We start from the raw sequence: 72,089 nt of genomic DNA, 5'->3' as shown, positions 1-72,089 counted from the left end.
GTATGAGTCACCTAGTCTTGAATTGTTTGCTTTAAAGCTCTTGTCCAAAAGCCGGCAGAGACAACTAATATCAGGAGGAACCATCTAGGGACATCATGCCAATCATTTAGTTCTAGCTGCATGATAGAATTTCATTCTATATATGAATTTATATATATATTATGTAAATATATTATATATGTTTATAAATATATATAAATATATATTATATATAAATATATAATAAATATAATAAATATATATTATATATAATTTTGGGCCCCTTCCCCAGACTAGCTAAATTAAAACATCTTGAAATTTTTCAGAAGCACTTGCCGGATTCTAATGGGAAATCCGGTATTTTTAAATACTTTTAGATGACCAGGAAACTACATATCTAAATTGTATTATTTTAGCTCCTAGGAGAAATATCTTTACATAACCATGATTTAATGTCCTGTTGCCACCTATTCTTGAGGGTGAATGTAGATGTGACCAATAGTTTTTCATCATCTGTGAAACTATCTAGGGCAATATTGTCCATCACGTGGTTCAATATGGCTTATACGAAGCAGTTTGAAATCACCAGGATTCATTCACGTGGCTTCCACTACCACCTGCATGGCAATGATTCCCAAATGTGCACCTTTGGCCCAGGTCTCTCTCCTGAGCCTACGGCACAGCTTTACCTGGTGTGCCACTGGCAGCTTAAGCCCAACATGCACAAATTGAATTCACTGGTAATACTCACATTCTCCTAGATCCCAGACTCCTTTTGATTCAGTGAATGGCATCTCCAGTCACCAGATGAGAACCTGGGAATCATCTTCTGCTATGTTTCACATCTATTTCTTTCTCTACCCACTTCTGTGTCCTGGGCTCAGGTTTCTCACCTGGATTCCTGCAAAGGACTTCTAGCTAAATATCTATGGCTCTATTGTCTTTAATCCATTTCTGCATCTTTAAGAAAGATTTACTTATTTATTTTAGAAAGAGAGAGAGAGAGCACACACATGTGATGAGGGGAGGGGCGAAGAGAGAGGGAGAGAGAGAATCTTAAGCAAATTACCCAATGAGCATGGAGCCCAACATGGGGCTCCATCTCATGACCCTGAGATCATGACCTGAGTCAAAACCAAGAGTTGGACTCTTAACTGACTGAGCCACTCAGGTGCCCTCATTTCCATGATTTTTAAGATCAGCTTTCCAAAGCAAAACTTGATTATTCACTCCTTTGTGAACTGCCAATGGCTCCTCCAGTGTTTTTAGAGTAATATCTATACTTTTGGATTACATAAAAAGCTCTCTATAATCCTTCCACCTTCCCCCTCATCTTCATCTCATACCTTGTTTCTGGCATATTCTAGAACAATCCAGTCTCATGTTCAGGCCTTCTCATTTGGGCTTTTCTGCTCAGAATGTTTCCTCCATTCTTTGGAAAATTCAACTGGTTGTTCATAATTCAACTCAGAAATAACCTCTTCCTAAAAACTTCCTGGCTCCTCCAAGATGGCCTATGATTTTCTATTCCAGGTCCCCCAAACACCACTGCTTTCTTCATTATACTACATTGATACATAGCTATCTTTTCCTTAATCCATATATTCCTTCAAGACAAGAAACTTGATTTTACTATACTTATACCAACTGCCCCACTGAATAATGGGCATGGCACAGAGTCACCAAAAAATGTTTGAATGAGTGAAATTTTTCAATGTGCTTTTTGGGCTTTTGTCAATTAAAGAAAACTCCCTCAAAAGAATTATTATAATCCCTTTTGTACTTCATTACTGCAAAGTTTAGAATTCAGGTTTATCTCAGTTTTTTAATACTTGGTCTTAGACCAAGTTTTCCAATCATACATCCCATTCCCACTTTCCATCATTTTCATCATGGACCCCCTGTTCTTTGACCCCAGTATAACCACCTAGAGTCTGCTGTTTTATGTATTACCCTATGGCATTCAAAGCCCAGTATATAATGAACTATGTAATCAAACAGACCTTGGGTTCAGGTTCTGACATACAATTTATTAGCTGTAAATATCAGATAATTTATTAAATAGGTCTAAGCCTCAGCATCCTCATTTGTAGAGTGGGGATAATAAAGTATCCACTTTACTGGTGATTGAGGTTGTGGTGCTATGATTAAATAAGATAATGCAGGGCAGCCCTGGTGGCTCAGCAGTTTAGCACTGCCTTCAGCCCAGGGCCTGATCCTGGAGACCTGGGATCCAGTCCCATGTCAGGCTCCCTGCATGGAACCTGCTTCTCCCTCTGCCTGTGTCTCTGCCTCTCTCTCTCTCTCTCTCTCTCTGTCTCTCATGAATAAATAAATAAAAAAAATTTAAAAAATAAGATAATGCATAGTACATACTTCAATACCACAATAAAATGTAAACATCAACAGATGTCATTATTGTTATCAACATTAGCAGGAAAGAAGTAACTCTAGGCAGACATACTTAACCTTCACTGCTCTATCCTAAAGATAGCAAAATGTCTACCATATTGGCAATTGCTCACTAAATTGTTATCACTAGTAATCCTTAAGGACTGCAGATTAGTGAGTTTTCGTTGTATTCTTATACTGCTATAGTTCTTTTTCTTATTTTATGTTTTCAGTTATCCTGCCTTATTATTAAAGGGTTCCCAGGATTTACATGTTCCGGTTTTCCAGTATCATGATCATAATCATCACTATCATACCACCATTCTCACCACTGTTACCACAGCATTACATACAGGACCCTGGGCTTCTCTGTTTCTAGGGCTGTTCTTTTTCTTATATCCCCAACCTAACAGATTTGGTAGCCTTTTCTGCTTAAGTCCTACATGGAGACTTGGGGGCTAGAGGACATGAAACTAGGTGTTCCAGGCAGGACAGTGCAATAGATAGAAAGTGATCTCAAATGGAAGATGATTAGCTTATATTGAGAAGCTGACCAGAAGTGGCACAAGGGAAGTCAGGAGGGCCAAGTGCCTGAGCTTGGGACTATGGTACTGAGCATAGGGTAAAAGCAATAGGAAAGTCTTTCCTCCTTTGTCGAATATTAGTTGACCATAAAGTTGAGGGTCCACTTCTGGATTCTCTATTCTGTTCCATTGATCTATGTGTCTGTTTTTGTGCCAGTACCACACTGTCTTGATGACCACAGCTTTGTAGTACAACCCGAAATCTGGCATTGTGATGCCCCCTGGCTATGGTTTTAAAAAGCTATGGTTTTCTTTTTTAAAATTCCCCTGGCTATTCGGGGCCTTTTCTGATTTCACACAAATCTTAAAATAATTTGTTCCAACTCTCTGAAGAAAGTCCATGATTAAAAAAAAAAAAATCCATGGTATTTTGATAGGGATTGCATTAAACGTGTAAATTGCCCTGGGTAAAATTGACATTTTTATAATATTAATTCTTCCAATCCATGAGCAGTCTCTTCAATAAATGGTGCTGGGGAAATTGGACATCCACATGCAGAAGAATGAAACTAGACCACTCTCTTGCACCATACACAAAGATAAACTCAAAATGGATGAAAGATCTTAATGTGAGACAAGATTCCATCAAAATCCTACAGGAGAACACAGGCAACACCCTTTTTTGAACTTGGCCACAGTAACTTCTTGCAAGATACATCCATGAAGGCAAGAGAAACAAAAGCAAAAATGAACCATTGGGACTTCATCAAGATAAAAAGCTTTTGCACAGGAAAAGATACCGTCAGCAAAACTCAAAGAAAACCTACAGAATGGGAGAAGATATTTGCAAATGACGTATCAGATAAAGGGTTAGTATCCAAGATCTATAAAGAACTTATTAAACTCAACACCCAAGAAACAAACAATCCAATCATGAAATGGGCAAAAGACATGAACAGAAATCTCACAGAGGAAGACATAGACATGGCCAACAAGCACATGAGAAAATGCTCTGCATCACTTGCCATCAGGGAAATACAAATCAAAACCACAATGAGATACCACCTCACACTAATGAGAATGGGGAAAATAAACAAAGCAGGAAACCACAAATGTTGGAGAGGATGTGGAGAAAGAGGAACCCTCCTGCACTGTTGGTGGGAATGTGAACTAGTGCAGCCACTCTGGAAAACTGTGTGGAGGTTCCTCAAAGAGTTAAAAATAAATCTGCCCTACGACCCAGCAATTGCACTGCTGGGGATTTACCCCAAAGATACAAATGCAGTGAAACACCGGGACACCAGCACCCTGATGTTTATAGCAGCAATGTCCACAATAGCCAAACTGTGGAAGGAGCCTCGGTGTCCATCAAAAGATGAATGGATAAAGATGTGGTCTATGTATACAATGGAAAATTACTCAGCCATTAGAAACGACAAATACCCACCATATGCTTCGATGTGGATGGAACTGGAGGGTATTTTGCTGAGTGAAATAAGTCAATCAGAGAAGGACAAACATTATATGGTCTCATTCATTTAGGGTATATAAAAAATAGTGACAGGGAATAAAGGAGAAAGGAGAACTAATGAGTGGGAAATATCAAAAAGGGAGACAGAACATGAGAGACTCCTAACTCTAGGAAACGAACAAGGGGTAGTGGAAAGGGAGATGGGTGGGGGGTGGGGTGACTGGGTGATGGGCACTGAGGTAGGCACTTGACGGGAAGAGCACTGGGTGTTATTCTATATATTGGCAAATTGATCACCAATAAAAAATAAATTTATAAAAAAATAAATAAATAAAATTTAAAAAATAAAATAAAAGCAATAGGAAGAATGAATCAAGGAAAGAAAGAAACCAGGAGTCTACTAGGCTTCCTTGGTTTTTGCAAATGCTTTGACTTTGAAAGTCCATGGTAGAATTGACTGATTTGAAAAGACATATGAGCACTTTTCTAGGTAGAATTCTTTAACCAATGCCCCAAATTTCTATGCCATAGATAAAAGAGTTAATCTGCAGAACTATGTGACCCTTGGTGTGAATGAGATGGTCAAGATGTAAGTAACTGGATACCTGTCCCTGTTTGAATAGAGTCTGGGGCAGCCCAGGTGGCTCAGCAGTTTAGCGCTGCCTTCAGCCTGGGATGTGATCCTGGAGACAGGGGATTGAGTCCCACGTCACGCTCCCTGCATGGAGCCTGCTCCTCCCTCTGCCTGTGTCTCTGCCTTTCTCTCTATCTCTCAAGAATGAATAAATAAAATCTTAAAAAAAAAAGTCTCTACAGTAGGAAGACTCTGAATACCTAATTTCTTAGAGGATGCAATATGATTAGGAAAGATACCTGTGAGAAAGGAAATAGAATAAAAGAAGCAGAAACTGAATGTTAAACTTTATTTAATGAATTTAACTGTGCCTGAAGTCACAACATAGATTCTTAAGTTAGCTACAAGCCATGTCCCTGGCAGGTCACAAAAACACACGAGGGTCAGGATAATACTGGCTTAGAGCAGCCATGGCAGGATTTATGCAATTGGAGCAGGGAAAGCCCCAGGAGATGGTGATCAGGAAGCAGGAGGTGAAGGATAGTAGAAATTAAGTAGAGACACAGAGAGAAATTGAGTCAAAATTCATTGTGGTTTCAGAAAATGTGAAGAGTAACCTAATTTTTTAACTTTGTAGCTCTCAGGTACAATCTCTTGCTTGGGTTAGTTCCCAAACTACAACCCAGTAATTCTCAAGACAGTGCTCATAAAAAAAATATTTTAATGTAGAAAGGAAAAGAGCTTAAACTTCTTTAATTTTTATATTTCTATGAACTTGACTGTTATTTATATCTAATAGGCTTAAATCTGTAAACCAGATTTTATTTTACCTGATTTCAAACACAGTGACTTTATCTTCCCACAGCACCTTCTAGCACATCACCAATTATTGATGTGAGGGTGATTTTTAAAAAATAATAAATAATAACCAGGAATATGAGCTAAGCTTGTTTTTGTTATAATATTAACATTACTGCAGTACATTTTAACATATTAATCATGAGGCAGTATCTGATTATTTAGTATTTGCCAGAAGCAACCCAAAACATTTATGATTCTATTTTTCAAATATTCTTCATTCTATTGAGGTTTTTAAAAAAGATTTTGAATGAACTCAGAATTTTATACATAAATGTTTTTTAAAGGATGCATAATTTTGATTAGGATATAATTTCCATGTATTCTTAACCATATATTTTATTTTGCTGGAGGAAAATATACTGGATTTCCATTTACTTGTCTGTATTATACAGAGATTAGACTAGATGTTTACTAATGTAGCCTAGTCCTTTAAAAGTATATGACTTTATATGATATTTTAAAAAATTCTTAGGTAATTATAAGTTCCTTTCTCAAGGAAATATAATTTTCAATCAACATATTATGATGACTTCCTTATACATAGCCATTTACAATGTTCACAATTCTAGAGGGAAAATAATAATGAGTATTATGAAAAAATATTCAAATGGATAATAAATGTCTGATGCCCTTTGAAAAAGATTACTACAAGCAATGAATAGGTCATAAACAAAAATCATTGACATTATAAAGAGATATATAAAGGAAATACATAAACCAACCTAATGACAGTATTTCCAACTCCATATTAAATGTTTGAACATAATTCAGTTTTATGACATGCCTTTCAGGGTTCTCAATAGTATGAGTAGTACAGAAAGTATATGATATGTTCCCCTTCCTCATAGTATTTACTATATTAAAGAAATGAGGCTAACATATAAGAAATAAAGGAATATATAACACTGAATTTTTGTGCTATTGGGTTTAGTGCTCTACACAAGATTTAATGATTTCCAGAGAAATGTTAAAAGAAAATAAGATATAAAAATTGTAATTATGAAAATAAGAGAATTATTAAATGCTCAGAACTCTTATAGCAGACCTTAAGTCCTGTGTTTCAGAGACATACCTATGGGGTGGCTTAGTCAATTGTGCATGCCACCTCCATCTCCTCTTCAATGTTTAAATAATAAACATAAATGAAAGAACAACAATAGCATTCAAAACTAAGAAATTTACTTAGAAACTGCTACTCTGGATCTAATGTTGATTAACAAATGAGTTCTATTTCTTGGGTTAAATTCAGCTCTATGTAACAGAGACTCAAAATAACAGTGGTTTTAGCAAGATAGAAGTTTGTTTCACTCTAGATTAAAAGTCCAAGGGTTTGAGGGCATATGAATCTGCTCCACAAAATTTTCAGGTAACCAAGGTCTCAATTTTGTTTTTAATCATTGCCATGGGGATCCTATGACAATGACTCAACCAGCCTCAAGTTTAGCTCGGTTTCCAGCACTGTGAGAAATAAATCCCTCATCTTGGTGAGATTGGCAAAGAACTTACTTACCTTTAATATACCACAAATGTAAAGAAGGCAAAATACTGGAATGCCTTGAGTCTTGTGGATATTGTTCATATCAACCAAAAAGACTGAGATGCCTGGGTGGCTCGATGTTTGGGCATCTGCCTTTGGCTCAGGGCATGATCCTGGCATCCTGAGATTGAGTTCCACATCAATCTCCCCACAGGGATCCTGCTTCTCCCTCTGCCTACGTCTCTGCCTCTCTCTGTGTCTCTCATAAAAAAAAAAATAAAATCTTTAAAACAAAACAAAACAAACAAACAACCAAAAAGACTGTTTAAAGTTGTACTTGGAGCAAGAAGACAAAGTAAAACACTGTTTCACTGATCCAGATGAATGACATGAAATAGCACGAATGACAGAATGAAAGTGGAATGTCTCAACTTCTATTCTGCTTGTCTTCTCTGTCAAGAAGAAATGTCAATCAGATGGGAAAGGGCAAAATTAACATTGATATGAGGGAATTGCAGGCAAACATAAGCAAACAGACACAAAGGGAAGAATTTAGCTGCTCTGAATGATCTTTTCCTCTGTCTTGAATGACTCAACTTTCAGGATTTGTAAACAAAGGACATTTATTGAACACATAATATATATCTGGCAGATTCATAGCCACTGGGGGTTTATTAAAAGAGAGAGAGAGCAGTTCTTGATTTTAGTGATCTTAGAGATTAATAAATATTGAAATAACATGCCAATTTGCTGTGCTATCAATAGTATCTGATGTTTGAGGGATCACAAATAACAGGAACTAACCTCAGCTGGAGTGTTGGAGATAAAATTGGTCTCAACAGAAATAGAAATGATGGAGTCTATTGAAGATGAAATTTAAAAGGAATGAACAAATTTCAAAAGCACAAGTATAGGGTACAAGAGAAGCCACCAAAAAACTACACGTGTGAAAAAGGGTTAAAGGTTTTAGTTAATTTCAAGTGCAATGTGATTCACAATATAACAAGTTTTTTTTGGGGAGGGGGGAGTAATGAAATACTAAATTACATTTACATGGAATATGTCTGGAATATGGAAGAAGTCAATTCTATTCTTCTTGGATATAATTGAAAAAGACCTGGAGCATTATGTTCAATGTTGAGCCTTCACTTTAAGTTGGTTGCCAATAACCTAGAGAAATACCTAGAGGAGTATTCAGAAAAAGAGGATAAAAAGTCTGGGAAAGGAAAGGAGGCAAGAGAGCTTTTGATCAGCTATTATAATTGTCTCTAAACCTGTAAAGGGTTTTCATGTGAGTCTGACTAATAATAGGAGGAACTTTCTAATATTTAGACCTATCTGGTGAGCAAGTGTATTCATTTATTTAGAGATTCCACAGGTTTTATGAAGTATCATGATTTAAAGTGTTCTGTAGCCTTTTCAACAAAGAATGAATTTCATGAAGAGAGAAATGAAAGATTAAGAAAAACCTAATGGGGTATGTAGAAATGAAAAATACAGTATCTGAATCTTTTAAAAATATGCTTAATAGGATAAACACTGTAGATTACACAGTGCCCAAGACAAGATCAATGAAGCTAAAAATCTAATAGGAACTATCCAACACAAAGTACACAGTGAAAAAAATGAAAAAGATGACCTATAATGCTTTATCAAGTAGTAAATATACATGTAATTGAAGTCACAAAAAAGGGTAGAGAGGAATATGGGGGTAGAAAACATATTTGAAGCAATAATAACTTAGAAATTTCAAAATGTCTTTTTGTTAAAAGATTTTATTTATTTATTCATAAGAGACACACACAGAGAGGCAGAGACATAGGCAGAGGGAGAAGCAGGATCCTCGAGGGGAACCTGATGCAGGACTCGATCCCAGGACCCTGGGATCACAACCTGAACCAAAGACAGATGCTCAACCACTGAGGCACCTAGACATCCCTTGAAATGTCTTGGAAATAGTAAACCCAATGATTAAAAAGTCAATAAGCCTCAAGCAGAAAAAATATAAAGAAAGCCACACTAAGTCACATCATAATCAAATTGCTAAACATCAGTGCTAAGGAGAAAGTCTTAATTTAGGACAGAGAAAAAAGACACATGTACAGAGGAACAAATTTAAGAAAGACAGCAGATGTCTTGTCAGGAGCTAAGCAAACTAGGAGATAATGGAGCAACATCTTTGAAGTTTTGAAGAAAAAAACCTATCAACTGAGAATTTGATATCACAAAAAATATCTTTCAAAAGTGAAGGCAAAATACTTTCTCTCAGAAAAAACCTGAGAGAATTCCTTGGAACCAAATATATATTACAAAAAATAATAGAGGAAGTTCTTTGAGCAGAAGAAAAATGATACAAGATGGGTTTACATCGAGGACTGATAAATATATGGATAAATAAGAGATTTTTTTCATGTATGTATCTCTTTGATAATTAATTGTTTATATTATTTTTAAAGATTTTATTATTTATTTGAGAGAGAAAGAGATTGAGCAGGGAGAGGGCCAGAGGGAGAAGCAGACTCCCTGCTGAGCAGGAAGCCTGACTTGGAGCTCAGTCTCAGGACTCTGGGATCATGACCTGAGCTGAAGGCAGATGCTTAACCGGCTGAGTCATTCAAGCACCCCGATCATTGATTGTTTAAAGAAAAACATAACAATATATTATGGAGTTTGTAAAAATCCTTACAACAATACACTTTCACTTCTCCATCCCATCCTTTATACTTTTGTTGTCATATATTTTTAAAAATTTCAGAGTTTGTAACATATATGAAACAAAAATTTCAGACACTTTGTAACATATATAGAAGTAAAATATATGACAACAGAAGCATAAAAGATGGGATGAAGTGAAAGTGTATTGTTGTAAGGTTTTTACACAAATGTAAAGTAATACGACATTATTTGAATATAGATTATGATAAGTTAAACATGTGCATTGTAAACCTTAAAGCAATAGTTTAAAAAGCTAAATACAACAGAGAGGTAATGATATAGGTAATAAATGAGATAAAATCAAGTCATTAAAAATATTCACTTACTCCCCGATAGGAAGTTAAAACTGTATGGGGCAAATAAAAAATAAATATCTAAGAACAAATACTATTTGATTCCTCTGATATGAAGTATCTAAAGTAGTCAAAAGTATAGAAACAGAAAGTAGAAAGCTGGTTGTCGAAGCCTGGAGAGAACAAAAAAGAAGGGAGAGAAAATTAGGGTTTAGTTGGTACAGTTTCATGGTTGTAAGATTTAAAAAGTTCCAGAGATCCATTGCACAACAATGAGAATATACTAAACACACTGACTTGTACATCTATGATAGTTAAGATGGTAAATGTTATGTGGATTTTTTTTTTACCATAATGAAACAAAATATGTTTCATTATGTTTTTTTTTTAAATAGCAAGATAGTAAAATTAAATTTCAACCATAAAAGAATGACACTAAATGTTAATGGTTTAAATATTCCCATTTAAAAAGCAGAGGCAATGTTAGATAGAAAATAAGACCCAACTATAAACTGTCTACCAAAAAAAAATTAGCTTTAACTATAAAGACATAGATTGAATCAATATGAAAGGATAGAAAAGACATACCATGGAAACACTAATCAAAGGAAAATAGGAGTGGTTATACTGACATCACAAAAATTAGATTTCAATAAAAGGAAAATAACAGAGATATAGACATTTAATAATAATAAAAATGTCACCTCATTGAAATAACATGACCCTAACTATGTATGTATCTAATAACAGGGTTTCAAAATACAGGAGTCAAAAACTTATAGAACAGAAAGAAAAAGTAGAAAAATCCACAAATAAGATTAGACATTTCAACATTCCTCTCAGTAGTTGATAGGACAGAAAGGTAGAAAATCACTAAAAATATAGAAGTCTTTACCAACCACTTTATCCAATGTGACCTCTCAATTGAATTTTGAATGTTAAACCAACTTTGCGTTCCTGAGATCAATCCCACTTTATTTTGATATATTACCCATTGTATATAATTGTGTGTTATATAACTATGTATAGTGACTTGTGAATATTTTCTTAAGGGTTTCTATTCTACTTGAAAATAGAAGAATATTCAGTTGACCCTTGAACAACATGGATTTGAACTGTGTGAGTCCACTTACATATGGAATTTCTTTCCCGTAAATATAGTACTGTAAATGTATTTTCTCTTATAGTTTTCTTAATAATACTTTCTTTTCTCTAGCTTACTTTATTGTAAGAATACAATATATAATATATATAACATACAAAATATCTGTTAATCAACTGTTGATGTGTTACTTGTCTGGCTTCCGGTCAACAGTAGTATAGTACTAATTAAGTTTTGGGGGAGTCAGAAGTTATATGTGGATTTATGGCTGTATGGTGGTCAGGACTCCTAACCCCTGCATTTTTTGAGGGTTAACAGTACATTCTTTTCAAATATATTGAACAGTCACCAACATAGAACATATTATAGGGGATGAAACAAGTTTCAATAAATATAAAAGCATTGAAATCATAGTAGATCAGCAGGTATGTTTTCTGACCATAATGGAATTAAACTAGAAATCAGTAACAGAAAAGATCTTTAAAACACCCTAAATGTTTGGAAATTAAACAACACACTTCTAAATAACTCTTAGGTCAAAGAAGAAATCACAAAGGAAATTAAGAAATACTTTTTAACTAAATGAAAATTAAAAACACAACATCAAAATGTATGATATTTAGCTAGTTCAGTGCTTAGAAAGAAATGTATGGCTTTAAATGATTATATTGGAAAAGAAGAAAGACCAAAATGAATGAAATAAATTTCCACCTAAACTAGAATAAAAAGAACAAATTAAACCCAGAGTAAACAGAAGAAAGGAAATAGTAAAGATAAGAGAAAAAGATATCAATGAAATAAAAACCACAAAAGTACTATAGAAAATCAATAAAACCAAAAGATGGATCTTTGAAGAGAGAAGTAAGATTGCTAACCTCTGTGGAGGATAATCATTGAAAAGACATGACTGCCAGTTGACCCATGAGCTGGATCTGGAGGATTAAAGGCGCCCTCACATTCTCCCCTCTCCTTGGAATGTGGGTTATGCTTGCTTTGCCTGTTCCCCAGGGCTGTTTTCTGAGATACAGAAGTGGTGTTGAGAGCCCCTGCATGGTATACATGACTGAATCCAGTTAAGGTCTCTTTATGAACTTTTAAGATTTGGTGAAAAGATGTGGAGATCCACTCACCGTGCTACCACCCAAAACAAGCCTTCTATATAAATTCCCTTTGCTTATTAAAATTGCCACATACCAACCTGGAGTGACCTGACTCTGTCTTCCTTTTGTCTCTCCCTACCCTCTGAGTAAAGGGGCAGATTTCAGATTTCACCTGGGAAGCTCCTGCAAGAGTTGGAAACCAATAACCTTTTGTTATTAGGATTAGCAGAGTGACAGAGAAAAATGATTGCCTATTTCAGGAATAAAAGGAGATCATTACTAAAGGTTATGGGACACTAAAAGAATAAGGAAATGCCATAAAAATATTATGTTTATAAATTCCAAATCTTAGATGAAATGAACAAATTCTTTGAACAACACAAACTGCCAAAGGTCATTTAAGAAAAAATATAGAACTTGAATAGCTCTGTATCTTTTAAATAACTTGAATTCATAGTTAAGAACACTTCCTATAAAAAAAACTTCTGGCTCAGGTGATTTCACTGGTCAATTCTGTGGAAGTAGACCAGTAGTCTAGGAGCCAGGGAAGACTGGAAGGAACTAACTGCAAAGGAGCACAAACTTTTGGGGATTATAAAGTTCTCCTGTACCTTGATTTCAGTGATGAGTACATAACACCATTCATTTGTTAAAAGTCATCAAATAGTATACTTAAAATCAACAACTTTTGTAATATGTAAACTATATATCAATAAAGCTAACTAAAAAATACACCAATACTACTACAACAACAAAAGAATGAAAGCTCATTTGTGATGTATGTTATAGAAGGAATTCATGCACAGGGAAGAATGTTGAGCTAGACCAGTTATTCGCCATCCTGGCTGTACTTTAGAAGCATCTAAGCAGCTCTTTACTAATACCAAAGGTCAGACCCTACCTCCAGAGGTTTTGACAGTTTATCTGATGCTATTGGACTAAACTAGAATTCAAAAGTGTCTTCTAATACTAAACACTGAAATTTCACTGCCTTTATTTTTTTAAGTGTAAATGAAATTAATTTAGCAACATTATTGTTCCCAACCTCACCCAGCAACCTTGTTGCCTTGCCAAATATATTTTCAAAACCATTAGGCAATTTGCTGAACTATTCAGCAACTATAACTTTAAAATGTAGGTTATAGAGAAACAGAAATACTTTAGACTATAGCTGAGATACAGTATCCCAAGAACATATGTGAGTTTCCCAGATGGCCTAATCCCAGGAGAACATATGTAGATATGTTGACGTATGCTTATTACGAATCATCAGAAAGCCCTGAAAATCAGTTTTTACAAAGATAAAGAGAGACATGACAGAAAAATGAGCTTTTATTTTTCAGTATATTCCCTTTCCATCTTATTTTCTATGCCTAATGATTGTCTGGAGACAGATTTATTTTATAGGCTGTCTTAACCATGTGACTTTGAGAAACTAAGTCTTTCTCTTGATATAAATAGGAGATTAAACGGAATTTGTTTCCCTAAAGTTACATCAAAAAGGCTCTAAATTTCAAAGTCAAGTGATATGTAAGCAGATAAAGATACTTCAGTGGTTGGTTTTTCTCGATTTACCTTTCAAATATAAATGTCTTCTCTTGGGATGCCTGGGTGGCTCAGCAGTTGAGCATCTGCCTTTGGCTTAGGGTGTGATCCTGGGGTTCCAAGATCAAGTCCCACATTGGGTTTCCCTCATGGAGCCTGCTTCTCTCTCTGCTTGTATCTCTGCCTCTCTCTCTCTCTCTCTCTCTTTCTCCCTCTCTGTGTCTCTCATGAATAAATAAATAAAATCTTTATAAATAAATAATAAATAAATAAATAAATAAATAAATAAATAAATAAATATCTTCTCTTATCTCTTATTTCTCCAGTCAGTCTCAAATTCTTTTAATTTTCTTCATTAATCACAGAATTTTGATGATATAATCTATATAACCATTTTTTTGGCATAATAGCCAGATGAGGCTTTGTTTTCCAAATTGATATATTATTTATGTCAGATGTGTTCAAATAGATTTAATGTTTCTTATATTCCCACATTATTTAGCAGATATTGAATTGATAATATAATTTTTGGATTCTAAAATACCACTTATTTTACATCTTAACATCTCTGAAATATTTATCTTGTAATCCATGTATTCATTTAATATAATATTCTTAACATTTTCTAAGAAAACTAATTGACAAATATCTTAGAATTGAAGAAAGATGGTCTTTTTTTTTTTACTGCTTATTTGTATTCTCTGCAGAATATGTAGATTCCATCCTTTTATCAAGTCAATGCCTTTATATGTTCTGCATGTTCTTCACTAACAAGACATTAGTAGGAGTAATGTATAGAACTAGTAATAGTGAACATGGACATCTCCACTCTAGTAAGCAAGTTTTCTTCTCCCTTCCTACCATCTAATTCTATTCTCATTCCATACCCAATGTCAAGTGTGTAAATGACCAGATGTCTGATTTTTCCATGGAATTGAACAACCCCAGATGATTGCCAGTCTGATGACCAACTCCAAATGATTATAAAAAAGAAAACAAGAAGTTATTTCTTTAACAAATTAAAGTACTTCAAACCTACCTTAAATAATAAGTGAAAACAGATCTACAGTCCATATTACCCAAATTCCTGATATTCATTCTATCTGCTACAGTATGGCATGAATGCATCCTGCCAATGACACAGGTGTTACTATTGATTCAGAACCATAAGGATCTCATGGGATGTCTGGGTGGCTTGGTGGTTGAGTGTCTGACTTTGGCTCAGGGCATGATCCCGGGGTCCCAGGATCTCGTCCCATGGGGAACCTCCCTCTGCCTGTGCCTCTGCTTCTCTCTCTGTGTGTCTCTCATAAATAAATAAATAAAATCCTTTAAAAAAAAATAACTAGAAGGATCTTAACCAAAACAGAATATGCAGTAAATGACTTTCATGCTTGTGAAACCAGAGGGTTTGCAAAAATGACTTACCATGCTCAGTGCAACAACTTGAGGACAGCAGATTTTGAGTCCATCCCAATGTTGTTCTATGTATTTAATTAGAGTTTTATATGATATAACTGTGTAAAACTTTATCCAAGAATGAAAAAAGTATACTAGTGGTTGGGGAATAATGTTTTTCGATGTTAGAAAAGAAATTAAGCTTGTCCAATCATCCATCATATTGTTAAGGGACACACTGCAAATATATACTTAAGAATTAGATGTTTCTTTCTTTCTTTCCTTTGAGGTCTTTCTACACTGAAGTTTTATTTAATGTCTGAAGGGAACCTCATTGATGTCTATGTCAAACCAGAGTAGCTTCTCATCACTGAAATCTATTATAATACTTCCTAGATATCCTCAGGGAAAAACAAATAGACTAATGGAAGAAGACCCTGAAACTCATCCTAAAGCATCCACTGAAATGCACAATGATTTAAAGAATAAATATGCATTTTGATTTTTTCCTCTCTGGTATCTGTATTTTGCTTTTCAGACCTGGCCACAGTGACATTTTTTTTAGCATTACTGTGTGGATGCCTCGTTGCTACTATTTGCATTCATATTGAGCAAAAACGTTGAGAGGCAATCCAGAAAAAAACACCAGAGGAGAGAACAAAGAGTTGGCAATAAACATCCAATCTGAAGGTGACTTCCAATCTGTCTTTTCTATAATTAGAACTTGTTACTTCTCTTATCAAGCTTCTCACCTTAGGTTCCTTACTTGGGCTGAGTTTTAACAGGGAAGAGAAGAGAGGGCTGTCTTCTGGGTATCTAATTAGGTAGATGTTACATTTTCAAGATACTACAGTTTTCTTTTATCCAAAGTAAATATGAAAGCTAACTTAAGGAAATAAACATGTAAATCGTTAATTCAGAAACATTTCTAATTTTATATGTCACTAGAAACTTTTTCTAAAAATAACAAGTTATGCTGAGGTTAATGATAAAATTTGACCCATCACTGTTGAGATAATAAAAGCTTCATAGGGTTTTTCATATTTGGGCTGATTTTGGAAATAATTCACTTAAATATTAATGATTATTGAGGAGAGGAAAGGGTGGGGAAAGAACAAAAGAGATTTCCAGGTGCCCTCTGTGGTAGTTGAAGATGTTTTACTGGTCCTTTGATGAGAAACCCAGCAGCTGTCAGGGAAAGAATTGATTCCAGAGACATGGAGAAGATACAGCTGGTGATATAGACTGGCACACAGGCAGAGCAAAGGTAGACAAGTCAAAAATGGAATCTTTTAGGGAACCATCATCACCAACTCCATCAAAAACTGGGGTTGAAACAATCACCTTTTTGTCTGGATGTCTAGTGGGAGCTCCCCTCTAGAATTAGAAATGGGCAGAAATGGATGGTAAGTGTTAGAGTCTCCTTTGGAGATAAGACGTTGAAACAGAAATTGAGGAGTGAGAAAGCTGGCAGCTCCTGTCATTGGTGGTGTTGGTGGTAGCAGGGGAATGGAAGTTCCACATAGAAAAAGTGACATTCCTGGCTGGGGAGTCACCTGCTTTAATGCTGCTTCTTAAAAAAAAAAAAAAAAAAAAAAAAAAAAAGGCTGCTTTTTTTTTTTTTTATATTGTCTCGGTCAGAAAAGTTATTAAGAAGAGCAAATTAGTTTTGCCTACTTTTCTGAGTATTTGGCATTCTCAGAAGATTACTCTCATTTGAAAAGTTCATGGCTAATCTTAAAGCAGCACTAGGAATGAGACATGTGTGTCCTTTCCTTGCCTCCTATTTTCCCATCTACCTTTGACCCAATGCAACTCTGAGAAAAGTCTGCTACGTATCTATTCTCCCCTCCCCATGTTCTCCTGACAGGAAATTTGGAGATGGCTGGTGGGGATGAGGTGGTAATGGCCACGATGGGGTGGTATGAGAGCTGTGGTCAATTCACCTGGAAGTTTATGAAGACAATGGGAAATACTTGGTCCCTGGTGTCCACCTGGTTCTAGTTTCCTTTGGACTCAGAGGTAGCTCCTGCTAAAATATGGTGATGCAGGGACAGACTGAGTGTGACTAGATGGACGGTAAGTCGGTATCAGTCATTAGGAAATTTGGCAAGGAAAACACCAGCATGGAGTCTACATGTCCAACTCCAGTCTTGCTTCTCTTGCCTCTATTCATCTCCACTCTCCAGAGTGGAAGCCACTGAACTCTTCCTCTCCTTTCTACCTCTGCAACTTCCCCTTGAGTCTGCCTACCACTGAATTTAAAGCAAGAAGGATTTTGCAGGATAAGCCTCTCTTCCACTGAATCAAGGTTCATCCAGGGATTCTTTAGTGTGGAAGCACTCTCAAATCACTTGGTTGAGGTATAGTTTCCCAGATTGGGTCTCTTCTCCCCAAAGAAGAGATCACAGATCCACATTCTCTTCCACTCAACTTGCTTAAGGTCCCAATACCTTAGTTTAAATCATCTGATACTTCGTTTTTATCCAAAAACAGATTAAGAGATTCACGTTGTAAGGAAAATGATTTGAGAGAGAGTCTCTTTCTTCTCTAGGCACTCAAAACTCTCTCAGAGGGCTAAGTTCAGTCCTAGGGAGGCTGTCCAGTTGCACTAACTTCTGTCCCTGTTCACATAAATACCTTCTCCACGAATCACTGTAATGTAACGCTTCAATCTTGTCTTTATGTTCTATTTATAAAAATAATATTTGTTCACAAGAATGATAGATACAAAAAAACTAACCAAATAGCAATAAAAATAGAGAATGAATAACAAAACATATTAAAGCCCCTACCTTTACTAAGAAGGATTAGAAAACCTATTTTTTATGTTAATTTCAGTATAGTTAACATGCAGTGTTATATTAGTTTCAGGTGTAAAACATAGTGATTCAAAATTCTATATATTACTCTGTTCATCATGATAAGTATCCTCTTAATCCTCATCACCTATTTCACCCTTTCCCCGACCATGCTCCCCTTAGGTTTTTCCCATAAGTTTGTTTTCTATAGTTAAGAGTCTGTTCCTTGGTTTCTCTCTCTCTCTCTCCAAAAAGCTAGTTTTACTAGTTTTAAGCTTCCTGGGAGTGGAGGCAAAAAGGAAAATATAATACTTGGAAGGAGAAAGGTTGTCACTTTTTTTAAAAGATTTTTTTTATTTATTCATGATAGAGAGAGAGAGACAGAGAGACAGAGAAAGTGAGAGACAGAGAGAGGCAGAGACACAGGCGGAGGGAGAAGCAGGCTCCATGCAGAGAGCCCGACGCCGGACTCGAGCCCGGGTCTCCAGGATCCCGCCCTGCGCCAAAGGCAGGCACTAAACCGCTGAGCCACCCAGGGATCCCCCTGGGGTTGTCACTTTTTTATGAGATAAAATTTATCCTTCTTTCTAACTCAGAGAAATTATTTGCACAAGCATTGTCTAAGAGGAAGGAATGGTTCAATGGATAAGGTTCTCAGCCAAAGTTTTATAGATAATAAGAAGGAATTTTCATAAAAATCATTTGTATAGTGACCTTTGGCAAAAGTACTACAGGGGACCCAGGTGAAAGAACAATGGAGTTTGCCACAGCATGGAGCAAAGGAGCCTTGCAATGAAAATGCAGTGTTAGTGCTGAGTGTAATTTTAGCAGACAGAAACAAGAGAACAGGGCCTTTTTAGAAGGAATGACACAGAGTTTATAAAGTTCTACAAGTTAGTTGCATGTTCAGTGAAGCATCAAAAGCCAAGTCAATTTGGATCGAAACATAAGGAACAGAAGAAGATAGGCAGTATAGGACCAACATGTACATCTTGGGCCCTTGCCTTTGTTGGATATCCGACAAGTTTGCATAAACCACGAATCAGTGGTATTTGTGGCTCTCCTAGCTAAATAAGGAATTCCTTTACTATTCTTGAGCCTTTGCTCAAACTAAAAGTCAGACCTATAATGCTTTCAGTGTAAAGCAGAAGATTGGCTGTCTTTCTGAACTCAGGCTCAGTCTAGCTATTGGGATGGAAGGGCTCTGCTGTTTGTAATCTATAGTTTTTCAGACAAACTTCAGGTTTTCTTTGGTCTAAATACCAAAAGAGGGCAGCCCTGGTGGCTCAGCGGTTTAGTGTCGCCTTCACCCCGGGCGTGATCCTAGAGACCCGGGATCGAGTCCCATGTCAGGCTCCCTGCATGGAGCCTGTTTCTCCCTCTGCTTGTGTCTCTGCCTCTCTCTCCCTCTCTGTGTCTCTCATGAGTAAATAAATAAATAAATCTTTAAAAATAAATAAATAAATAAATAAATAAATAAATAAATAAATAAATATCAAAAGACTGACGAGGAATGGGGAAGACAGTATCAGTTAATCAGCTACCTGTGGCCACAGATGGTTAAAGCGAGTCACTCCTCAGCAGAACACAGAAATCCCCAGAGACAGCCTGAGGTGAGGTATTAAAGGGGAAATAAACTGTCTCAATGTAATGTGACTCTTAAGAGTTTTTGGGCTAGGGTTATGAATTGAGGAACACTTGGTTTGAAAGTCAGATAAATATCTTCCATGTGGAGCCTAGACAGGAGACCACCTTCATCAATGACTTATTGACTTACTAAAAAGAAGAAAGCCCCATGTCAAATCATCTTAGGTGGAAAAGAGCCAATATTTAACAGATATTTTGTGTAGTTTTGTGATTGGAGTCGACTCTGTATATGCCCAGAAATGAAGCATTTGAAAAATCACAGCAGAAGAGAGTGGAAAATATGGCAGCAGACAGGGGCATTAAACCACCAAACTAGCGCCTCCTCTCCTCTTGTACTTAATTTCATGGGGAACGATGCAAACCCATGAGCTTAGCCACAAAGAAGACAAATTCAGCACTCCATGAAAACATTCTTGGGCTATCCTGATCTTTAATTCTACACTCCTTTTGTGAGTTTTCATTTTCAATAGAAAAATCTGGGGCTAGTTTTGAAAGTTCTATAGCAGCATAGTATCATCAAAATAAAAAATCTTGGTATTGTAACTTGTGAGTGACGGCTCTAACTACTTCTCCAGGGTAAAATTCCCACAAATTGCTTATTGATGAATCAATTGCCCTGAATGCCAGTTACCATTACAAGATGTTACCAAGAGATATGCTAATTCCTCTCCAGAACACTATTGCTTTATGTCCATTGCTAATCGTGGGAGGAAAAGCTGTGCTAGTTTCTAAGATAAAAATAATCCAAAAGCTAGACATATAATAATCTTTGCCCTGTAAATTCCATTCTAACAGTCACTTGTGTTCATGATAGTAGAGTTTGAAGATATGTTCTAACCTGTCAAAGAGAGTTCCTAATAACATGCAGAAATATGAACTAGATATTCTGAGTTATTTCTTGAATATAAGAGGTACCTTATAAAGCAGAATTAACACTTTGTATCCCTGGTTTTTGAATACAACATTACAGCCTTAATTTAATGGCCAGCACTTGCATAACCTGAAGACATAAATGTAACCTCCAGATTTATCTAAGGGTTCTGAAAAGTTTTGCAATAGTAAAATTCAGTTTAGTTCAAAATGTCTGTCATTATGAATAGTAACTCACAGTTACTGTTATTTCTATTTGCCAAAAAATAAATGCAAATGTTTTTGTGTAGTCTTTAGTATACCTGAACAGAGGAAGTTGCTCTCTACATCATATTAGTTGAGGATTGTTTTCTTCAAAATTCTTCTTCACTTCCACCATTGCTAGGAACTAGAACATGTATCCAAGAAATTCTTTATACAAAAAAAGATTCCTTAGGAGAATAGACATGGTAAAGCATTAACACATTAGCATAAATTAGGTGGCAGTAGATTAATTACCATTTTCATCTCTAGGTTCTTAATTATGTTATTACTCTTACTACCTTATAAAGGGTTCTTTCTTTGTGTCTGTGTCTTCAGAGATGGTGAACTCAAAAATTGAAAATCTCCTTAGTCATCTCTAAATCCTCTTGTCCCTACTTCCTCTTGACCTCGTGGTGTCTGGCAACATGACAGACAAATAGTTTTCAATAGATAGCTATTGAACAAAAGAATTAATAACTAAAAATTAAAATATAGCTAGTTGATTCAAAAATTCAGGAATGGAAGTACAGTAGCATATTTCTTTTTATCATAAAAAAGTCAACTTTATTTTAAATTATTTTATTTTAAACAAAATTATCCCCAATATCTGGTTACTGTAATGGAAAGGAGTAGATTAGGATAAAGACTCTGTTCTATCCACACATTGTCCATTCTACCCCCCTTGAATCATTCTATAGTTTCCAAATATCTCTATTGTGCATCATTTCCATTGAACATTTCCAGAAGGAGGGAAAGAGGTATGTTCAGTAGCTTGCATTGTGCTTCAGTATGATGGCCTTGACTTGGAAAGTACTACTTTTCTTAGGCAATAAATCACAGCTATTACTAAAAATCACAGATAAAGAGCAAAAGAGTCTTTGATCTATGATTCAAAACTTGCTTGTAACTTTTATAATGAAAAGAAATAGAAAAATTTCACAGAGACATTTCAGCACATATACCATGTTGAGGACATCCAATATAAGCTTGCATTTGTTTCCAGTATAGTTACCTGAACAGCTTTGGTATATTTCTAGATGAATTTGCTACTGAGGTGAAATGCTAGTCACACAATCTATGCTCAGGTGAAGTAGAACAAGAACCGTATTGCTGTATTTTATCATCAGAATGGTTTTAATATAGAAGTAACAGAAAACTCAACACGTTTAAACAATAATATGTTGACATTAGCTAGAGTACAAAGTTCAAAGGTAGGATTGCTTGAGGGTTAGCTAATTTAGTGGATCCCATTTTTTTCCCTTTGGTGTTATGTCTCTGAATATACTATATGTTAGCCTCATCCTTAAGATGAAATCAGGGTGGCTGCATCACTTCTGGGCCTTACAACCATGCAGGATAATAACAGGGGAACAAAAAAAGCTGCCCTTTGCTGTGTTTTCACTTAAGATGGAAAAAATATTTCCAAAAGTTTGGCAAACTTCATGTGATATATTATTGCCACATGCCCAACAGGAATACGTCACACCCTGAAACTGAGGTCATCTTTCCAATCACAGGACTTCTATACAATGTGAGGGCATGGAATGGGCATAAAAAAGAAAACTATCATTTCTAACAAGAACATCATTGTGCCATGACTATAGAACAACTATTAAGAACAGTTCTGATGCTTTCAGCTAAAAATGAAATTTCTCCCCTTTGAAATTTACCCAAAATAGCAAAAAGGATACAACAAGGTGGGGGCACAAGCCTCAAATCACACACTGTAAAATGCCTGCCAAATATTATACAATTGGGGTCAAATAAATAAGAGAATTGAGAGACAATATGTACTTCCTCAGACCTCTGGCAAAATGTTGATAAGCTAAAATAAGTGTCACTGTCCAAAAAAACCTCTTTCAAGTATATTGTAATTAGAAGAGCAAGATTTGTCTGTATATCAGGGAGCTGGGAGTGACTATAATAAAACCAGGTAATATGATTTGACAGAAGTGATAAACATGAAAGCTAAACTGCCAAACAGAAAAGATGGGACATACACATGGATGAAATTTCTGAAGAATAAAATGGAACATATAAACAAAGAAAAATTATCCAACAATACAGTAGAAGAAAACTCTTCTGGATAACTGATAGAATTGAATCTACAGGTTGAAAGAAAAACCTTGACCCAGAAAAAAAAATGATACAGAATAATCAATACAAAGCTATATCCTGATAAGTTTACTGACCTTCAAGAACAAAAAGTTAGAGTTTACCCACAAGTAGAAAAATAAGTTTCTGAAGGAGGCCAGAAATAGCCATGTGGATCCAGAGACTTTGGTAACAATTAATACCGTAAATCACAGATCAGTGTCTACAAACTTCTAAGAGAAATTAAGTACATACAAGAATTGGAGAAGGTTTTAAGGAAGTGGGGCTTTTCTTAGATTAAATGCTTTCAGGAAATAGCAGTATTTGTGTGATTGAATACTCTAATAATTCTTATCTAAAAGGTAAGAAGAAATTAGCAAGGCTAAAGTTGTGATTGGTAAAGAATCAGCAATCACTCAGATTAGACAGAACAGAGAGATATCTGACGGATTATTTTTGTGGTTTGGACAATGTTCTTGTTTTTGTTTGAAGATGGTTTTCTATGAAATTGTTTGTGTTCAGCAGAACATCATGGCCTAGTTATGAGTTTCAGGCCAGCTCCCAGTGGTCAGGGACTGCTGTCCTCTTCCTCAGTTGTCTGTAGTAGAAAGTTATACTGTGATTATGAATTTCTGTGTGCTGTGTTTTGGACTTCTGGTATTCCTTGGGAACTTGAATCATGCAGATACAAGTGATAGAGCATTGTAAGTTGATATAATGAGCAAATGTGGTTGCAAGATTTCATTGTTACACATCTGCTGTTATAATTTTTTGAATGTGGGGTTCATGCTGCAGTAGTTACAAAAACTATAGTAGTAATAGTAATAACAGCTGCTATTTATTGTGTCTATGATGTACCACATGATGTATAGATGCTCTATCTTTACATCTCTTTTACCTCTCTCAAAACCCAGGGAGGTAGATATAATTACAGATAATGAAAGATAAACTCAGAGAGTATACATAACTTCCCCAAGGTTGCACACAAAATATGTGGCAGAGACACAATACATTTTCATCTCTCTAACCTCAAATTCCATGTCATTTAGGTTGATAAATGTTAATAAGTTTTCAGAAACCTATTATCAAAACAGAACAGGAAATACTAGAAACAGCAGTAGCAGTGGCAGCAATAGCATAGAAAGTACATTTAAAAAAAAAAAAAACACACACACACACAACCCTTGAGACTACCTCCTTCCCCCATATGGGGTTTTTTTCATCTGAAATTTATCAGATTACCTGATATTTGCGTAATGACTTTCCTGTAATCATTGTTTTCTTTCAGCTGTTCTCAACTTCTTGGTTTAGAATGACTTTCTTTTTCTCCAGATTTATAATTCCACTGGTGGGTAAAATTTAGGTAGTAAGTTTCTTCAAAGCACAGTGAGGAACCCATCTGTGGTTGTATAAACCACATATGATCACAGGAACAAAGTTCCTGACCTCGGTAGCATCCGAGAGCCCTCCTCTGTTAGTCTCTTTTGGTATGTGCTGATGAGCTGAGAGGCCAAGACAAAATATAGTGCCATCTTTGGCTCATAATTCTTTGAGTGATTTCCCTTTCTTGAGCTGCCCTTGAACTAAAATAGTGCATAGTAGATGCCATCTGGCCAATAAAACTTTCCAGGAATTAGCTCACCAAGAATGCTTTATCTCTTATAAAAGTTTACCTCAAGCTCCCCAAAAGGCTACTAAATGAGGGTTGAGTCCTTGAAGTTCCAACACTTTCCCATAATGCCTTGTCTGGGTTACAAGTCTCTGATTGTCCTCTATAATGTTCAAGAAATAGCAGAGGAGAGATGAGGGTTATATTGGTTTAGGGGTCCTGGTGAAGGGGTAACCTGCCTTTAAAGATCTCAGCCCTTCAGTTATCTAGTTTGACCTAAGGGAAACACACCAGAAGATGCTCCAGCCTGTCCAGAGAGATATGATGGTCTGACTCCAATCAATAGCTGGATGAGCCCTTTTGTTTGGACAGAACAGAATAAGAAAAATCAATGGGAGAAGAACTGTATCAAGGTATGGTATGAAATGGGGTGCCTAGGTGGCTCAATTGGTTGAGCATTTGCCTTTGGCTCTCAGGTCATGGTCCAGGGACCTGGAATCAAGCCCTGAGTTGTGCTCCCTTGTGAGCAGGGAACCTGCTTCTCCCTCTCCCTCTGCCCTTCCCCCTTGCTTGTGCTCTCTCCCTCTTATGCTCTGTCTCTCTCTTAAATAAATAGAATCATTTTTTAAAAGATATTGTATGAACCAATCAACAGGAACAAAGAATTTTTAATATTTATTTAGTTGGCAATCGGAACTGGTATTTATGTGTGAAATTCTTACAGAGAGGAAAACTTTTTGGTATTTTTGTGTCAAAATTTGAATCCAGCTGTCTCTTATCCTTCTGCATTTCAAAGATGGTGCTTTTTTTCTAAGGCATGGACAGCAACAACTCAAGTTCCCAATCCACTTGACCACAAGAGTCAAGCCCTTTACAAGGCTTCCCTCAGCGATTCCACCAGGAATGTTGCAAATTGCAGAAACCTGTCTGTACCCTATCCCCTCCTGACCCTTTACCAACTACTATGTCCCTTCACACTGCTGCCTCCTTTCTTTTACTACTTCTCCCAAGAGTGGACACTGATCTATCCCTCACTTCTCCAAAGCTCAGCTAAGACCATCACATTTAGCTACATCTTACTGCTGGCTTAGGAATCACAAAGGCAAATAAAGAAATTACAAAAAGTTGGAAAATTGACATAAAACTAGAATATGCCCAAGACCCCAGATGTGTACCTTCAGGGTCTGCTCATTGGTACCTCCCTCCTGGTGTCTCATGATCTTCTTCCCAGACACCAGTGCCAACCTGAGCATTCTTTGTCACTCAGTCTAATCCCTCCACCCCTCAAAGGCTTCTTCTTACTCCCAGACTCAGAGAAGTTTCTGCTGAGATCTATTTCCTTTCATAAGGGGGACAAACTTTTGGCTGCACGATAGAAATTGTGCCTCCTACTTTTATCACTTAAAACAAAGAAAAAAATTTTTGCTTCATCTTTACTTAACCATGAAGCTAAAATAGATGTTTTACCAATACAAAAAAAGGCACTTTTAAAGTTGAACTCATATCCCCACCTGTAATAGAAGTTTCAGACTTTTCCCCGACCCTGTCAAAGAAATGGAGGGTCCAGTCTCAGGTTCAGCACTCTGTAAAATGAGACATAGGCAATATACTGTTGATGTTACCATAAATGTTATCAATTCCACTGTTAAAACAAAAAGCAGTTGATCCTATCAGATTTTATAGAAAAAGAAAAATATATTGATGGATATGTTTTTCCCAATATCCTTTGTTCTAGAAAACATATCTCTGCAGAAGATCCTTTGGACCAGAATAATGTCAGATCTCTGACATATTATGGAATTGCATCAATTTGCTAATAAACAATTTAATAACATAAAGGCACTTTTTTTTCCTAGTGACAGCGTATTTTGTGTTTGGGTTTTTAGAAAAATGCACATGAGAATGAGCAAAGGGGAGGACCACATGTGGGGCTGGATCTATGACCCTGAGATCATGATTTGGCCTGAAATCAAGAGTCGGAGATTTAAACGATTGAACCACCCAGGTGCCCATGAAAGCATATTTTAGAACCATTCTTAATCATGTTAACGAAAGTTTCAATGGGCTCCCAACCAACACAGCAGAGAATCTGGGATCTAATTGGGTCTCCATAGTGAAATTAACACCACTTAAAGCCATGGTCCTTGTTTAAAATTGTCAACCTCAAAAATTTCTTCTGTCACCCAGCCTCATCTGAGACTACCATTTTGCTAGAAGCCTTTAAATTATTAAATGATGATTTTAGCACCTCACATTTCTTTTAGCTCTTTATGAAAAGGTCTTAGCCCTAGGTTTTGCCAATTTCATTCAACATGGCCACCTTTGTTAATTATGTAAATGGTTTTGGGCCATCTGTAGTGAGTTACTTTCTCATGCTCCCAGATTCCATTTCTCTTGTTGAGATAGTTGTTTCCTTGTATTTATATGACTCCTTTTACACCCTTGTCTTTCTCTGGAGGATTTTGCATCCTGACCTCATCCTTAACCATCAAGATGACAATCCCCTGACTATTCATATGTAATCCCTTCTTTTCTTTTTTCTGAAATCCTTCAGCTCTCACTCTGCTCTCATGACCATCTTCCATTGCTCATTTTAGCTTTCCAGACAGCTGGCAGAGTCAATGTATTGGTCTCAAATTTGCCTTAGCAATTTAGTATCTAGAACCATGACCTTTAGCTTCCTGCAGTAATGGGGTGTTTTTACTCCACTTGGGTTAAAATACTACAACATGGCTTCTGCTAGGTCTTACCCAATTTCTAACCAAAGAGTACAGTTGACTGCACGATTTCATTAGGTTCCATGGCTTTGCTTATTAAATTCTGCTTTCGTTTTTAAAAACATCAATCCTATTTATGTTCAGAATTTCAGTTTATCTTATCACTATCTTAAATGTAGCATACTCATAAATTAGTGGTGTGTGGGAAGGAAGTTAGACTTGAGGTCAGAAAACTAGAGTTAAAATCTGCCATTTAACCTCATATATATTGGTAAGTTCTTTAACCTCCTCTAAGCTTTAAGTTTCCTCATCTTTAAAAGCAGGCTAATACTGACCTCACACCTATGTGACAAAGATTCAGTGAGATCATGAGCCTGGACACAAACCACTCAGGTCTGTTGATTATCATTCTCTCGAGGATATCTTACATAACATGAAGAAAATTAGCCAAATGATGTTGAAGCACTTTTAGGTAAAAACTGTAATATGCATACATATTAAGCATATGCCACATAATTAGATCATTTTCTTCTGTTATCTTATCATCCATTGCATCTGGGAAGGATCTAATACCTTGCTTATCAGGGCCTTCTGTAAAAGCAGGAGTTAGGTGTAGCATTCTAGTATAGTATAGGAAAAAGGAGAGCTAAGGCTGTATAGTTCTGGGGAATCTTCTTTTTTTTTTTTTGTATCAAAGAATTGATGAAGCTGATGAAATTATGAGGGTCTAAAAGCTCCAGTGCTCCTCACTCAACCTCCAGTCTTCCCTTTGGTACTGCCACTGGTTGGGTACAAAGGGGAGAAGGAACTATCTCTATATTGTAAGTCAGTCATTATACAGATCACCCGGGCAGCCTGGGTGGCTCAGTGGTTTAGTGCTGCCTTCAGCTCAGATCGTGATCCTGGAGTCCAGGGATCCAGTTCCGCGTGGGGCTCCCTGCATGGAGCCTGCTTCTCCCTCTGCCTGTGTCTCTGCTTCTCTCTCTCTCTGTCTCTCATGAATAAATAAAATAAAATCTTAAACAGATCACCCACGGCAACCCTTGTATTGGACATAGCAGCCAGAAGTATGCATTATGTTTGCACTTTCTAAGTGTGTAGGAAAACCTTCTTAATAAACATAGAGAAATCAAGAAACATATAGAGAATACTGGGTCCCACCATTTCTCATTTTAAGCTTCATTATATGAGAGTATTCACCCTTAAAGAGCAGCCACACACTCCCTCTTCAGCCTTCTCAGAGCTTGCAACACTCTACCCACCAAAAAGTTTTAATGTACTGTTCAGAATAGATTATTCTTGCTCAGCTGGTGCCATAAATTCCAATCATTTTCAAATCTGAAAGGCATAATCATCACCATAGTTTGTGAGAACAACCATATTTACACACCCACTACGTACCAAGTACAATGCTAGACATGTAAGACACAAAGACTATATAATGCTGTTAGAGTCCTCAAGGAGCTTATAATTTAGATGGAAAGGTAAGAAAAATGTAAACAAATGAGCATGATTCAATGTAAGCAGATCAGTACAGAAGATTAGAGACAATAGAGATCTTTGTGGGATTGGTTTATGGTTATAGCACAGGATGCTAATTCCCTCTCCACTCCATTCAACACTCTCTGTACTTCCCACCTAGCATTTCCCCTTCTTCCTTTTAGTAGTAGGGCACTGAATTTTCCAGGGATCAGACTCCCAGGTGGAGATCACGTCTCCCAGCCTCCCTTGCGTGTAAGTGTGGTCATGTGACTAAGAAGCATGCCTAATGAGATGTGAATGGTAAATGTTGTGAGCAACTTCCAAGTCATGCTCTTCAATAAAATCTGTTTTATCCATTATTTTTTCTTGCCTCTATTTTAGGCTGGAACTTGAACTTGTACCTTTTGACCTCACTAAAGTTCTCACCATATAAATAGAACGATAAGATAGAAAAATCTTATTTATCCTATTGACAGGAGTGGCCTAACCTATCCAGACTGCCTGCCTACCTCTAGGCTATTGCATAGGAAAGTAAATCTCTATCTTATCTGAGTTATTAAATACTATGGTCTCTTGATTATAGTAGCTTAACCTGTACAGGGGTAAAAAGGAAGTATCATGATGAAATGTCTTGAAGTGTGGCTAGGATTTAGATGAAAAGGGAAGTGAAAATGAGGGATGGAGGGAGAAAGAAAAGTTTTGAATTTTAAAATGAGAGCAAAGATGTGGATGTAGCATATGAGATGCTTGAGGGGAGAGTGGATGGATCAATTTTGTTGAAGGTAAAGATATATACACAGCAGGGGTAAAAGACAAAGTTGGGTCTGGGCCAAACTATAGAAGCTCAAGTAATAAAGTAAAATTCTTCATATAGGAAATGGGACCAATGCTTTAATATAAGGGCACTGAATGGCCAGGGGCTGCTGGCAGAGATGCCCTAGGAGGGCTAAGAAAACGAGAATCTGAACTAGGATGGGAAGAAAGAATAGATTCTGGGGAGACATTTGCTGGCCTTGGTGAATATTTGGGTAGAGGTGAGATTTTTAGTATGGTGACTGGAGGATAGTATTGCCACAGAGGAGGTACTTTAAAAATATACATATAAAGGAAACTTTGGTTTTATAGACTCTGAGATGATAGCAGTGTATCCATGAGGAAATATCCAACAGCATAAATGCAAAATTAAAGCTCTGGGGATCTGTTCAAATTGGAGATACATAATTAGAGGCATCCAAAAGAGAGATTAAAGCCATATAAAAAAAAGAATGACAGAGAGATAGATGAAAAACAACAACAAAAAGAACAGTGTTATTGAAGGTTGGGGAAGATTTTTGATAAAATAGGGGCAAACTGACATGAGAGTAGGTGAGAGGGAAGTAACTACAGAAATAGATTGAACTTGGCTCCTGGGTTCATGTTCTCTTTATCTGTATATCCTCACATCCAGCTTTACTTAAAAATTTTTTTCTCTAAAATCTGTTCTTTTTTATTTCTCTCTGCTGCCAAGATACTCATCACATCCTGCCTTGATTTACACAAACTCCTTCTCATTGGCCTCTTTCTCATCAGTTCCCTGTTCCAATCTCTGCCAAATGTTACTGCCAAGTCCATTTTCCTTTCCTGCTGTTCAGACTATGTTTCTCCCACTCTGCTTTGGCTTTTCTTCACCTTCCAGCCTTTCCATGATTCCACCTGCTTACGATTCTTCCTCATCCTTCTTACAAGCCCTCAGTCCACACCCCACCCCACTCCTTCCTTTGGCCCTGTCATCAACTCTGGCAACTTCAACCATCAGACTCAGGTGCTCATAACTTTAGGCTGATACCCTACATCATCCTCCCCCACAGACCTCCCAACTCGTGGGCATCAACACAGTTCCTAGTCCTGCTGCAAAGAAACCCGGCATATCCACTTCCTTTATGAAGCTTGTTGGCTCTAATAACTATATGCTGTGTGCCGCTTTCCCCAGAGTATACAAAAGAGTATTGCTTGTACTGTACTCTTTCCTGTCCCTGTTACCTCTAGGGCCTTATATTGTTTGTTCTGGAAGAACATGATTTCATTACTGTCAGATGATTTCTGTTCCTTGTAAAGCACTTATTGGTGTTACCTTGGGGTACTGCGTAAATAATACAAATCTCACAATTCCTCTTTGATGAGAGGACTTAAACCCAACCAGTGTCCAAAAGTTCTATCTCAGTAATTGCTGGAAGAAAACCATATCTGTCAAGAAAAAGGAGAAGATTAATGTACAGAAAGGAAGCTGTGACGTTGCTATTGTCCCCAAAAAATAATGTATACAAAAAAAAAATGTATCTGAGTGAAAAAGAAATCCAGTGGGTCTTATAGGCAGCTCAGCATAAAAACTTCCACAGCTATAGAAACATTTCTCAAGGATATATTGCACTGTCATCATATAAAAGCAACAATTTAATTGTCACCTTTGAACCTTTGCTCATGCAAGTTTCACTTAGCAGAATTACTAATGTACTTCATTTTTGATGAAAATACTCACTACAGAGTCTAGAGAATTAATTTCAAATAAGATCTATATTTATAAATATGTAAGTACAAAAAATAATAAACTGATATATATGTTTCTAAGAGCATAATTTAAATGATTGTTGCTTAACCCTCAAATTATTTTTAAGAAAAAAACTTGAATACCTATCATTAATTTGAATGCACTTGATACTTTCACAAAATGTAGAAATTGAATATCAAAGAAAGATGTGTCCCTTTTTTGCATGTTACTTCCTTTAAGTGGTGAAAAAGGTTCTGATATTCAACATCCACATTTTATTTTCAACAAGAATCAGAAAACTGTCAAAGGCAAACTGTTTTCTATCATACAAATGACACAGATAATAAAGTTGCAGTAACCTCAAAGCCTAAATAACCATGTAAATGGGTTCTCTGTTCCATGAGACAGATGGTGGATCACAACAGAGATGGGTTATGAATTCCAAAAAGATTGTCCTTTAGTATATAACAAAAAATAACAGGAGAAGTAGATTTAAAATATAAAGTAGAAGCAAAATAGAAAAGTCACATCAATTTTTAAGAGATCAAGAAGACTGAAATGGAGAACATACAGCTTATATTAGAGCTACTCTGGGAAGAAAATCATTTTGAAGTATCATGCATATGTTAACAGAAGGAAGTTGGAGTGTATTTCAACAAGATGAATAACGTTATCTGCTTCATTATATGTCACGTCCAAAATTGTATGAAACTGTAGCCTACTATGTCTACCAATCATCTATCACTTGCTGCTGGCCCAGAGGTATGCTTACCAACCCTAGTCATTGTTGGGGATTCTTAATCTCCTGTTTCTAGATCTTAGCTGAATAATATGTGAATTAGGGACTATTATGGAAAAGAATTAGGTCTAATTAAGGAGATCTTGCATTTCAGTAGGACTCAAAAGAGCCCAGATTAAGATATAGACTACCTTATCTAGGTAAGGATCAATAGACATCATCTATCAAAAGGCCATTAGTAAATGTCCAGGAAGGCATGGGCAAATCCAGCTTAGCAAAAAAAAAAAAAAAAAAAAAAAAATCAGTAGTAGTAATTTCAATATTGAATCCTTTGATATGTATTCTCAGGTCATTTGGCTATATTATTTGTATATGTACACACACACACATTATCTACTCCTACATGCATTTCCAACCTCATCTCCTACCAATCTCCCCCTGCTTTTCTTCTGCATTCCAACTTAGCTAGGCTTCTCTCAGAATGTGTCATGCTCTTTCCTGACTCAGAGCCTTCACACCTGTTCTTCCCTCTGCTTAGGTCCTCTTCCCCGTTAACCAGTGTAATGCCTATTCAGGCTTCAAGTCTCCTTTAAATGTTATTTCCCCTAGTACAGCTTCATAGAAGCTTGCAGCTTTTCTTCAATATGTTAATCCTGGTGTGCTTAATTGTAACTTCCGTGTCTTGGGTAAATGACAAACTTCAAAAGAAGAGGGAATCTATTTTTCTCAAACTGTATTCCTAATGACTAGTACCTGGCTCATAGGAATGGCTCAATGAAGGTTAGTTGAATGAAAGGACAAATGAAGGATTTTTTTTTTTTTTTTGTGAAGGATTTTTTTGGTGAGTAGTGTTATCTGCACACTTCAAAAAATCCTGCTGCTACATATGCAAAGACCAATGCCGAGGGGCAGAAAAGCAAGGCTCTTTTGGATACATTATTGCCTTGCTTCATTTACTCCTGGATCCAAATGCAAACCTCAAGGCTTTCCCTGTGGATATTTTGGTGACTAAGAAAAGTAATAAATGCAAGGTTTAGAATTTTGGAGTAGTTAAGAACTAGAAGATGTCTCTGGCTTAGTCTACCTGGAGAGGGAAATTAATTTGTTCCATAAGTCTTTAGTGGTGTGCAATGGAGACCACAGGCACCATGGGAGAAGTAGATCCCCCCTACCTCCACACACAGACTATGACCAAGTGGCAGATAACAGAGGGTCTTTGTGAGACCTGGAGTGATTTCATGGGAGACTTCAAGCATATTTTAATCTATTTCTATATAGGTTTGATGATTATTAAAACTAGTCCAGTGTGGTCATAGTACTTAAGAGAGGAGCCCCTGCTCTTAGGAATAAGGTAACTTCAAGAAAGACCATCAAAGTAAATCATGATCAGTGGAAGGTCTGAGTAACACCAGATAGATCTAAAAGGGCAAGTGTTACTATAGTCAAAGGTATATCAATAGGCAGTGTGAAAAAAAAAAATAGGCAGTGTGTTATACATTGTGAAAGACTACTTCATTGAGCCCTGATGCCTTATAAACAGATCTATCAGACAGTTCTGGTCAAAACTGGATTTCTGAGTTGGCATAGTATTAACATTCATGCATGCTTCCACTTTTGTTCCATATACTACCAATAAATTTGAAAAATACACCTATATCCCCTCTTTGGAGAGTCCGAATGTGCATAGCATATTGATGGGCAGTTCTATACTAAAGAAGTCTTCAACTCATATGACCATGAAAACTTTTCAGAAAACATTTATGTGCCAATAAAGATAGCCTTGGTAAAGCTGCTGTATCAATCTCTAACTTTCAATGGCTTAAAATAACAAGGTTTATTTCTATCACTTGCTACATATCTATTGTTGGTTGACTGGAGATCATGTGCCATGTGAGCCTCACTCTGGGATCCAAGGTGTCAGAGCAGTCACTACCTAAGTATTTCTAGTTGGTCTAGCAGAGAGGAGATAAGCTTTGGATATTTTCACAGTGAAATGTTCTAGTCTGAAAGTGACATTTGGAATTTTGTCTCATAACTTATTGATCAGAACTAGTCACATGGCCCCACCTGACCACATGCCTAGAGAGTAGACAGAGAGGAATATTCAGTAAACAGCACTGACAACTAAACCTGTTAATCTGACTGAACTAATGGTCACTGAAATACAGTTAGAAATCACTGCTATTCATGGTTCTAAAAATAAGAATAATAATTACCATTCAAGAATGATCAGCACCTATGCCATATTAATCAGGAATAAGAAATGGAAAGCTGACTTTTTTTTTAAATGCTTATCTAGGAGGAAGAAGGGTGTCACCAAAAAACCCACAATTATTTTGGAAGATTTTATTAAAACAATTTCTTTTTACTTTGAAGTCTCCAGTGGAATTCCCACAACGGATAATGATCATTTTCCAGCCAATTCTTCATTGCTTCTCTCAAGCACAAATATAAAATAGAAAGCATGGATAATTCCACAACACAGCCTATTTCTAGGCTACCAGAGGGGTGTATACACCATAAATGCCCATTTATAGCATCTTCTTCACAGATGGGCAGTTAATGCTGTCATCAGATAAATCTTGTAATAAGATCAATAAAGTTGGCATAGAATTCACCTATAAAAAATTAAGTGTATTTTGTGCTACTATCATAACCTCTGAAAATTAATTTCTGATAAGTTTACCAAATTAAACTTTCTAGTGCCTTGGTATCTTGCATGATATTTGGCCATATCACACAATAATAGCACAAAATGACAGAGATGATGCTCAGAAATAAGAAATAATAATGGTTTTGAGATGTTATTACCTGTATACCAAGCACAATGAAGGTTCTTATCAGTGGATATTCAAAAAATCCTTAATTTATTTTTTTTTTGTGAGAAATACAGGGCAGTTAAATTTATATCATTTACTCAGCCATGTCCAAGTTCCACCCCACCTCCTCTTTACAGATTTCTTACCTACAATCATAATTACATTACCTAAAATAATGTAAAATGCTTTGAGTGATGTTTGGCACATAGTAGTTACTGAGTGTTGGTGGTGGTTGTTGCTGTTATTATTATTTCATGTCTTATAAGTGATGCTTTGTATGTCACACACTCTGCAGAAATTCTAAAGTATGATTAATCTTAATAAATTCAACCCAGCACTCTCAGAAGATAGAATTCAACCCAGCACTCTCAGAAGATAGAAAGTCTAAAATGTAAAACGTCTTCTCTATTACATTTTTCTTATTTGGGACAAAACAGGCAAATCACCTTAGAAATGATCAAACTGGAAAAAAAAAAGAAATGATCAAACTGATCAAAAATGTGTTTAGCATATTATGTGTGTATGTACCTCTAGGTAAATGTGACAAAGTAATTACCTGAAATGGCAAATGTGGAGAACAAATTAAAATTATTTTTGATAACTCCATCACAAAGATAAACTGACTAAAACAGCCCCTTCTCATACCACACACTGACTAAGCACATTCTCATATTACATTACATTTAGACTGTGGAAATCACTTGCAATATTATTAAAGTATTTCACCATATATTTTATTTTTATAGTAATGAATCTGATATTCTCTACTCTCTTTTGGCTTCTTATATATCATCCATACATCATTCATTCCATTCACTTAAAGCATCATCTTCATTTCCAGGTATTTCTGTTGGTGACTGGTCAAGAGAAGTTGAATCTTTGTATCTCATTGAACTCAGTTCAGACTGTATCTCAGTTGTTGAGGCTTTCTCCCCCCAGAAAGACTTGACTGCCCCCCTGGAGAAAAAGCAAAAACAAAACAAATATCCTTTATGAATTGAAAACCAAAACTAAGTAGGTATATATAATTTTCTGCATATAGAAATGTGTCTTTAGTTATGATATTTTTAGTTTGTGGTGTATCAGCTACATTTGTGATAGTAGATGAATCCTCAGGCTGTACCAGGGTGTAAACTCATATAAATATTAGAAATATTCTTTCAAAAAATTAATTAGTAGTTTATACCAATCAAGTTTTAGAATTGTTGAGAACTACAACTGAACATACACATTCATTAAAAACATTTTTTGGGGGGATCCCTGGGTGGCTCAGCAGTTTAGCACCTGCCTTCAGCTCAGGGCATGATCCTGGAATCCCGGGATTGAGTCCTGCTTTGGGCTCTGTGCATGGAGCCTGCTTCTCTGCTTCTCCTTCTGCCTGTGTCTCTCTGTCTCTCATGAATAAATAAATGAATAAATAAAACCTTTAAAAAATATTTTTTTTTGCAATTACCATGTAAAATTATAAAAATTGCACTTAAAGCCCTCTCATGGTGAGAAGCAAGTCATGATCTTAGGTAGCCTGAAGCAGAATAGTTGCAGGAGGTATACAGGGTGTTGGACTATTTCAAGACATATATGGGGGGTGTTACAGACAGTCCTTTGGGTTCATCAAACAAGAGGGGTGTGCCAGACAAGGAGGACATCAAGCAAGGGTGATGACTCAGTTCAGTCCTTCACCTACCAGTTTATAATTATGAAGATCAGTATAAAGATCACGAATATACAGATTACAACTCCTATGGTCAGCACAAAAACTAGGACTGCATCAGTGTCTGGTCGAGCTGATCTTTTCATTTGCAATTCTAGAGAAAAAAACACACATCTGATGATTATTACTACTGGAAAAAAAGATATCTAAATAGAAACTTTATATACAAAAATTAACTCTAGAAAAACACAGAAAGAATTAATGAAAAGAAAGTTACTAATAAACTTGCTCATAAACTCTGAAATGTCCTTTACAAACATGCAGAAAATTTGAAATAATTGAACACCAAACATTCTGTATTCCCACCACCTAGATACTACCATCAACACTTTACTACCCATCTATCCATCCTCCTATAAATCCATTCATCCATCTTATTTTTTCAATGCATTTCAACATTATTTGCTAATGTCTGCATACTTCCCCCGAAAAAACTTCAAAAGGTGTATCATTAACCAGAGTTCAATACTTGTTTATATTTTTTCTTTTGAGGTAAAATTTTCGATGAATTGCACAAAGATTTTAAGTGTACATTTATTTAGTTTTGGCAAATACAAACACACATACGTAATTCAAACCCTGTGAAGTCACAGAATATTGCTATACCCCATCAATTCCCTTGAGTCCCTCCAGGTAATTTCTGCCCCATCTTCCAGAAGCAACTACTATACTAATGCTCTTTTCCACCACAGATTAGTTCTGCTTGTTTTAGAACTTTATAGGAATGGAAAGATATACTATATATTCCTTCATGTGAGGCTTTTTTACTCAGCCTGTTTTAGAGATTCACCAAAACTGCTGCATACATTAATATTTTTTTCTTTTTTTTATTGAAGAGTAGTATTCTAATTTGTTTATTCATTCTTCTACTGATGAACAGGTAGGCTGTTGCTGCTTTAAGCTATTATAAACTACGATGAACATTTTTATGCAAGTCATCTGCAAACACGTATTTTCCTTTTCTTGGATAAATATCTAAGAGTGGAACTCCTGGGTCATAGGGAAGAGGTATTCTTTAGTTTACTAAAAAACTGTAAGATCTTTGCCCAAACTGATTATAATGGTTATGTAAGTTTTGTGAATTTTTTTCTCCCAGGTTTTGGCTTGCCTATTCATTTTTCTAATGATTTTTTTAATGAGTTAAAGTTTTTAATTTTAATGAAGCCTAATTTATCAATGTTCCCTTTTATGGTGATTGTTTTCTGAGTCATAGCTAAGAAACCCTAGCCTACTCCAGTATCATGCAGATTTTCCCCTATGTTTCTTTTTTAAAACTTTATGTTTAAAGTTTTAATTTTTACATTTGGAACTATGACATCTCAGGGCACCTGCGTGGCTCAGTTGGTTAAGTGGTCTGCCTGTGTGCCTTCCGACAACTTCACCATCACCTGACATGCTCAGATCATGATCTCAGGGTCCCAGGGTCCTGGGATTGAGCGCCGAGTAAGGCTCCCTGCTCAGTGAGGAGTCTGCCTCTCCCTCTCCCTCTGCCCCTACACTCCCCTACCTCTCGACCCCACCCCCCCCAGTCGAGCTCTCACTACTCTCTCAAATAAAAAAATAAAATAAAGGACTATCATCTATCATATATCTTTAATTTTTATATATGTTGTAAAATAGAGCTTCAAGTTTATTTTTATACAAATATCCACACACTTTTAAATTAGACATTCTCTCCATATCTTTCTGCTCTTCCTGAAAATAAGGCTATTAAAGAGACAAAGCCAGTCTACCATATGCATTATAACATTGCTATACTATAAATTGGTGAAAAGCCAATTACATCAAATACTATTTATTTTACCAATTATATAGCTTTGTTATGGTTCTTCCTAGTCCTCAAAATCATTGGATCATAAGAATTCATGTGGAGAAGGACCAGAGAGATCACTGGATACAATTACTGAATTACACTGATAAGTAAACCAATGTTCAGGGAGGTTTAATGATTTGTGCAAGCTATGCTTTATACATTGCAATATTTTAATTTTGGTAAGTACCCCTCTTTCAGAAGTAGTTTCTTTTGTATGGGCAATCTCATCTGCTTATTTGTCTGAATTTTTTTCCTATTTTTTAAACACCATGGAGTATAATTTTTCATTCTCCTTAGTAATTCTAGAGCTATAAATTCAATTGGTGAGCTCACCAAATAGTCCCAAGTATTATAGAGAAATCACATCATATATTCCAACATTGTTGGATTTTTAAAATCTTTTTGTTTTTGATAATTTTGGATTTACAGAAGCAGTGAGGTTTTTAAAGCTCAAATGAAAGATCCCTTTTAGGATTAAAACCTTAGAAGAAGAAATGCAAAATTCCTTTCCATTTATTCATTACTCTGCAATACTAGCCAAGAGGATGAAGAGTGAGAGGTATAAAGATTTTACTTTATTTCAAGAGCAGTCTTCTTGCAAGGATCACTTTTATATCTAGATTACTTTTATACCTAAAAAAAATAGGCTGCATTTCCTATTGAAATTTCTTATTGAAAAACAGGATGGATTTCAATGTTCTGACTTCTTAGAAAAATGAAGCTTATGTTTGCATTTGTTTTCTAGGGCCATGATAGCAGAGTACCACAAACTGGGTGACTTAAAAGCAACAGACAATTTATGGTCTCATAGTTGTAAAGGCTAAAAGTCTGAATGCAACGTGTTGGTAACACCCTGCTCACTCCAAAGGCTCTGGGGGTGGATCCTTCCTTTCTTCTTCCTGCTCTTCGTAGCCCCAGATGTTCCCTGGCTTGTGGCAACATAACTCCAATCTCTGTCTCTGTTTTCACATGACTGTCTTTTCCCTGTGTGTCTTTGTGTCTTCATATGACATTCTCTCTCTCTCATTCTGTGTTTGTGTCCAAATTTCCCTCTTCTTATAAGGACACCAGTCATAGTGAATTAAAGGCCCACTCTATTCTAGTATGTATGACCTTATCTTACCCAAACAAATTATATCTGCAACGATCCTGTTCCCATCCCAGTCACATTCTGAGGTTCTGGAAGTTAAGACTTGAGAAGGGAGACACAATTCAATCCATAACAATGCCTAATTATAAAGACAACTATTGTGGAAGTGAAAAATCTGATGTATAGGGGTGAATGGGAAATTTTCATTAACTAAATCATATTTACCCTAAAGATATTTTAATTGTGGGTACTTGTTTCAGGCCAGTACCATACTGTGTTGACATTTATAGACAAAATAGTTGTTTTATGTCCAAATAGCCAAAAGGGTCTGTCACAGGGGTATTCCCAATTGTCACTTTTTAAAAGAAGCTAATAGATACCAAAGTGCTCTAAAAGCATTTTGTCATTTAACCAGACCATGTACTGAGATGGCAAAGCTAACCCATCAGTGTTGGACTGCTACAAAAGAGAAGTGAGCTTTGTCTCATTTAAGGGCTAACACTTCAGTGTATGTCTCTAGCCCTTAGCTTACACACTATCAAATGCATACTGACTTCTATAAAACAAACTGAGGGTGGCTGAAGGGGTGGTGGGTGAGGCGATGGGGTAACTGGGTGGCGGGCATTAAGGAGGGCATGTAATATAATGAGCGCTGGGTGTTACATACAACTGATGAATGACTGAACTCTACCTCTGAAAGTAATAATACATGATATGTTAATTAACTGAATTTAAATAAAATAAAATAATTTTTTAAAAAGACTTCTTTTTTTTATAAAGATTTATTTTTTATTTATTATAGACACAGAGAGAGAGAGAGAGAGAGAGAGAGAGGCAGAGACACAGGCAGAGGGAGAAGCAGGCTCCACGCTGAGAGCCCAACATGGGACTCGATCCCGGGACTCGATCCCGGGACTCGATTCCGGGACTCCAGGACCGCGCCCCAGGCCAAAGGCAGGCGCCAAACCGCTGAGCCACCCAGGGATCCCCAAAAGACTTCTAATCAAAAGAAGAGCTATGGTCCTAACAAGGACTAGGCTGTGGGGACAAAAACTGAGAATGGCCCCCAAAACTTTTATTACTCTAAACTAGTACTCACTGAGATATTTAGTTTGATGAGGTTTGATCCTTTCTTGCTTTTTTTTAAGCATTTTTTTGAAATTATCCTTTTACTAATACTTGATATCTCAACATGAAATTATTAACTTTCACCATAATTATTTTTAAAGACAGTAAACACATTAAAGAAAGTTATAGTTTATTCTTAAAAGTCATGCCTTAAACACTTTAGCTTAATTCCATTTTAATAAACAGTGTTATGCTGTATGGTATCTCTAAACTTTAGCATAAATTCTTTCCTTGGGATTCAGAAAAAGCTTCAAGAAATCCATGGATTCTATTAAAATAACAGGTAGTTTCTGGCAGGTTTGTTTATGTGGGCATTTCTTCTGGGAAAAGCCTCCTGAGTTTTGATTTGATTCTCAAAAGAACTTGTGACCAAACCCCCTCATTACCTCAACAACAATGACAACTATAATAAAAATGGCTAAGAGCAACTGAACAAAAGGAAATAACTGGATATGTTATACATCATAGTCTAAACTGAAAGGACATGCACATGGAACCAATTGCAAGGGAAGCATAGTTTCTAACATGTAAAATTATGTTCAGGGCAAGATTTGTCTTTTGTAACATATATTGAGGACTGTATTCTTGTTTCATCAAAAAATATTTTCTTCAAATGAATAATTTTAAAGAGCTATATTTTGAAATAATGTTTCTTAATTTTATTATTTTACTGTATCAAAAATTTTGTAAGCATCTATGAGAATTCCATGTATCCATTTCACTTTTGTGACAGAAGTGAGAGAATATAATTCAAATTAGAGAACTGCCTTTGGAGATGCTTCAGGAATGCACCAGTTTCCCAAAGGGAAACACATCTGACCCTATATTGTGAAAAAGAAATTAAGTACCACCTTGTAGAAAGTCTAAATGATAAACACCAGTGGTTTTCCAAAGGTTGTCCCTGAGCCAGCAACACGTGGGAACTTGTTAGAAAGGCAAACTGCTATGCCAGCCCCACCCAAGATCTATTGAATCAGAAACTCTTGGAGTGAGGCTATCAATCTATTTCAAGAAGCCCTCCAAATGATTTTGATGCTTTTTAAGTTTGATATAAGCAAACCAAAATATAACTGGGCACTTACCACTTGTTGTATAGACTGTGAATTTAACTGTTGCTATTATTTCATTATTATCCAAGGTGGCACACTCAAAAATCAAGGGGTGAACTTCCCTGCGTACTTCCAGGATTGCTGAATCATTTGCAAGGATAATGGGTTGCTATTTAAAAAGGAAAAAAAAGTGCCAACATTCTTCATGTATACTTAAGATCAGGAAACAATTTATTTCCCATAACAAAAGAATAGTCATCGTCTCTCAGTCTAGGACAGTAACTGATTATGCACATGGATTTTAGAGTCAGACAATCCCGACATTAAGTACTAACTCTAAGATTTCTGCCTGTGTGACTCTCTGCTTCTCAGTTACTTATCTGTAAAATGGGTGTAATGGTAAGAATTATCTCATAGATTAGTATCTGGGTTAAAAGAAACTATAGTGCTTGGTGTGTGTCTGATATTTAATAAGCCCTCTATTAATGTTAGTTACTATTATCATCATGTAATTCCTGTACATAAAAATGAACACTTTGCTTCCAAAATAGAATACTTTATATAAAAGGGATGTTTTTAAGTTCTGATAATAGCTGACCCCAAGACATATGTAAAGTTTTAGCCCCACTTAATAATGCGATTATTGCATTATTAAAATTAAATTAAAATATTAATAACAAGGTTGTAAGATTTTTAACTTCATTTTTGCAAACTGCTTCTAAAAAGAAAGTTTTCTGATAGCCATCAAGTACTGGGAAACAAATTTTATCGCTCACTAGAAAGCACCACATTACATACATTCATTACTTACTTGGTCTGGCCTTAGAAGTTTCCAAACATATTTGAAACGATTTACAGGAGATATATGAACACATGCCAGTCTAACACTGTCAAGACTTTCTGTAACTGGTCTACCCCCTAAAAACAAGAAAAAATAAATACATATATACCATTAGGCATTGTAAGTTGCTTTATACAAAGACTACTTTTAAAGGCCACTTTTTTTTTTAAGATTTTATTTATTTATTCATGAGAAACACACACACACACAGAGAGGCAGAGACACAGGCAGAGGGAGAAGCAGGCTCCATGCAGGGAGCCTGATGTGGGACTTGATCCCGGGTCTCCAGGATCAGGCCCTGGGCTGAAGGCAGTGCTAAACCGCTGAGCCACCCGGGCTGCTCTAAAGGCCACTTTTGTGGGATGCCTGGGTGGCTCAGCGGTTGAGCACCTGCCTTCGGCTCAGGGTGTGATCCTCCGGTCCCAGGATAGAGTCCCACATCTGGCTCCCTGCATGGAGCCTGCTTCTCCCTCTGTCTGTGTCTCTGCCTCTCTCTGTGTGTCTCCCATGAATGAATAAATAAATAAAATCTTTTTTTTAAAGCCACTTTCAGTTTAACATCAATTATATGCTGGAAGTTATCAAAATTATTATTGAGAGTTTGAGTGTAGAAGAATAGAGAGGAGTGAGTGGATGCAAAGTAAAATCATCAAAAGAAGCAGGTGGAAAATACCATAGCTGTGTGGTCCTTTGGCAGAATAAATAGCAAAGGCATCCAACTTAGTGATCTATTAGATTAAACTTTGAGATCTGCCAGTGACTTTCAATTTACTGGTTAGAAACCCCTACTAGAGATGATGAAATCTCAAAGTAATGTAATATTATATAGAAAAGCTTACAAACTTACCAATTTAAAGTCTGCCAATCTACTAATAAAATGTCATTACCAAAGTGTAAAAGGTGTTTCACTATAGATTAGCTTTGACCACAGACCTTGAGTATAATAAAGTTCCAGTGTATTACAGAGACTATATGTTAAATTTTAAACAACACTGAAGAATGTAAAGCAAAAGCAGAAAAGTACCCAGAGCTATAATTGTCTAGGTAAGTGGAATTTTAAGTTTTATCATAATTTTCTTTCAGTATATCAATTGATCAATTCCTTCCACCCATGGCAACCTGAGGTTAAAGCTATTTCCCCAGAGTAAGCCCTTCCCCTCCAACTCCTTCCAATGCAGAGTCCAACTCACAGCCACAATCTACGGGTCCACGGCATTCTTCCACTCGTACAATACACTTGGATTCACCTCCAGGGCATCCATTTGTTAGTATAACTTCTCTAATACCAACACCTTTGGTAAAAGAAATCAGCAAATGTTAAGAAAAATTAATTCTACCTTCTTTACTTTTCCACCTGGGTCTTTTTTGAGACTTTTCTTCTAATTTTAGAAATGCCTAAATTCAGAGTAATGACACTTAGAATTTTTATGCCCCTCATTTTATTTCATAAAACAGCATTTCCCAAAGTGAGTTACATGAAACACTAGAGTTTCCTCTAGTTATCATATGAAAAATGATTCCAAAACTATATCCATTTGAAAATGATAAATTAAAATTAAAGGGTCTTCTTTATTACAGACTTTTGGGGGAACTTTTTTAATATGCTAGTAAATTAATGCGCTATTATGTATAAACTTTCATAGACCTAAGATGTAAAATTTTTACATTTTAACATCTTTGAAATGAGAAATCAGAACTTATCTTAGATTGACAGCATGTGACAAATTGGTAGCATTTTTCCTTTTTAGAGGTGCATAAAATATGCTTCTCACAGCTAACAAAAGTCTTAGATTTGATGAAATATAGTAGTAAACAGGATCTCCCAAATTTGTCTGGCCATGGAAGTTTTAGAAGTGGTTTTGGAGCACTGAAGGACTTCCCAAAAATCACATTTTAAAACATAAATGATGCTTTTTAATATTTAGATTAGTAAATTCTGTATTAAATATAAGAGGACAAAGTATTAATGACCAAATCTCAATTTCTAACAAACAGTGTCTTGAGAATTACCACACTTTTTTTACCACAAGAAATCAAGTCTCTACTAACAGATCTCAGATCTCCACTGGGTTTGCCTTTCATCACCAGAATTGAGGAACATGATAAAATGCTCTATCAGTGACATGCTAAACATGTCCTAGGATAAGTGACGTATGATATGACTGTGTAGCCACAGGCTAAGGAACAGTCCATCTTGATTTCCTTTTCTACCAGATTCCCTCTTTCAGCCCCTAAAGATGTTAATCACAAAACCCATTCTCAAGGGCAAGGGAGAGTTGAAGTCGAGAGATGACTTACAACAGTGCTTCTCAAACTTTAGAGTGCATGCAATCACCTGGAAATCTTATTAACAGGCAAATTCTGATTCAGTAGGTCTGGAGTAGGTTCTGAGATTCTGCATTTCTAACAAGCTCCCAGACGTTGCTGATGCAGCTGGTCTGTGGACCAAACTTTGAGTAGCAAGGGAGAGGACTCTACATGAGATAAGGAGATGAAAGGTTGGAAGAGGAAAGATCTCTTTTTAATTTTTTTCAATTTTAAGTCTAGTATAGTTAACATACAGTATTAGCTTCAGGTGTACAATATATTGATTCAACAATTCTACACATTACTCGGTGCTCATCATAAATGTACTCTTCGAGGAAAGATCTCTTGATTAATAAGAGATGCCTAAGAATGGCTGCAGTATAGCTCCGCTTGAATTTGTGAAAGGTACCTCTCTAGATGCACAGGCTTATTCTAAAATGCACAAATATTTTCCAAGCAAGCTTATTTGTGAATTTATTTAGCCAAATACAGTTCATTGTGATGACATGTGTAGGTGTGAGATTTTCTGTAAGTCTAAGTAACACCTAAAAATCTGCCTGGGTATTCCAGAAAAAGTAAACTTTTTGACTGCTGAAATATTATTTTGAGAGTTCAGTAGAATTTTCACCAAAGTGCTTTTTTCCCTCTAAATAGTTTTTATAAATTGAAAATATTTTAAAATATTTTAGATGTAAAATGTTGCCTTTTAAGGTTTATCTTTCTCCTTAGAATTTATCACCATCTGATGTATTACATGTTTTAATATTATTTTTGTCTTTGCCCCTATACACTTCCTGTAGGGAAGGAGTTGTTCTACCACTTATAGCAATGCCTGGTACATAGTAGGCAAAATTCAAAAAATCATTTGATGAACAAATATGTAATTTCTGAAACACACCTTTATAAAATAGAGTAATACAATATAAATTACTAGAACTGTCATAAAAGTAATTCTCTACCTGTGAAATTTCTCAAGCAAGCTGCAAAAGAAAGATGTAAATTGCAAATGAATATTCACAGGTTTATTACATGTATTCCTTTCATTTTGGACTCTGATCCACTAAGAAGTTAAGGAAAAAATTAGGTTTAAAATTATCTTGAGACAGAAAATATATTCAAATATAAACAATTCAGGTGTAACTTAAAAAAAAATCATTCTGCTCTAGGTCTGCATGGATTATGCTTCTTATCATTTGGTTTTTATCTTTGCCTCCCTTCACTATCCTTTTTCCAAGGCAGTTTTATTTAGGATAAACTTAATTTCATTGCAAATTATCTATTGTCTTCTCAGCATTCTAGTCTATCGTGATTGTCAAAAGATGGTCTTCTAACCAGCAGCATCAGATTTATTTGTGAACTTGTTTAGAAATACAAACTCTTAAGCTCCTCCAAAGGCCTAGGGAGTTAGTAACTCTGGGGTAGGTCCAGCAGTCGTGTTTTAACAAGCCCTGCAGGCACTTAGGTTTGAGAAACACTGGTCTATTAATGGTATGTGCAGCCTTAATTCCACCCCTATCTATGTAAGAGATTTTATGTCCAATGTCTATTCATGGAATGATAGAGGTCATAGTTTTTTTTAATATTATCTTTCCCCTCAAGCTAATACCTCTTTTCTCCAAGACATAACATATGAATTGGAGAAATGTAGAATTTAGAATAGACTATTACAAATAGGCAAATTTCTTGATTTGCCACACAGTCTGTGGGAAGATGTCTCTGAGATGCACAGGAAGATCTTTCATCTTCTGAACACCTGTGAGATAAAGTTTCACTTGATAAAATCAATTTAAGTGCCAAAAAAATATAGGGAGCTGGCTTAAAATAAGGCTTAGAGGCTATAAACTGAAAATATCTTACCTTTTGAGTTTTGTATGTGAATTATAATTTGAGAGATAAATGAAAGTACACAAATTACATATAAAAATTGCCAGTTTTTACCTTCCCTTCTCCCCAAATTACATATTGTTGATTTGTCTGCTCTATGCTACTTACCACATGTAACGGTGCACATCCCAAATTCTACTTCTTTGACTACTGTCTGATTTGAAGCTAAACATAAAATGCAAATATACATTATTCAATCATATGAAAACTTTTCAAATGGAAAAATTGTTACTTGAGGATGAAGGATACAAGCACTTATATGGGAAACAAAGAGTTTTTAAGTTTTATTAAATCAGAAAATCAGTGTCATTCCTAGTACATCTTCTAATATTGTTAAGTCAAAAGAAGCCTAAACCTTCAAAGTACTTAAATAAGTTAGGAAATGTCTTGCAAAGGTCTATATTCAAACTTTTATATAAATTAAAAAAAAAATTTCATCAGCTCAACACATGGTGAGTTAAAGTTCTATAGGTCAGAAAAACAAAACAAAACAAAAGCCTGCTAATTGTAAGGCCCCAATTTTTTCTATTCTCTATTTTTCAAAAAAAATTGAGTATATCATTTCCATCCAAAAAGAAGTCTTTATGCCAAGTGTTCATTAAAAATATGTCATAGAATGGTTCTATCCTTCTTAGGTTAAGATGATAAATTATTCCCAAGAATTTATTTCAACACTTTATTTAGCAGGATAATTTAGGAATATACATGTATTTGAGTAGTTAAATATTGTTGATTTTAAATCACGTTACTCTGTTTCTAATTGTTTTGAAGTTTGGCATTATTTCTACCAGCTATAGTATATAACCAATTCTTCAGAGCAGATAAGAACTGATGTTTCAATATAAAAAATATTACATGAGGCGTTAGAATTTTTTAAAGCATTGTATCCTAAATTAACAATATTACATGGGAAAGTGCATAAGAATTGGGAGTCCAAATTGCTCCTTCTACCACTAACTAGGTGAATTTGAGCAAATTACTTTAACTCTATCAGGCCTAGTTAACTCTTCTGCAAAAATTTGTAAAGGAGAACCTATTTTATTTTATTATGAATTAAATGAGAGTATCTCTAAGAATTAAATGAGATAATATATGTGAAAACAATCTGTAACTTTAGTGCTACAAAAGTGATACTTTTAGTGATACTTAAGATATAACTTCATTCACACTCAGTGCACATCAGATTTTTTTCCTATTTTGGTTACTGTAAGACAATATCTTCACAAAGACTGCTATTCTATACTTACAAGCACCAAATACAGTTCCCTGAATACAAAGTATGCTCTTGATGTATATATGTTAAGTAAATCAATATTGACTTTGTTAAATTATTTGGAATATCATGATCAATTCTGAATTGATGCTTTTGCTTCAAATACTTGGATACCTTCTGCTGGCACATTGTGGGATATATATTAAAAGCCAAATCTAGAACATAGAAAACACAGGTAGGAGGATGAGTTAATACTTTCAGACTCTAAATATAGCTTCTTTTCAAAAACCATTCAAAAACTATTAATCAATCAGCCCTACTATTCACTACCTATGCTACTTTGGGAAAGTTATTTACGCTCTTCTAACTTCAGAAAAAAAAAAATGGATTTAATCAGATGATCTCTAAGGTCCCTTTTGACTGTGAGTGCCCATTAGGTCATTCAGACTTCCATTTTTTATAGGGGTCCCCTAATGGTGGGTCAGAGAAACTACATGTATTCGGACTTCAGTGTGGTATTTGCCAAAATTTCCTGTCATATTCTTATGAGTAAAAAGGAAATATATGGTCTGAATGCTAGTAAACTTTTATATGTAACTTGTTAAACAGTAATATCCAGTGTTGCTATTGGTTGGTGTCAATGTATAAGGAAAGAGTATCATAGGACTCTGTCCTGTTTAATATTTTTATTAATGACCTGGAAATATTGGTATTATCATGCTAAGTCCAGAGGTTCTGAAAAACTAGGAAGGATAGCAAATAAGTCTGAAGATAAATCTGGCTCTAAAAAAATGCCAGGATGGAATACTAGGCAAATCTACCAAAATGAAGCCTTAGAGAAATGTCTTACACATGGAGCTGAAAAGTAATTCTCCTCAAAATATGGATAGTCTTAATTTGACAGAACAAGTGAAAATGAGTGGAGATTTCAATAGTAAGTTCAATAGGAGTCAAGACTGTTGAGGCCTCCCTAAAAATCTATTCAGTTTTAGATTTTACTGATAAAAGCACGGCATCCATAATGATGCAGATAATGATCACACTCCTTTTTTGTTCTGGTCAGATCCTGGAGTGTTCTCTTGAATTCTGGACAGCACAATTTAACTGTTGGTATATACCATCAGAGCCCAATTTTAATTTTTGAATTTCTTGAGAATTGATATAGAAGGTCGATATTTCATAATTTTTATTTTTTCTTAGAGGTGTTCCAAAGAAAAAGAGAAAATAGTTATATTTATAAAGGATAAAACTTATTTTAGAGAATGAAATGCATTCTATTTTGCAATTATTATGTAGATCTATTGTTGGTCCCTTTTATAAATGTACGGGTAGAACTATAAATCTAAGGGTCTAAGTATACCTTCAGATTTATCAAAAGTTTAACAGTGTATAAAAGGTATGGGGGGTTAAGAGTTATTAATATAAATCTAACATATTTTAGTAATTTTTCCTAAGTGTTTAAGCATTTTGTTATTTCATCATTCATAATGCTGGATTTTATTATTTCTTATTGATTATTCCCAATTATGTCTTTTTTAAAAAAAAGACTAAGATAATAAAATGGAAGCATGTTTGGAATTGCTTAGAAGGATGATGTAATTGCAAAATAAATCATAGCTATTATATCATCCTTTGTTTCCTTATTTTTTGCCTGAAGTATATTGCATCATCTTTCAGGAAGCTATAAAAGAACTCTAGAAGCACCTTTCTGGTAGTCTATTTTTAGCTTTCATTGAACACTGCTGAGGTTTTTAAATTTTTCTTTCTTTTCTTTTTTCTTTTCTTTTCTTTTCTTTTTCTTTCTTTCTCTTCCTTCCTTCCTTTCTTTCTTTTTCCTTTCTTTCCTTTCTTTTCCTTTTCTTCTCTGCTTTTCTTTTCTTCCTTCCTTCCTTTGCCCATAAAGGTAAAGAGAAAACTGACAGAGAAAAACATTTCACAAATGTTGGATGAATCAGAAGATGAACATAGACAGCAGCACCTTAGATGCTAATGCTGATGGTGAAATTGACTGCATAAGCAAAATGAGTGAGAAATGATAACTTAGATGAATACCCTAGATGAATTATCTCTAACTCAAAAATCAATGAATTCATATTACATTTCTAAGTATGAAAAGGATATATGGTATTCTCATCCAGTTAGTCTTCAACAGGAAGGACTTAATCCTGAAATGTTTTATGAACAGAAGCTGGACCACACTGTTTTGCTAAAAGGATATGGACAATATTCTTTCCTTTTTAAAGCTGTTTATCCACCAAAATTTACTTGATAACATTTGTAAATGGACAGATTGTGATGGCAGGTATATATACAAAAGTGACTAAAAAGAAAATAGATGATTTAGAAATGAATAAAATTCATTGGACTAATCATTCTTATTGGTGTTTATAAACCTAAAATGAAAATATTTTGCAATTATGGAGCAAAGAACATGGTGGTCTTCTCATCAACAAAATATGTGGCTTCGTAGTTTTCAAAAGTATTGTGTTTTGACAATGCACAAATTAATAAACCAGAATCTATTAGAGATTTGTCTGAAATCTGGAATCAGCATTTGTAAGATGAATATATTCCAGACTCATGCATAACAGTAAATGAGCATCTAGTTGCATTCGAAGTATCCTGCCCGTTTATGATATTAACATCTTCAAAACCAAGAAATATGGAAAAAAAGTTTGGAGTTTTCCATATTTATATTCTTATTAAAATTTCAAATTAGTTGTTTTCATTAACCCTTTATTTTTACTTTTGTAAATTACTTGTAAAATTCCTTAAAAGTAAAATTTTTTTAAAGTCCATTGGATAGCAAATAATGATGACTATTTTTATTGGTCATTGAGGGTTTAAAAGGAGCTTTGTCAAATTTTAATAACGGCTCTGGAAATTTTCTAATCTTCAACACCTCCAATTATTTACACTTCTGGATTCTCACTCTCTCCAGGAAAAGCAACTATGCACGAAATCATACATATAAAATTTCAAAAGGTACACAGACTCCCTAAAGTTTACAGATGAGAGAATGAGAGAAAAATAACTTGCCTGCATTTTAATTTGTACCTAAGGCATTGTAACTTCATTGCTTGGGTTTAGCTTAAACTCTACTTAGCATTTCACAGGTAGAACTATCCCTTGAACAGTTTAATACTAAAACTGTTAATTCAATTACTTTTAAAACTGGAGTGAAGCAACCGCTGTCATGCTTTAGATAATGTTTTCTTGTCTAGTCTCTCTCACATTTCCAAGGTCAAGGACCTCTCCAAGCTCCCTGTAATGTAATATTATGAAGGCGATGCAAACTCCCATCCCATCATTAACCTCCAATAGTCCATTTCTTTCCATCACTGCGGGTCACAATCTGTTATCAGAAAATAAACAGAAAGGCTGATAAATACAGCACCTATTCTATATGTATAGGAGACAGGAGATTGCCAAGGATATTAAAGAATAGTAAAAGAATCTCCGCTGGGTCATTTATAGAGAAAGGGGATCATTTCTCCTTTAAATGGCTGCAAACCAGCAATTTACCTGGCCTTCTACCTACCAGCAGCATGTGAGTTACTAACCAATGCAACATGTATAACAGCTTGTCAAGTTTTATTGCTTAATAAGCCGGCAGAACAAGGTAAATTTATGAACCAAGCACAGGTTCATTTTCCCTTGTATTATCAAACAAAAACACTAGTTGGATCCCTTGATAGGTGTTTTCTACTGCCATCATTCCTTTGTGTATGGAAGTTGAAGGTGCAAATATTACACCACCATGCTACAGAGGCGCTCAAGGATAGAGCTGTATGAAGCTGACATGGGACTTCTGGGCAGTTTTGCCAGCATTTTGATCTAAGATGTGTCACAGTGAGGGGAATTCTTTATTCCACCGAGTTCCAACCTAAACAGCAAACGTGGAAAGGAGTAAGATCTCAAGCAATTTGGGATTTAAAAAAAAAAAAAAAAAAAAAAACTACAATGGGAAGGAAAAACATGTAACTACCAAGAATCAAAATAATTCCCATTGGATGTACCAAAAAAACCACTCTTCTCACTAGCTTTTAAAAAATATTTAAGTATTTTTCATTTTAAGTATGTGTTATAAGACACATGTGGAATTGAAGAAACGAAATTTCGAATGTATGGGAAGGAGGAAAGAAAACAATGAAAGAGGGAAACAAGCCCTAACAGGCTCTTTAATGACAGAGGGAGACGGTTGGCGCAGGGCTGGATGGATTAAGCTACTACTTGTGATGACCACTGGGGTTGTTATGTATGTGAGGAATCACTGAATTCTACTCAAGAAATCAATATTAAACTGTATGTCCACTAACTAAAATGTAAATTAAAAAAATAAATGTGGGTTAACATAATAATAATAATAATAATAATAATAATAATAATAATAATTCCCATTGGTGAGAGGCTACTCCCCAACTCCTACCCCTTAAAAAAAAAAAAAAAGTGGGAGGGAGGGCATCTTTTTCCTTGTCCAGAGCAATACTTAGTAGTAATCCTGTAACGACTTCCATGTACGTGCTCATTTATTTTTCTTGGGGCGCCCTGGAGAACTAGCACATTCTCTTCAAGGCCACTGGGCACATGAAGAAAGTGTAAGCTCAAGGCTGTTTGCAAGAGAGCTCTACGGACGTGAACAGGGGCAACAGTCCTCAGGGTGCTAGGGCAGAGGGCAGGGCTTGGCCCTCAAGCGTCCCCGTCAAGGGGCCTCCCGTCCTCACCATCCTCCTCAGTCGCCGACTGGGCTTCGTTCTCCGCCTCGCTCTCGCCCTCGCTCTCGCTCTCCTCGGCCTCCTCCTCGCCCTCGCCCTCGCCCTCGCCCTCGTGGACCAAGCCAGGATCCTGGGCGGCGGTGACGTTCGCCCCACACGCGGAGTGGAGGCCCGCCAGGAGCAGCCAGCCGACCGTCAGCAGCAGCCTGGGGGAGCAGCCCGCGCCCCCGGGGCTCATGGTTCTCGGCCCCGACGGCCGACCGAGGCGCAGCAGCAGCCGCCCGCTCCTGACGAGAGGTGCGTCGAAGAGCGGAGCCCCCGGCCTCCGAACCCCCGAGCCGCGCCCAGGGTAACCATTGAGGCGTCACGGCTCGTCACCGGCGAGCGGAAGGCCTCCCGGGCTCCCCGCGCTGTCGGAACGCGCGTGGGGCCGCCTGTCGCGCCTCGTCCGGCACTTCCGACGGCGCGGCTCGCTTTCCGGCCTTGCAGGTGTGCAAGCGGCGCCGCGGGCTACGCGCGGTCCCGCCGTTGCTAAGCAACCCAGAGCCGCCGCCGCCGCCGCCGCCGGCCTTGCGCGCTCAGCCTTCTCCCTTCCGACAGACCTTCGTCCTTCCTACGTTCACTCCTCTCCAAACCGTATCCCTAGACCCCGACGCCCTCATCATGTGACTTGGTTTCAAATTCCTCACACGGATTATCCAACTCAGCATGCATCGAAAAGGATCTGTCATAGCCTTATCAAGCATGGTGCCCCCCAGACTAGATCCGTATCTGCGGGGGAGGCTGGATCGGCAGAGGATACAGGAACGCACTTTCTTTCTTTCCTGGATCTGAATCTTTTGTTAATGACGCACTTGGGTGTGTATTTAGGTTTTAAGATCAAGTCCGTGTGGGGCTTCTTTATGCTAGATAGGGGGTGGGGAGAGAGGAAGACGGAAGGGTGCAACTTGTCAAGCTTTCTCTACTCCGTTCCATGTTTCATAGCTGATGTTTTTGGAACCAAACCTAAAATGTAACCTTTGTCCCCATTAATTACTGTCTTCGGACATCCCAGGTGGCTCAGCGGTTTAGCTCCGCCTTCAGCCCAGGGTGTGATCCTGGAGACCGAGGATCCAGTCCCACCTCGGGCTCCCTGCATGGAGCCTGCTTTTCCCTCTGCCTCACTCTGTGTCTCTCATGAATAAATAAATAAAATCTTAAAAAAAAAAAAAATTACTCTCTTCTTACTTTGCGCGTATTTTTTGAGCCTTATTGAGATTTTTAAAATTCTGATTCTCTTGTCATCATATTGCATATTTCACCCAAGTTTGATTTGGAAAATAGGTCTTTCAGGTCATTAACAAAAATGTTAAAAAAGGGCAACAGGCCTTTTGTTGAATAAAGAATAAAACCGTAAGATGCCACTTTCTGACAATAATCCATTAATCCACACATTGATTTAACCCAAGAATCGATTCTTCTACCAAAAAGAAATCCTGTCTTTTGCTAAGGTGAATCAGACTAGAAGCAAGAATACCTTGGCACTGACGCTTGAACCAGAACATTTTAAAGATAAATGTAATTTCCCCTGCCCTCTTAATGGTATTCAGTATCAATATGCCCGATTATATAGAAAGAAGTGAAATCCCATTAAGTTCCTTCCATTGGTGGTGTTAATTTCAACAAATCTGCTTTAATTAATTCAGGCTTCCTCTTTAGGAATAGAAACAGACTTTTTGAGTCAGAAGTTTAGAAATCATATAATAATCAATCCCCTCATTTTTAAGTGAGATTAAGAACTGGCTCTCCAGTAAATGACCCAGGTAAGATCATCCAGCAAATTATTTGTAACAGAGGCTCTCACAACCGCATCTTCTGAATGCTCATTCTGTGCTTAGTGACTCATATAATTTAAAGTTAACAATGAAGAAGCATTCAGTGGGGGTAATTGAGAGTCAAGAGTTCAAGCACTAAAAACAAATTAGGGTTGAAATTTTTTGGCCTGTTATTCCAAGTTCAATTAGATCTAATAGCAACAATGTGGTAGTAAGAGAATATTGATGAATAGATGGTTCGATAGGTTTATATGTGAGATTTGAAACAGAACTCATTGGGCTATGTTTCTACATGATATTATCGTATACTTTTGAGGTTTAATGTCAATTCTTATGGCACATGGGCTGAAGAATAACCTACTGCAAAGTGAACTTAAGGCATAAACTCTGGCTTTTGGAACATATGTATATTCAGCCAAGGCAGACTAACATAAGTAACTGAGAAAGATGTTAGGAAGGTCTTTAGAGCCATTTATTTATAACAAAAGTAGATTACTTAAAACAAAAGCAGAAATTTTATTTGAATTTTTCTCAAAGTCTTCTAGTTTGTTTTTTTTAAGATTTTTATTTATTTATGAGAGACACACAAACACACACAGAGAGAGAGAAAGAGAGAGAGAGAGAGAGAGGGGCAGAGACACAGGCAGAAGGAGAAGCAAGCTCCATTCAGGGAGCCCAACGTGGGACTGGATCCCAGGTCTCCAGGATCAGGCCCTGGCCTGAAGGCAGTGCCAAACCACTGAGCCACTCGGGCTGCCCAAAGTCTTCTAGTTTTAAAGTAAGTAAAAGATAAGAACTGGTAAAAATGATCAGTATTAAAGTTTGAATTGGAATTGGTAAGGAGTCTCTGGTAATATTTTATATTAACTAAAAATACCATAAGATACTATACTGCCTGACAAGATTAGGAGGGAAATTAAAATGGGAAATTTAGGAATGATCTTGAGATACAAAATCCTCATGTCATGGTCTAATTAATAAGTCAAAAATTTTCCTTTTTAAATACTGCAAAAAAATGTTTCAAATATAAACTTTAAAAATATATCTACAAAGGGTTGCAGAAAGGGAGGTGGGTGGGGGGATAGGGTAACTGGGTGATAGGCATTAAGGACAGCACATGATGAGGTGGGCTCTGGGTGTTATACTATATGTTGGCAAATTGAATGTAAGTAAAATTAAAAAAGAAAAAGAAAAAGAAAAAGAAAAAGAAGATCTATAGTAGGAGTGCCTGGGTGGTTTGGTTTGCTAAAGGTCTGACTCTTGTTTCTGTTCAGGTCATGATCTCAGGGCCATGTGATTAAGCCCATGTCCGGTTCCACACTGGGTGTTGAGCTTGATTAAGATTCTCTCTCTTCTCCCTCTGCCCCACTCCTCTGTGCAATCTCTCTCTTATAAAAAAAGAAAAAGAAGAAGATCTGTAGTATTTCCCAGGCAATATTGTTGAGTGCTTCAAAAGTCAATTTAGAACACATATTTTTCTGAAAATACTCGTTGGGCAAAGGAAGTCCCATAAACTCTAAGGTATGTAATATAACTTAAGGAAAAATTAATGATGAAATAAACAGCTTCAAAGACAATCTAAATGGAAATTAAAGGTCTCAAAGACAAGCTGTGAGACTTGACTCTGAAACAAAGAATGTTAAAATAGTATCTGTAATAGCAACAATACAAATCACGTATAAAATATTGTGAATATTGTTATTCATCTAAGTTATAAGAAAAAGTATAATACCTGTCCTCAACAAACTTACACTATCGCCAGTTGAAGCCATAAATAAGTGAAAGGTAAATAAATATTAAGGACACACTATTGAGAGGGGTTGACCCTATTCCAACCTTTGGATACCAAGCACCAGGAATTACATCCTCAATCTTCTGACCCACTCCACTTTGGTTAACTCAGCTCCTCTTGCTCTGCCTGGCTTTAAGCACCTCTGCCTGTAGCTCTAGTTTCCAAGAAGCAGAGGTTGTGCCAGTCTTCTGTGATTCCTCTTCCCCACTCCATCCAAACATATCTTGTCTCTCTTGGTCTGACTTTACCTTGAACTTCCTTTGGTGAGGACACTTGGCCTACTTAGAGTGGTAAAATTCCTTTATCTGATCTCCACTCCTATCTACCCTAGAGGCCCTCCATGCTCTGAAAAGAAACATCAATTTGAAGGTTGATGATATAAACACAATATAACAAAGGCCTAAGTAAAGGATCACCATAAAAACGAAAAAAAAAGAAATGAACGGGATTACAAAGGATTAACAAAATGGAGTGACTAGCTGCCTAAAAGAAATCAGGGAGAGGAGCCAAGGAAAGGGAATTAGGAAAATCAGCAGATGTTTTATTTAGACAGGTAAAGTTGGAGATCAAAAGATTGAGGTTAAAGTTAAGTTGCAAACATCATAGGAAGTCAAGTGGAAATGTCTAGTGGGCAACTTGAGATGACTGTGAGCACGCATGCACACACACAACCAGAAGATAAAAACCACTGCCAGTAAAAAGATGGGCATGAAAAATACATATGTACTTCCAGTTAATATAACATTCTAAGTATTACTGTAAAATTACATTACTTTACAAAGTTACTAACATTACTGTATTTATGAAAATAGGTGTCTGGGAGATAAATTTATTTTGGTGTTAATATGCTTGAATTGGTTAAAAAAAAAAAATCCCCATACTAATCCCCCAGAGAGAAGGCCCTCAAACCATTTTAATCCTATTTATCCTTTTTAAAAGAAAATAATTTTTTCTTTTCCTGAAGCAAGTTCCTAAGAGCAGAACTTTTCTATCTTTTTGTTTGGCACCCTTACCCCTGTTGTGACCTCATTCTCTATCCATCAGTTAAAACTGTATTGCTACACAGTGGGGGAATTTTGTGGTAGAAACTCTAGGAAGCCCCCTTGATTTTTGTCACATCATCTCAAACTATAACCTGTTATTTTAGTAGCTTTGTGCTCTTATTCCAGCCTCAGCCTCTCCCACTCCTTTATTTTCTCCTCTAATGCAGCTGCCCACAAAAGGCCCTTCTTTATTAAAGGCCTTCTTAAAGCAGTAGCAATTTACAAGGTGTCAGGGAAAAAGGAGTACCCAAAAGATGTTCTTTCTATATTTTAATAGCAAGGGTTGAAAAGGTCATTGAAAATTAAATCATAGTCTAGAGAAATATGGTAGTATTTTGTGAAAGGTAGGAAGTGTTGCATTGTGAGTAAGTCTTGATAGAAGGCAGATGGTACTCTCAAATTCCTCTACAGATAGGGCTTTCTAAGCCACATTTTCTAGGATTGAATAAGGTGCCTGTCTGTGGTTATTCAAGTTATAGGCCCCATTCAGCTGCTTGTGCCCCAGATGAATCCATAAACCAATTTTAGAATTTGCTCTCATGCAGGTTTCCCCTGCAATTTTTGTGATCTATAGAGTGCCTCTTTCTTTCACTTTGGAGTCCATGGTAAGAACCAGTACTCTCATTTCCTTTGGTGACTCAGGAACAAAGTCTATCCCACAATCCCATTTCAGTACTGTTTTACCTACACTCTCCAAACCCAACTCAACTTCTTTCCTGTTTTGTTCATCTAATTCCTCCAAAATGGATATGCCCTTCACCCTACATTTTGAACAGAGACTTCTAGGTGACAAGTCTAAATTGTCCTAATTTCTGAACTCAAAGCTAATCACCAGCCCCAGTCTCATTTCTTTATGGTTCTACCTCTAACTCTACTCTCTACCACCACACAGCACAAACCCCAAAGGGTGTTATAACTCCCATAGTTTCAGGATATATGTTAACAACATATTTACTATTCTTTGATACACTCAGGCTCCATCATACCAGAGCTATTATACCCTTTCTGCATGTAAGTTGAGAAGAAACATAGAACTGGACCTCTTTGGAGCCTTTAGTAGGAATTTTTGTGTGGGATCACTAAGTATCTTAAACACCTAAAATACTATCTTAGGATTTCCATTTTACTTTCAAATAGCTAATGGCAGAGGTATTCTGGGGAAGAGAACCTTAGAAGCAGGTAAAAATAAGTTTTATACTTACCAAAAGTGAAGTTTTGCACTTCACATATACTCACCTTAAAAATATACTGAGGGCTTTGGGATACTAGTAAAGAATCTGTCCCAAAATGAGATTAAAAAAAATAGCATTGCAATATGCCATCTGATACATGGCACATGTCTAAAGTGTACCTTTTGAGAGATTTTGAGATATATGTATATACCTGTGAACTCTCACCACAATCAAGACAGTAAACATATTCATTACTCCAAAAGGTTCTTCATCCCCTGTGTAATCACCTCCTGTTCCCTATGTCCACATCCTTGTCCCAAGGTAGCCACTGATTTGCTTTCTGTCACTATAGTTTGTATTATTTTAGAATTTATATAAATGGACTGTTGGAGTATGCTTTTGTATCTGGCTTCCTTCACTCAGCAACATTGTTTTGAGATTCATCTGTGTTGTCATGTATGTTATTAAGTTCATTCTTTTACTTTGCTGGATAGTATTCCATGGTACAGATTTAACACTGTTTATCCTGTTGGTGGACATTGAGGAGATGTGTCTAACTTAGAGTAGTATAAATAAAGTTACTATGAACATTCTGGTACATATATCTGTGTGGACATGCTTTGTTCTCTTGAGTAAATAAGAGTAGAATGGCTGAATCACATGGTAAACGGATGTTTAACTTTGTAAGCAATTACCAAACTGTTTTTGAAAGTAGCTGTGTGATTTTAGATTACCCCCAACAGTGTAGGAGAGTTCTATTTCCTTCACATCCATGAAAAAACTTGATATGATAGGCTTTTAAATTTATCCATTCTAACAGGTATGAGGAAATATCTTAATGTGGTTTTAATTTGCATTGCTCTAATACCTAATAATGTTGAACTTCTTTTTATGTGTTAGTTGGTTTTTTGCATATCTTTTGTGAAGTGTCTGTTCAAGTCTCTTGCCCATTTAAAAAAAATGGTTTGTTTTCTTAATATTTACTTTTTAGTGTTCTCTATGTATCTGGGATAAAAATCTTTTGTTAGATACATGTTTTGCCAAGTTTTCTTCTGGTCTGTTAGTTTGGCTTTTTATTCTTTTAACTGTGTCTTTTCAGGAGCAAAAAATTTAAATTTCCATTTGCTCCATTTTATCTATTTGTTCTTTTGTGGATGTTGTTGGGCATTCTATTTAAGGAATATTTTTTGGGAATTGTGGGTTACATTTTTTTTTTAATGAGTAGAGGTATTGTTTGAATTTCATTTTTTAACATATGGGTATTAAGTAGTCCCAGCACCTTTTCTTGGAGGAAAAAAAATCTCTGAATTGCCTTTGCACTATTGTCACAAATCAGTTATTCATATATGTATGAGTCCATTTCAGCACACTATTCAGTTCCTTTTGATAATGTCTATTTTTACTCTTATATCACACTGTTGTGATTATTGTAGCTTTATTATAAATCTTGAAATCAGGTAGTTTTAGTCCTCAAACTTTGTTCTGCTGTTTTAATTTTTTTTTACTAAGTCTTTGCATATCCTTATGAATTTTAAAGCCAACATGTCCATTCCAACAAAAAGTCCAATAATATTTTGATTCATTTATCTAGGGATAATATACTTCCTACCATTTGTGAATCTTCAAACTCATAAGCAAACTAAATCTCTTTAGATCTTCCTTAATAATTCTCAGCAATGATTTGTAGTTTTAGCATACAGGCCTTTATATCTTTTGCCAGAATTATCCCTAAGAATTTCATATAAAATGGTTTTGTTAATGGTATTACTTTTTTATTTTTGATAGTTTCTGAATTATTCATTTCTAATTGTTCATTGCTAGTATATAAAAATAAAATAAAATTTTGTATATTTATCTTGTAACCTGCAACCTCCCTAAACTCACTTACTAGTTCTAATACATTTTTTTTTTATACATGGCTTTGACTTTTCTATATAGACAATCATGCCATATGTGAATAGACACATGTACTTTTTCCATTCCAGTCTGGATATATTTTATTTATATTTCTTGCTTAATTGAAATGGCCATAACCTACAGCCTAAGGTTAAGTAGAAGTAGTAGAAAATATAGATAAATATAGTAGTAGAAAATACACCTCCTTGTCTTTTGCCTGATCTTAGAGGGAAAGTATTCTGTCTTTTGCCATCAGATATGATGTTAGCTGTATGTATTTTACAGTTGCTCTTTATCAGATTCTGTTCCTAGTTTGCTAAATTTTTTTTAAAATCAGGACTCTATGTTGGATTTTTGTCAAATGTTTTTTCCTGTTCATTGAGATGATTTTTTTGAGTTTGTTAACATGATGAATTATATTGATTAATTATCTAATGTTAATCCAACCCTGCATTCCTAGGATGAAGTCTACTTGGTCTTTATTTATTATTGTTTTTTTTTAATGTTGCATTCAGTTGACTAATTTTTTAATTTAAACTCAATTTGCAGTTGGCTAATATTTTGTCTATGTTCATGAAGGATATTAGTCCATAGTTTTCTTTTGTTGTAATATCTTTGTCTAGTTTTGGTATTAGTGCAATTCTGAGTTCATAGAATGAGTTGGGGAATATCCTTTCCTCTTCACTGTTCTAGAAAAGTTTGGTAAATTGTCATTAATGTCTTTTAAATGTTTGGTTTAAGTCACCTGTGAATTATTGTCCTGTATATTTTTTTTCATGGGAAGATTTTTAAATACAAATTCCATCTCTTTAATAGATAGAGTTCTGTTCAGGTTATGTTTCTTTTTGAGTTAACTTTGGTAGTTTGTATCTTCTAAGGAATCCATTTCAATTTCACAGGCATTACAATGTTCATAAAACTTTATTATTATTATCCATTTAATATCTGTATAATAGTTATGTCATCTCTCTCATTACAGATGTTAGTAATTTATGCTTTTTCTCTCAGTCTGGCTGGAAGTTTATCAGTTTTATTAATATACTCTCAAAGAATGGCTTTTGATTATAATGACTATTATTTTTATACTTTCTATTTCATTGGTTTCTGCTTTGCTATTTATTTCCTTTATTGTTCCTAATTTGGATTCAATTTGCCTTTCTTTTTTTTAGTTCCTTAAGATGAAAGATGAGTTAATTTATTTGAGACTCTTTATTTAAAAGATTTTATTTATTTAATCATGAGAGACACAGAGAGAGGCAGAGACACAGGTAGAGGGAGAAGCAGGCTCCCGAAGGGAGTCCAATGCGGACTTGATCCCCAGATGGGGATCGTGCCCTGAATCAAAGGCAGATGCTTAACCACTGAACACTCAGTTGTCCCCCTTTCTTGTTTTTTAGTATAGGCATTCGGTACTATACATTTCATCCTAAGTACTGCTTTAGCACTAACTCACTGTTTCTGATATGCTTTTGTTTTATTTTCATTCAGTTCAAAATACTTTCTAATTTTTATTTCAATTTCTTCTTCTTTTTTAAAGATTTTATTTATTTATTCATGAGAGACACACACACGGAGAGAAGCAGAGACATAGGCAGACGGAGAAGCAGGCTTCATGCAGAGAGCCTGATGTGGGACTCAATCCCGGGACTCCAGGATCGTGCCCTGGGCTGCAGGCAGCACTAAACCACTGAGCCACCCGGGCTGCCCTCGATTTCTTCTTTGACCCATGAGTTGTTTAGAAGTGTGGTATTTAGTTTTCAAATATTTGGGAATTTTTCAAATGTCTTTTCTATAATTGGCTTTTAATGTAATTGCATAATGGTCAGAGAACATATTTTGTATCACGTGAATCCTGTTAAATTTATTGAAATTAGGGATCCCTGGGTGGCGCAGCGGTTTAGCGCCTGCCTTTGGCCCAGGGCATGATCCTGGAGACCCGGGATCGAATCCCATGTCGGGCTCCCGGTGCATGGAGCCTGCTTCTCCCTCTGCCTATGTCTCTGCCTCTCTCTCTCTCTCTCTCTGTGTGACTATCATAAAAAAAAAAAATTATAAAAAAAAAATTTATTGAAATTAGTTTTATGGTCTATAATATGGTCTATGTTGGTAAATGTTCCATATGCATTTGAATGTGTGTTCTACTCATGATAGTGTATTTTATAAATGTTAGGTCAAATTTGTTGTTAGTGTTTGCCAAATCAGCTATATCCTTGTTGACTTTGTTTATTTGTTTTATCAGTTATTGAGAGAGGGGTATTGACATCTCTAACTATGTGAATTTTCCCATGTTCCTTGCAGCTCTATCAATTTTTGCTTTGTGTATTTTGAAGCTCCATTATTAGGGGCATATATAGGGATCCCTGGGTGGCGCAGCGGTTTGGCGCCTCCCTTTGGCCCAGGGCGTGATCCTGGAGACCCGGGATCGAATCCCACGTCGGGCTCCCGGTGCATGGAGCCTGCTTATCCCTCTGCCTGTGTCTCTGCCTCTCTCTCTCTCTCTCTCTCTCTCTCTGTGACTATCATAAATAAATAAAACTAAAAAAAATAAAATAAATTAGGGGCATATATATTTAAGATATTTATGTTTTCATGATTAATGACCCAGCTATTTTCTGAAATAACCTTCTTAATCCCTGGTTGTATACTTTTCTCTGAAATCTGACTTTTTCTCATCTTAAATAAGCTAAGCCAGCTTTCTTTTGATGAATGTTGGCATGGTGTATCTTTGTTTATCCTTTTATTTTTAACTTAATTGTGGCTTTTTATTTAAGTTGTGTGTTTTTGGTAGGCAACACATTGTTACTCTTTGCTAAATTAAACTTTTTACTTTGAGACGACTATAGATTCACCTGTAGTTGTAAGAAGTAATATAGAGAAGCTCTATGTCCAGTTTTCCCTAATGATAATATCTTGTAAAACTATAGTAAAGTATCAATCATAATTTAATATTTATACAGTCAAAATACAGAACATTTTCTTCACCTCAAAGATGCCTCATGTTGTCCTTTTAGAGAACACCCACTTCTCCACTATTCAATCCCCCCTTTACCCTTGGCAGTCATTAATGTATTGTTCATTTCTATGATTTTGAATGCTCTATAAATGGAGTCCTTCAATGTGTAAACTTTGGGGTGTACATGCAGTGTGTAACCTTTTTTCTTACTCAGTATACTGTATATATCAAAAGTATGTTCCTTTTTATTGTTGAATAATATTCCATGGTATGAATATAACAGTTTAACATTCACCTATTGAAGGATATCTGGATTATTTCTAGTTTTTGGCTATTACAAATAAAGTTGGTATAAACATTTGTATATAGATATTTGTGTGAACCTAAGTTTTTACTTTTCTGGAATAAAAGACAGGAACACAATTGCTGTTGTATGCTAAATGCTTGTTTAGTTGTTTCTTTTAATTTAAAAAAAATTTACTTTAGAGAGAGAGCATAAGGGAAGGAGCAGAGGGAGAGGGAGAGAGAGAATCTCAAGCAGACTCCCCACTGAGCACAGAGCCTAGTGCAGGTCTCCATCTCCTGATCCAGAGATCATGACCTAAGCTGAAATCAAGGGTTAGCCACTCAGCCCTGAGCCACTCACATGCCCTGGTGCATGTTTAAAAGAAACTGCCAAACTGTTTTCCAGAGTGGCTCTACCATTTTACATCCCCACCAGCAATATATGAGCAATATAGTTTCTCTGCATCCTCACCAACATTTAGTAATGTACTTAAAAAACATATTTTAGACACTCTAGTGTATTATATAGTATAGATACCAGGCCTTTGTCAGATATATGGCTTACAAATATTTTTTCCCAGTCTGTAGCTTGCCTGTTTAACTCCTTAAAAAAAGAAGAAAAGAAAAGATTTTATGTATTTGAGAGAGTGAGAGAGAGAACACAAGCAGAGAGAACAGCAGAGGGAAAGGGAGGAGCAGGAACCCCACTGAGCCAATGGTGGCTGATCCCAGGACTCTGGGATCATGACCCCAGCTGAAGGCAGACGCTCAGCCAACTGAGCCACCCAGGACCCTCTCAATCTCTTAATAATATCTTTCACAGAGCAAAACTTTTTGATTTTAATGAAGTTCAATTTATTAGTTTTCCTTTGATGAATTGTGCTATTGGTATCAAAAACTCTTTGTCTAGTTCTAGATTCTGAAAGTGTTCTTCTGTTTTTTTCTAAAAGGTTTACAGATTTATGTTTTATGTTTAAGTTTGTGATCTATTTTGAATTAATTTTTGTATAAGCTGTAACACTTGGAGTTTGTTGTTGTTGTTGTTTTACCTGTGGATATCCAATTACTCCAGTGTAGTTTGTTGAAAAGGCTGTTCTTGCTCCATTGAATTGTGTTTGAACATTTGTCAAAGATCAGTTGGCCATATTTATGAGTCTATTTCTGGGTTCTCTGTTTCGTGCCAGTGATTCATGTGCCTATCCCTCTGCCAACACTATAGTCTTGATTACTGTAGCTACATAATAAATTTTTAAATAGAATAGATTGGTTTTTCCCACTTTATTTTTCTTTTTCAAGATTTATTCTTAGCTATACTAGTTCTTTTGCTTTTTTATATAATTCTAGAATAATCTGTCAATATCTACAAGAAATTTTGGTAGGAATTGTGTTAAACCTACATATCAGTTTGAAGAGGCTTGACATCTATACTATGTGAATCTTCTGATCATTAACGTGGTATTTATTTCCAATTATTATTTATTTATTTTATAGTTTATACCATATGTGCTATGTACATTTTGTTAACTTTATATCTATTTTTAAATGATTTTAAATGGTATTGTATTTTCAAGTTAAGTTTCTGTGTATCCATTGCTCTTGTATAGAAATGCAATTGATTTTTGTATGTTTATCTTGCATTCTATGAACTCACTGAACTCACTTGTTCTAGAAGTTTTGTGCAGATTTCCTGGGATTTTCTATACAATCAACATTATGTGCAAGTAGGGGCCATTTTATTTCTTACTTTCCATTTTGTATCACTTCCTTTTTCTTGCCTTTCTATACTGATTAGAACTTCCAGTACTAGGTTGAATAAAAGTGATGAGAACAGACATCTTTACCTTGTTCCCAACTTGGGAGAAGAGCATGCAGTCTTTCACCATTAAATATAATGTTAGCTATAGGTTTTCATAAATGTTTTTAACAAGTTGAGGAAGTTTTCTCTAACTCTGCTTCTCTGTGAATTTTTATAATGAATGAGTGTTGAATTTTGTCAGATGCTTTTTCTGCATCAATTGATATGATCATGTGATTTTTCTTCTTTTTATGTTAATACGATGGATTATATTGGTCAATTTTTTGATAATTGAATTAGCTTTGCATTCCTGGAATAAACTGCATTTGACATTATGTATAATTCTTTTTTTATATGTTGCTGAATTCTACTTGCTAATATTTTAAGGACTTAAAAATCTAAATCCTTGAGCGATATTGGTCTGTAGTTTTCTTTTTCTGTACTGTCTTTGTCTTTTTGGGGTATCTGGGTAAAGCTGGTCTCACAGAATGAATTGAGAAGTATTTGTTTTCTAGAAGAGATTGTATAAAACTGGTTTTGATTCTTTAAATGCTTGTTAGAATTCTTCAGTGAAACCATTGGGCCTTGATATTTGCGGGGGGGGGGGGGGAGGGGGATTTTTAAATTTCAAAATCAATTTTCTTAATAATTATAGGGTTTTGCAAATGATATATTCCTTATTGGGTGAGTTTTAGTAGTTTGTGCTTTTTGAGGAACAGGTCCATTTTCTTTAAGCTACCAAATTTATGGGCATAGAGTTCTTTGTAGTATTCCCTTATTATCTTTGATGTCTGCAGTGTCTGTAATGACATCCCTTGTTTTATTCCTGATATTTATAATTTGTGTCTTCTCTCTCTCTATTTTTTTTTTTTTTTTTACTTTGTTAGCCTTGCTAGAGGTTTTGTCAATTTTATTGATCTTTTCAAGGAGTCATCTTTGTTTCATCATTGTTTCATCAATTTTATTTTCTGTTTTTAATTTCACTGAGTTTTACTTACATGTTTATTTCTTTTCTTGCTCTTGGTTTGGGTTTATTTTATCCCTTTCTGGGTCCTTATTTCCTTTGAAACTTCCTCTTTGACCCATGGATTATCAGTATATTCTTAAGTTTCCTTGTGTTTGGAGATATTTTTCATTACATCTCTGTTTTTGAGTCCTAGTTTTATTCTACTGTGGTCAGAGAACACATCCTATATGATTTCAGTTCTTTTTAAATTTGTTGAGATTTGTTTTATGGCCTGGGATATGGTCTGTTTGGGTATATGTTCCACTGGCATTGAATCTATTCAGTTGTGGGGTGGAATGTTCTATAAATGTCAATGATATTTTGTTGGTTGATGGTAATATTGAGTTCTTCCATATCCTAGCCAATTTTTCTGACTAGTTGTTGTATATATTGCTAAGAAAGTGGTGTTGGAATCTCCAACTATAATTTTGGGTCATCTCTTTCTCCTTTCAGTTCTGTCAGCTTTTGCTTTATACATTTTGCACTCTTATTTGGTGCATACACATTTAGAATTGCAAAGTCTTTGTGGTAGATTGATCTGTTTATAATTATGTAATGTTAACTCCATCTCCTCAAATCAGGGGGTCCACCAGGCTCTGATTGACTTCACCCTCCCTGTGCCACAGGCTGGAATATTTCTCAAGACAATATATTGGGGTGGGGGGGCAGATGGCAGAGGAGTAGGGTCCTCAACTCACCTGGTCCCACCAACTTACCTAGATTTAAAGAGAGAACAGCCAGAACGCTACAGAGAGAAAGGTTTTTGCTTCTAACAAGGTAGGAAGATGGAAAAAAAATAAAATAAAAAAGAATCAAGTTGGGGAGGGGCCCCGCGAAGAGCCAGGCTAAAACCGGAGGGCAAGAGCCTCCAGGACAGGAAGACCCAGCCCCAGAGAAGCAGGAACTTTAAAAATCTGCACCAGATTCTTCCCGGACGGAAAAGGGCTTAGCAGCGAACTCGGGCAGGATCCCAGGAGGGGCGGTGAGGTCTCCGGTCTCCTGGGGTCACTAACAGAGGAGGTGCGCCCGGGGGAGCGCGCCCCACACCCCGCGGGCCGAGGGCGGTAAAGGGCTGGAGCTGCCCGGTGGGGCTTCGGAGCGAAGCCGGTGGGTCAGGCGGGGGCTCCGGGTGGAGGGGGCTGTGCCCTGCAGCCTTCGGGGGCCGCAGCTCCGCGAGCGTCATTCCAGCGGCGCAGGCCCCAGATCCCAGGGCGCCGGGCAGACACAGCCCAGGATCCTGCACTGCTCTCGGGACAGGCGGAGGTGGGGAGGGCACAGGACAGCGAGGACACTCCTGCTGCTGGGCGCCCCCGAGCTGTGCAGGTCAGGGCCCTCCCCAACCCCTGCGCCCGCAGAGCATCTAGGCCAGTGTGGACTGGGAGACTGTGGTAGTTACTGGGAGAGCTGACTCCAGGGCTGGGGAGCTGGCCACCCCAGTGCTGTTGTTCCTCCTGGTGTCACCCTGTGCCTGGGACAGAGCAGGGCTGCCAGGGAACAGGGGCCTCTCGGGATAACTAGCTCCTACTGCGCCCAGCACCCGGCGGGGGGTTGGGGCAGCCCCCCCCCAGGTGCACACACCTGAGAATCCACACAGCAGGCCCCTCCCCCAGAAGACCAGCTGGAAGGACAGGGGAAGAGCAAGTTCCTGATCCAGCAGCTGTGGAAAGTTCCAGGGGAAGTCGAGGGATTTACCTTATATAGAACGAGAGGGTACCCCTCCTATTTTTCCTATTTTTCCCCTTTTTCCAGTACAACTCGTTTTTATATCAGACTCAAATTTTCCAATATTTTTTCTCTTTTCCCATCTTAACTACAATATTTTACCACCTCTTCGTTTTTAAGTTTCTTCCTTTTTGAACTCTCGTATTTCTACAATTGCATATCTTAGATATATTTTCCACTCTTAGATTCCCTTCAACATACTCAACTTAATTTTGGGAGATATATAAGATATGTTTTTTGTCTTGTGTTTTTTGTTTTCTCTGCCTCATTTTGTTCTACACTGGCGGAAGTTAATAACTTCTAAAACATGATCAGCATGCACCCAGAACCAAGTGGAATACTGTGCTGGTTCATTCTGTGAGATTGTATTTTCTCTTCATTCCCATTCTGCTACTCTCTTTTATCTCGTTTATGTTTTGGTGGTCAATGGTGGGGGTCTCTACAAGTATTCCTGGTTTCTATAAATTTGGGAGTGAGCATCTTCTAATATACAGAACTTAATACACTCAGAACCAAGAGGATCACCCTCTAGGATCCCTCAGATAAACTATATACTCCCTCCACTACAACTTCTTCTCCACCACCATCTCCCAATCCCCCCTTTTTTTCTTTCTTCTCTCCTTTTTCTTTTTTTCCTCTTTAGTTTTGCTTTTTTCTCTTCTTTTTTTCGTTTTTCTTTTTTTTCTTCTTCTTCTTTGGGATTCTTGGCCTTTATATTTTACTACTTTGTTTGAAAATTTGTTTTTCACTTTAGCAGTCCTTTTGTTTCATTTTGTTCTGATCTTTTTCATTTTCTGGTCTCTGACCTCGTCAGAATCATCTAGGGTGAAATTTACTTAGGTCGGGGTTGATATTCTTGACTCAGCCTACTCATACAGCCCCTCTGAACTGAGCAAAATGAATAGAAGGAAGAACTCACCGCAAAAGAAAGAATCAGAAACAGTACTCTCTGCCACAGAGTTACAGAATTTGGATTACAATTCGATGTTGGAAAGCCAATTCATAAACACAATTATAAAGCTACTAGTGGCTCTGGAAAAAAAACATAAAAGATTCTAGAGACTTCATGACTGCAGAATTTAGAACTAATACGGCCAAAATTAAAAATCAACTACATGAGATGCAATCCAAACTGGAGGTCCTAATGACGAGGGTTACTGAGGCGGAAGGAAGAGTGAGTGACATAGAAAACAAGTTGATGGCAAGGAAGGAAGCTGAGGAAAAAAGAGAAAAACAAGAGACGATGAAGAAAGGTTAAGGGAAATAAATGATAGCTTCAGAAGGAAGAATCTATGTATATTTGGGGTTCCAGAAAATGCCAAGAGGGCCAGAGGGCCAGAAAGCATATTTGAACAAATCATAGCTGAGAACTTCCCTAATTTGGGGAGGGAAACAGGCATTTAGATCCAGGAGATAGAGAGGTCCCCCACAAAATCAATAAAAACCATTCAACATCTTGACATTTAATAGTAAAACTTGCAAATTCCAAAGATAAAGAGAAAATATTTAAAGCAATGAGAGACAGAAGATTCATAACTTATATGTGGAGAAATATCAGATTAACAGCAGACCTCTCCACAGAGACCTGGCAGGCCAGAAAGGGCTGGCAGGATATATTCAGGGTACTAAAGAACATGCAGCCAAGAATACTTTATCCAGCAAGGCTCTCAATCAGAATAGAAGGAGAGATAAAGAGCTTCCAAGATAGGCAGAAACTGAAAGAATATGTGACCACCAAACCAGCTCTGCAAGAAATATTAAGGAGGACTCTGTAAAAGAAAGAGGAAGTCCAAAGAAACAATCCACAAAAACAGGGACTGAATAGGTATTACAATGAAACTAAATTCATATCTTCCAATAGTAACTCTGAACATGAATGGGCTAAATGATCCCATCCAAAGACACAGGGTTTCGGACTGTATAAAAAAGCAAGACCCATCTGTTTGCTGTCTACAAAGAGACTCATTTTAGACAGAAGGCCACCTACAGCCTGAAAATAAAAGGTTGGAGAACCATTTATCATTCAAATGGTCCTCAAAAGAAAGCAGGGGTAGCCATCCTCATATCAGATAAATTAAAGTTTATCCCAAAGACTGTAGTAAGAGATGAAGAGGGACACTATATCATACTTAAAGGGTCTATCCAACAAGAAGACCTAACAATTGTGAATATTTATGCCCCTAATGTGGGAGTTGCCAAGTATATCAATCAATTAATAACCAAAGTAAAGACATACTTAGATAATAATAAACTGATAGTAGGAGACTTCAACATAGCACTTTATGCAAATGACAGATATTCTAAGCACAGCATCACCAAAGAAAGAAGGGCTTTAAATGATACACTGGACCAGATGGATTTCACAGATATATACAGAACCGTCCATCCGAATGCATCTGAATACACATTCTTCTCAAGTGCATATGGAACTTTCTCCAGAGTAGAACACATGCTGGGTCACAAACCAGTTCTCAACTGAAACCAAAGATTGCGATTGTCCCCTGCATATTTTCGGACCACAATGCTTTGAAACTAGAACTCAATCACAAGAAGAAATTTGGAAGAAACTCAAACACATGGAGTTTAAAGAGCAGCCTGCTAAAAGATGAATGGGTCAACCAGGAAATTAGAGAACTAAAATATTCATGGAAACTAATGAAAATGAAAATACAACCATTCAAAATCTTTGGGATACAACAAAAACAATCCTAAGAGGGAAATACATTGCAATACAAGAATCCCTCAAAAAATTAGGAAGAACTCAAATACACAAGCTAACCTTGCACTTAAAGGAACTGGAGAAAGAACAGCAAATAAAACACACACCAAGCAGAAGAAGAGAGTTAATAAAGATTCAAGCAGAGCTCAATAAAACAGAGACCAGAACTGTAAGACAGATCAACAAAACCAGGAGTTGGTTCTTTGAAAGAATTAATAAGATAGATAAACCATTAGCCAGCCTTATTAAAGAAAAGAAAAGACTCAAATTAATAAAATCACAAATGAAAGAGGACAGATAACAACCAATACCAAGGAAATACAACAATCTTCAAAATGTATTATGAGCAGCTATATGCTAATAACTTAGGCAATCTAGAAGAAATGGATGCATATCTGGAAAACCACAAATTACCAAAACTGGAACAGGAAGAAACAGAAAACCTGAACAGGCCAATAACCAGGGAGGAAATTGAAGTAGTCATCAAAAACCTCCCAAGAAACAGGGATCCCTGGGTGGCGCAGCGGTTTGGTGCCTGCCTTTGGCCCAGGGCGTGATCTTGGAGACCCAGATTTGAGTCCCACATCGGGCTCCTGGTGCATGGAGCCTCCTTCTCCCTCTGCCTATGTCTCTGCCTCTCTCTCTCTCTCTCTCTCTCTCTCTCTCTCTGTCTCTGCGACTATCATAAATAAATAAAAATTTAAAAAAAACATTAAAAAAAAAAACCTCCCAAGACACAAAAGTCCAGGGCCAGATGGCTTCCCAGGGGAATTCTATCCAACATTTAAAGAAAAAATAATACCTATTCTACTATAGTGGTTCTGAAGGATAGAAAGGGAAGGAATACTTCCAAACTTGTTTTATGAGGCCAGCATCACCTTAATTCCAAAACCAAAGACCCCACCAGAAAGGAGAATTATAGACCAATATCTCTGATGAACACAGATGCAAAAATTCTCAACAAGATACTAGCCAATAGGATCCAACAGGACATTAAGAAGATTATTCACCATGACCAAGTGGTATTTATCCCTGGAATGCAAGGTTGGTTCAACACTTCTAAAACAATCAACATGATAGATCACATCAACAAGTGAAAAAAACAAGAACCATACGATCCTCTCAATAGATGCAGAGAAAGCATTTGACAAAATACAGCATCCATT

At 36.4% G+C, this 72,089-nt stretch overlaps 1 protein-coding gene across 1 annotated transcript; it reads right to left on the bottom strand.

Moving 5' to 3' along the window:
- Nucleotides 1-34,487: 34,487 nt before the first annotated feature.
- SPACA1 (sperm acrosome associated 1) lies at nucleotides 34,488-53,343 on the bottom strand. The gene is made up of 7 exons (XM_025983858.2): nucleotides 52,736-53,343; nucleotides 46,907-46,963; nucleotides 43,798-43,899; nucleotides 42,578-42,684; nucleotides 41,800-41,935; nucleotides 36,660-36,780; nucleotides 34,488-35,932 (listed from the first exon to the last, which is right to left on the bottom strand). Exons 1-7 carry the CDS (start codon nucleotides 52,962-52,964, stop codon nucleotides 35,776-35,778), a joined length of 909 nt encoding a protein of 302 aa, XP_025839643.1. The 5' UTR covers nucleotides 52,965-53,343; the 3' UTR covers nucleotides 34,488-35,775.
- Between the last annotated feature and the right edge of the window lie 18,746 nt (nucleotides 53,344-72,089).

This window comes from Vulpes vulpes, chromosome 1 (assembly GCF_048418805.1).
Source record: "Vulpes vulpes isolate BD-2025 chromosome 1, VulVul3, whole genome shotgun sequence".
Taxonomy (NCBI): Eukaryota; Metazoa; Chordata; class Mammalia; order Carnivora; family Canidae; genus Vulpes; species Vulpes vulpes.
The sequence above is the reverse complement of the archived record's forward strand: the minus strand, read 5'-3'. Positions and strand labels throughout refer to the sequence as shown.

What these genes read in the sequence shown, in the direction of transcription:
- SPACA1 (XM_025983858.2), bottom strand. Translation starts at nt 52,964, where the DNA reads ATGAGCCCCGGGGGCGCGGGCTGCTCCCCCAGGCTGCTGCTGACGGTC. An exon ending in TGGACCCGTAGATTGTGGCT is followed by an intron (nt 42,685 to 43,797) that starts GTGAGTTGGACT and finishes TCTTGTTTTTAG; the next exon opens with GGGGTAGACCAGTTACAGAA. An exon ending in CACAGTCTATACAACAAGTG is followed by an intron (nt 36,781 to 41,799) that starts GTAAGTGCCCAG and finishes TTTTTTCTCTAG; the next exon opens with AATTGCAAATGAAAAGATCA.